We start from the raw sequence: 72,089 nt of genomic DNA, 5'->3' as shown, positions 1-72,089 counted from the left end.
CTAACACAAAAAGTAACGTGAAATTAAAGCATACCAGATAGAATGAGTGTAATGAATGACTTATCAAGGTGGTGGTATGTGTGGACAGATAGAAATATCTAAGAAAATTCAACGGAGCACAATTTTTAATTTAGATAGTGAACAGTGTAAAATGGTCCATGTTCCTCTATTTATACCTAATGTTTGATAATGGGAAAGAGGACAAGTTTGGCCGCACATTTTCATATGCAGTCCACACTCTATCACCTGTGGGCCTCAACTTAGAACTTTATCTGCGGTCCGCACAATTTGAGGTGCGGCCGCAGATTTCACGTGCTGTCACAGATCGACCTCCGCACCGACAAGCTATAACTTCAAAGAGTTGATATTTTTAACATCTCAATTGTGAGGGCCCCAAGATAAATGTGCGGCCGCAATGCAGTTTTGCTATAGCACCAACAAATGTGCGGTCCACATTCGCTAGAACAATTAGCTATATTTTTGTCCACAATTCCTGTAAGTCACACTCACCCCTGTAGCACATGTCAAATCAACTTAGAACAAAACTAACACCTAAATACAAAACAAAAAGGAAAAAAACATGGGTTGCCTCTAAAGAAGCGCCTAATTTAACTTCGCGACATGATGCAGAATACCCTCAAGTGAAATGAATGACCACCACGACGTGGCTATCTCGAACTTTTTCGAAGTAGTGCTTCACCCAGTGACCACTGACTCAGAATACTTCATTGTTTTTGTTCTTCAAGTCTAATGCACCAAAAGGCGTCACACCCACAATTTCAAAGGACCATTCCATTTAGATTTTAGCTTCCTGAGAAACATCCTCAACCTTGAGTTAAACAACAATACCAAATCGCCCACCTTGAACTCTTTGTCCCAAATATATTTGTCATGAACATATTTCATCTTTTCTTTGTACAAGGACGAACTTGCATAAGCATGGTACCGGAACCCGTCCAACTCATTCAAATGTGCAACCCTCAAGTTAACGGCTACATACTAATCAAGATTCAACTTATGTAGAGCCCACATGGCCTTGTGCTCTAGTTCCATCGAAAGATGAGAAGCTTTCCCGAACACCAACTAGTATGGTGACATTCCGATAGGTGTTTTTTAAGCCGTCTGATAAGCCCATAATGCATCATCAAGCTTCTCGGACCAATCCTTTCGATTAACATCTACTATTTCAGATATGATACCCCTTATCTCCTAGTTGGAGACATCCACTTTCCACTAGCTTGTAGGTGATAGGGAGTCGTTACTTTGTGAGTAACACCATACTTGCTAAGTAAAGTGTCGAAAGCCTTGTTGCAACCCCATCGCTTATAATTGCACGTGGAGGACCAAACCTTGCAAAAATATTATTCTTCAAGAAATCCACCACACTACTCGCCTCATTGTTAGGTAAAGCAATGGCCTCAACCCATTTGGACACATAATACACCACGGACAAGAAGTAGGTGTTTCCACAAGAACTCACAAAGGGCCCATGAAGTTAAACCACGATGACCACCATATGGCAAAGAATGGCAAGCCCCAAGAATTTCACTTTTCTCTTCTTTCGGTACACATTTTCTAATCACCCCATCCGTACAAATCCAGAAAATGTATCGTTTATCCCAATAATAATCTTGACAATCCCGTTTGAGCTTCTTCCTTTGGCTTGAAGAGAACTTATCCGAAATGCTTCCACATACAAGAAAATTCGTTAAATCCACGAACTATGGAACCTCTTTTATTAAAGTTGCCAAGAGTTGCTCATCGGGGAAGAAGTCATTAATTTCAAGGCCATCATGCGACCTCCTCTATTCCTCTAAATGAGACAAGTGGTCTGCCACTTGGTTTTCAAAACCTTTCCTTTCTATAAATATCAAATTCTTTCAACAAGAGCACCCATATCATCGACCGAGCTTTGGAGTCCTTTTGGCTCACAAGATAATGAAGCATCGCATGATCAGTGTGGACAATGACTTGCACCCATCAAATATGGGCGGAGCATCATAATTGCAAACACAGTGACAAGGAGCTCTTCCTCCATAACGTTATAGTTGACTTGGACACTATTCATGGTGTTACTAGCATAGCAGACTGGATGAAAAAAAATTTTAATGTGTTGCCCAAAAACATCACCAACCGCACATCACTTGCATCACATATGAGTTCAAACGGGACACTCCAATTTGGAGCAGTGATGATGGGAGTAGTTTTCAACATGAGCTTTAACAATTCAAAAGCTCTCATACAATCATCATTGAAGTTAAACTTAGCATCCTTCTCAAGAAGCTTGCATAACGAGTTCACCACCTTAGAGAAGTCTTTGACGAAGCGTCGGTAAAAACCCGCGTGACATAAGAAACCCCGCACACCCTTCACCGAAGTTGGAGGTGGAAGTTTAGAGATCACCCCAATTTTTGCTTTGTCAACTTCAATTCCATTCTTTCAGATTTTGTGGCCAAGGACAATGCTTTTCTCGACCATGAAATGGCATTTCTCCCAATTAAGCTCCAAATTTGTTTCTTTACTTCTAGCCAACACTTCATCCAAATTTGCAAAATAATCATCTAAAGAGTATCCAACCACTGAGAATTCATCCATGAAAACATCAAGGTAGTCCTCCACTATGTATGTGAAAATAGCCATCATACACCTTTGAAAAGTCACCGGTGCATTACACAAACCAAATGGCATCCGCTGGAAAGAAAAAGTACCACAGGGACATGTAAAGGTTGTTTTCTCTTGATCTTCCAAAGCAATGAGAATTTGGTTGTAGCCCGAGTACCCATCAAGAAATCAATAGAAAGTATGGCCGGCCAATCTATCGAGCATTTGATCTAAGAAAGTAAGTGGAAAGTGATCCTTCCTTGTGATTTTGTCCAGCTTGCGATAGTCCATACACACCTTCCAACTAGTCAATGTTCTTGTAGGAATCAACTCATTCTTTTCATTGGTGACCACCATTACGCCCCCTTTCTTTGGCACTCATTCTTGCTGTTTAGTTGCCGCACAAACTTACACACATGGAATACCACTTTTTCATCACCAACGCGGAAGGTAAGTTCTCCGACTTAAACATCACAAAGAGCCTTCCCGTAGCAAGAAAAGGTCTCCCAAGAATAATCGGCACTTCATAATCAACCTCACAATCTAGAATGACAAAATCCGCTAGAAGAATGAATTTATCTACACGATCCAAAACATCTTCAATTACACCTAGAGGCCTCTTCATGGCACGGTCAGCCATTTGCAATCTCATAGAGGTAGGTCTTTGTTGACCGATTCCCAAAGTCTTGAAAACTGAGTAGGGCATCAAATTGATACTTGGCCCAAGATCACAAAGAGTTTTAGCAAACTCGACACTTCTAATTGTACAAAGAATCGTGAAAGCACCAGGATCCTCCAAATTAGGAGCCATTGGATGCACAATTGCACTCACTTGATGAGTGACTTTTATGGTTTCAAAATTCATTGACTACTTTTTGTCACAAGATCCTTCATACAATTTGCATAATCGGGCATTTGTTCCAAAGCTTCAACTAATGGCACATTGATTGAGAGACTCTTAATTATTTGAATGAAATGCTTGAATTGATTCGCACCATTTTGCTTGGCAAGTCTTTGAGGGTATGGAGGTGGAGGCTTAGCAATGGTGTCTTAGCCTTTTGCACTACCGGCTCTGGTATGTCAAAAATGTGTTCCCTAGACGCGTTCTGCTACTCTTGAGTCTCTTCCACAGTATAATCAATATCAATTCGAACTTCATCATTGGGTTGCACTACATTGTTCAGGAGCTCCTCTTATTGCATCACTTGATCTTCATAAAAAAATTGCCTTTGACATGAGGTGGGTGCATTCCAACCTCTTGTTCATTATAGGAATCATGTTGCTCAAAACTACCATCTTCTTGCACATAGTTCTCCATTCGATTTTGCATTTGTGGATCCTTGGTCCTCCTCTTGTTCACCATCATGTTCATTCCTTCCATGGAATTGACTTGCTTGGGATTTTGAACTTGATTTAGTTGGGCCTTTGCTAGTTGAGTCATGGTGGTTGTCAATCCGACAAATGCTTTCCCATGGTCTTGCAATTCTTTGTGAAGGTGGATCATATTTGGATCACCTTGGGGAACATTGGCCTGGGATTGCCAAGCCGATGACATTTCCGCCATCTCATCCAAAATCTCACATGCCTCTGCATAGGGCGTCATCGTGAAGTTCCCACCAGCAAGTTGATTCACTACACATTGGTTTGTTGTGTTAATCCCACACTAGAAGGTTTGTTGAATCATGTTTTCCATCATATCGTTGTTGAGACATTCCTTAACCATTATTCTATAGCGTTCCCACATCTCGTGTAGTGGTTCATTCAGCTCTTTCTTGAATGCTAAGATCTCCTCTCGAAGTGTGGCCATGTGCCGGGAGATAAGAACTTATAAATAAACTTTTCCGCCAACTTATCCCAAGTGTGAATTGAAGTTCGGCAATCGTTCTAACCAATCTAAAGCTTTCCCCCGTACATTTAAGGGAAAAAGCCTTAGCCTGAATGCATCCCTGGAGACATTTGTTTGCTTGCTCCCCTAACAAGTATCCATAAATCCCTTCAAATGTTTATGCATATTTTGATTTGGAGCACTATCAAAGAAACCCCGTTGCTCAAGAAAATAGAGCATCACATTGGTGATTTTGAAGTTGCCCACCCTAATATGGGGAGAGACTATTGCACTTGCATATCCTTCATTGGGTAATATCCAGTGTGGAGCCACTCATGGTGGATGTAGGGGTGAAATGGGCACATTGTGAGGTTCCCGGTGATGTGACACAAAATTGCGGCACTTTTGATACTAATTACATAGATTTTAGCTCGTCTTTTAAAGCATTTTAAGTTATTTCTTATGTGGTTTTTGTGTTTTGCAACAAACAAGACTTGAAGAACCAAGAACACGAAAAAGATGACAAAAACCCATAGAAGGGCAGAAAAGCGGTAGGTTTGCTACCGCAAAAGTGATATGCGGGCTGCAACCAACCGCAAAGTGAAGCAGATCTTCCCAATTCTGAGAGTGGATTGTACGGTCTATTGTGCAGTCACATAACGCTTATGCAGACCGCATAATTACCACAGAAGTGTAAAAAGAGTTTCTACAAGAATAATTTTGCGGCATCAAATGCGATCATGAAATCATTGTGTGGACCGCATAACAGAAGTGTGATGAATAACTGGGCAATTGAGCACTCAATTATGCGATGGAATTGTAGTTATGCGGGCCACGAAAGTGTTATGCGACCTGTTCTGCGGTCGCAGATGTGATCTGCAGGGGTATTTTTGTCATGACCCAGACATTTAGCCCATTATAAATAGAATAACTAGGGTTTTGTGGGACATCATGTCTGAAAACGAGGATACACTTAGAGCATTGAATAAACCATTGTTTTGGAAGCTTTTGAAGAAAGAATCTTGTCATCTTTATAAGCTTTATGGCTTTATTTATTGCTTTGCTTTTGGATTCTAGTATGAGTGGCTAGTTATAAATACTAAGGTTGTGGACCTTAAATGGGTGTAATGATAATGGGTATTTACCATTGAATATATATATATATATATATATATATATATATATATATATATAATGAATAGTTGGTATTTATTCATTTCTCATGCTTCATTTAATGTTGGTGGTTGTAAACATTAACTAATATAATGCTATGATGGAAAAGTGGGTTAGGGTTTGGTAGAATTGAATAGCAAAAACTCAAGGCTTTAAACCTTGTTTAATATAATCTCCTAGGAATAAGTGGGTTCTATTTGGCATAAATTGGTTCTTCATAATTGTAACTCTTTTATATTTGGGAAAACCATAAAGAGAAAATACTACCTAACTATTGGAAAATATTAGGTAGTCATTTAGAAACCATTTGCATATCAAAGGACTTTCCATTACAAATATATCATATTAACACCGATAGTATTACATTCCATTGATGGGAACACAACCTTGGTTTCCTTAAATAACTTAATTACATTCTCATAACAAAATAGTTTTCTTGATAACTTACAAGTACAACACTCTCTTTTTTTCACGACCCAAACCGATGGGCCGCGACGGGCACCCGGTACCTTACTCAACCGAGTACCAACATATTGTATCTTCTCGTATCATGCCAACATAGGTAAATAAGACGGAAAGGCTGTCGTAGGATAACTAGAATAAAACATATAGTACCAACTTATACATAAGACATACAAGCCTATATGACCAAAATGATAACTCATACACTGAATATAGGTTGACAAGGCCATACAATCTTCTATGTAGTTGAAATATGTCTACAAGCCTCTAAGAGTACAAAAGCATCATAAAGGTAGGGGCAGGATCCGCCATACTAAACAATGCACGTCCAAATCATACTGACCAAATAAACAACTCTAGATTAAATGGAGCGCACCAACATATTCCTCTGAATTGATAGCCTAATTAGAGGATTCTCGACCTGTCTATCGAGACCTGCGGGCATGAAACGTAGCATCCCCAGGAAAAAAGGACGTCAGTACAAATAATGTACCGAGTATGTAAGTAATGATAATCAATAAATAATAGACATGAAAGAAACATGGAGTAAAAGACGCGACATGTAAGTCTGGATAACTCTGCAAATCATGAAATACTTATAGTGTCATGCATATGCATATGAATGTTATGCCGTGCATAGCTACATGTGTTTATAACATCATCAAGCCTCTGAGGGCATCCCATCATATCATCTTAGACACTGTGGGAAAATCATCAACGTATACCAGCTGATCAGGTGGTGGTGCGTATATAACGTCGTAACCTTTTCCCATATACCATATGCATATACATATACATATACATATACATATGCATATATATATATATATATATATATGTGTGTGTGTGTGTGTGTGTGTGTGTATAAGGCCATCTGGTCATGGGTCAATGTACATGTATAAATGAATGCAATGCATGAGAAGTACGTCAATAAAATCTATTGGAATGTCATAAGACCATTATGCTTTTGAGTAATATCATGAAGTAAACGTTTTCAACTTACGTATTTTTCTGAGACCCATGAATATAATATGTAATAATAAGACACGTGAGAATTCAAGAACATGGGCACCTCAAATACCTCAATGAATAGAGTCATTTATGGAAGTTGTGCATTTTCTCGTTTCATTGGTATCGTATGGATCACGCGAAAAGGAAAGAAGGGATAGCCTTAACATACCTGAGACGATTCTCTTGACAATCCATCTAACACACGTTAATTGTGATAACACGTAACTGCGGATCGAAGTATGGGAAAATTCGCATGATATTCTATAAAAAGTTTGCATTGTACTCCCTTAGAATTGCAAAATCTCGTTTCTATTATGCAGTATAACTTCGTATGAAAGTCTTTGAAGCAAATTACGTTGCCTAAGCATTGTAAAGTATTCATTATGAAATTTTGAATTTTATCCATTACTATGTATTCATAATCATCTTAATTATGTAATTTTTTAGAGGCCTTTTGTATAGGTGGGTGTGGCCCCCACACTTTTGATGACTTGGCCACAAAATCCTCAACATGTGCCACCTATCCACTTAGCAAAAGAGTCACATTTAATATTTTTGAGTCACTTTCATTTGCTGCCACGTTTGGGGCACCTTAGGCTTATCCAAGATTATTATTAATTATCCACTAATCTCTTGATTAACTTGTTAATTTTCCATCAACCAATAATTAATTAATTATCCACATAATTAAGAATTATCTCAAATTACTTAATATACTACTTACTTTTAACACACTTTATACACCTTACTATCATGGTCATGTGGTACCTTGTATGGCACTAGTCCATAAATACGGGTATTATAGCTTGGACCGTAGTTTATTACCAGATTGCCAAACTTTGACGGAACTCAATTTCTTCGATTCGCTTACCCTCTCACCTTCGCGAATTAACTTATCACTTGTTTTAAATAGCATAATACTTATAATCCTAAAATAAATCTCATTTTCGAACTTACATCGATTAACTTACAACGAAACTTTAACGTATGAAAATGCGGAATGTAACATCTCTTTTATGAGGCGTACGTTCAGGTACAAAAACATGGGGTGTAACACTTTTTAAGCTAACGGAGTAGGATTATGACTTAAGTCAAGTTTCACACTATTAAAGTTATCTTTTCACACCTATTCCATGTGCGATTCGACCCCAATCTCGTTGGGTTATTATGTTTGACATCGACCGCCTTACACCATTTATTTAGGTATAATTTGAGCGTATCAAATTTTGACGTCGTTGCCGGGAAATACGATTTTGAAATTACTAATTATTGTGCTTTACTTTGTTGGTTCTTCTATTCCATCACACTTTGCTTGCTTTACTTGCTGTCACTAGGTAAACATGGGTGAGCCGGAAGAAGAAAATATTTTTGCGGATATAGATGAGTATATTGAGGATACAAATTCCATTGTCCCTCCAAGAGTTGATGCTCCCACCTTCAAGGTGGAACACAGTCTAATCCTAATGCTCAAGACAGATGGGTTTTTTCGAAATTCCATAGATGATGATCCGACACAACATCTCAGAAATATTTTTGATGTGTGTGCGATGCACAAGCAGAATCACATTTCAGATGATGCTCTAAGGTTGTGGGTGTTCAAGTTCTCTCTAACTGGAGAGGCAAGACAATGGATCCAAAATCTACCGCCTAATTCCGTTCATACTTGGCCCGAACGTGTCTAAGCTTTCCTAGAAAAATTGTTCAAGCAATTTTCTTCTTCAAGCAATTACCGGGAGAGAATCTATATGAGGCATGGGATCTATTCAAGCTATATTTAATGATGTTGTCGAATCCTGATTTTCCGAACAATATCTTGTTGGAGAAGTTTTATATGGGCTTGGATCCAAATATCTTGTTAGAGAAGTTTTATATGGGCTTGGATCCTATAAATCAATCCTTAGCCAAAAATGCAGCTAATGGATCCTTTATGGATAAAACATTTGCAAGGGTCGCACAAATCCTTGACAAGATGGAAGAACATAACCAAGCTTGGCACTCGGAAGATACCATGGGTAAAATTGCAAATGGTACTCCTTCCTTGACCAACATGATTAAGGAGAACCAAGAAAGAGATCAAGTAATTTCCGGGCTTGCCACCAATATCAATGAGTTGATGAATATGTTCAACCCATGTCAAATGAGGATTATGTAGAAGAAAATTATGTCAACAACTGTCAAAGAGGTTATCAAAGACAACTCTACCAAGGTTTAGGACAACAAAACCAATGGAGGTCTAACCCGCAAGAGCAAGGCAATCAACAGTGGCAAAACGACCAAGGTAGTTCAAATCAAGGGAGTTGGTGTAACAACAACAACTTTTCAAATAGGAGTTCAAACCCCTATGTTCCACCAAAGGGGCAATATTTTAACTCTCCGCGTTGAAAGGAAAGTTCTTCAAGTGAGTCCAAGTTAGAAAACATGCTTGAACGGGTATTGCAAAATCAAGAAAGACTTGACACTTCAATGAAGAATATGAGCGAGCTTGTGGGTTCTAACACCGAGCATGTATAGAAATCATAACTCGAAGTGGGAAACTACTTCAAGGAGAGAATGAACAAGTGGTCAAAGTGGAAGATTTTGAAATCGAAGTTGAGGCACATATTGAGGTGCCAATTGTTGTTGAAGCTGAAAGACTCACAAAGGTGGTGAAAATTCAAGAATTTAACCGTGAAGAGGTTAAGGAAAATGTAAAATAGACACCAAAAACTCTAGCACCAATTCCTAGGCCTCCTCCTCCTTTCCCTCAAAGACTTGCTAGGAAGGTTAATGATAACAAACTCGAGAAGTTCTATTACATTCTCAAGCAATTATCGATGAATATTCCATTTGTGGAACCATTTCAAGAGATGCTGGGTTTTGCTAAGTATTTGAAGGAATTTATCACTAAAAAGAAAACCACCAAGAATGAACTGGTAAATGTGACTCACCGGGTTAGTTCCAGCATTGCAACAACCACCGTCCAAAAGAAAGAGGACTCGGGAGACCGGTGGGAATTGTTGATGATGTTTTTGTGAATGCCGGGAATTTCATCCTCCCTGTCGACTTTTTTATCCTCGATTGTGTTGTTGATAAAGAAATCCCTATCATCGTGGGGAGACCATTCCTTGCTACTGGAAGAGCACTCATGGATTCGGAACAAAATGAGATCAAGTTCCGAGTTAATGATGACGAGGTTACCTTTCAAGCGAGTAAGGGTATGACATTGCCACATGCATATGAAAGTATCTCAGTCATCGATATTGTTGATGAGGTAGAGGATGCAGTTGAGGTAAATATGGAAGAAGAATGCCTTGGTGAGGCATTGGTGGCCGTTTATGTTTTGTTAAATGTTGGATAGGTTGAACACTTGTTGAATGCCTTGAGGGAGCATTGACAAGCCATTGGGTGGACAATAGTAGACACCGAAGGATTCCCGTTGGAATTTGTGAGCACAAGATATAATTGGAGCAAGAGAGAAAACCTAGCGTGGAACATCAAAGAAGGTTAAACCCTTCCATGCAGGAGGTGGCCAATAAAGAAATCATAAAATGGTTGGATGTCGGGGTTGTCTACCCCATTTACAATAGTCCTTGGATGAATCCGGTGCAATGTGTGCCAAAGAAAGGAGGCATAACCGTTGTTCAAAATGACAAAAATGTGCTTATCACAACAAGGATGGTGATTAGGTGGAGAGTTTGCATGGACTACCGGAAGCTCAATAGTGCTACTTGCAAAGACCATTTTCCTATGCCTTTTATTGATCAAATGCTTGATCGGCTAGCGTGAAGGTCATTTTATTGCTTCTTGGATGGTTATTCTGGCTACAACCAAATCAATATTGCCTTAGAATATCAAGAGAAGACAACATTCACATACCCGTATGGGACTTTTACTTTTAGTCAGATGCCATTTGGGCTATGAAATGCTCCGACTACCTTTCAACAATGCATGATGTCAATCATCTCGGACATGGATTTTCATGGATCATTTTTCTATAGTTGATGATTTCTTTGAGCATTGCCTTGATAACATTAGTCAAGTGCTCAAAAGATGTGAGGAAACAAACCTTGTGCTAAATTGGAAAAATATCACTTCATGGTGGATGAGGGTATTGTTATGGGCCACAAAATTTCCAAGCAAGGTATAGAGGTTGATCGGGAAAAGATTGAGATCATTTCTAAACTTCCTCCTCCCACTTCAGTAAAAGGCGTTCAGATCTTTTTGGGGCATACCGGTTTTTATAGGCGTCTTATCAAAGACTTCTCAAAAATTGCAAGTCCCATGTGCAAGCTCATTGAAAAATATGCAAAGTTTGATTTCGATGAGAAGTGCCTCAAAGCCTTTGAGGAATTGAAAGTGAGGCTCGCCACAACACCTATTATTGTCACACCTGATTGGTCTCTTCCATTTGAACTCATGTGTGATGCCAGCGATGTAGCTATTGGGCTGGTACTTGGTCAACGAAATAACAAGATTCTTCATCCTGTCTATTATGCAAGCAAGACACTCAATGGTGCACAAATAAATTACACTGTGATGGAGCAAGAACTGCTTGCTATTGTCTCTGCTTTTGAAAAATTCCAGGCCTATTTGTTCGGTTCCAGAGTGATAGTCTACACCGATCATGCTGCTCTCCGCTACCTTATGGCGAAGAAGGATGCTAAACCAAGATTGATGAGGTAGGTTATTTTGATACAAGAGTTTGACTTTGAAGTCAAAGATTAGAAAGGAATAAAGAATCAAGTTGCGGATCACTTATCTAGGCTTGAAGAGGCGGGGAGACCAAAAGAAGATCATGAAATTAATTATGCCTTCCCAGATGAACACATATTGGCATTGTCTAGCACCTTCACTCCTTGGTATGCCGACACCACTAATTTCTTGGTTAGTGACCTTATCCCTGACAGATTGGAAGCTTATCAAAAGAAGAAGTTGTTGCGGGAGTGTCGGCAATACTATTGGGAGGAAACCTTTCTGTTCCGAATTTGCGTCGATAACATCATTCGGCGTTGCATTCCGGAAGATGAGGTAATGTAAATTCTCAAAGCATGTCATGACGCCCCGGTTGGGGGCCATCATGGTGGAAATCGTATTGTGGCAAAAGTGCTTGAATGTGGCTATTACTAGACATCGATCTACGAAGATGCAAACCAAATGGTCATGGCATGTGATCAATGTCAAAGACAAGGGTCAAATTCTAGAAGACATGAGATGCCTATGAACTTTGTGATGGAGGTCGATATCCTTGACGTGTGGGGGATAGATTTTATGGGTCCCTTCATGAGCTCTTACGGCATGACATATATCTTGGTGGCAGTAGGTTATGTCTCCAAATGGGTCGAGAAAATTGCCTTGCCTAACAATGAGGCAAGGAGTGTAACCGCTTTCTTGAAGAAGAACATATTTACGCAGTTCGAAACCCCAAGGGCCATCCTTTGTGATGGTGGTTCTCACTTTTGCATCAAAGGTTTTACAAGGCTGCTCAAAAAATATGGAGTTAAGCAAAAGGTGGCCACCCCTTATCATCCTCAATAGAGTGGTCAGGTTGAAGTTTCCAACAGGGAGATTAAAAATATCCTAGCAAAAATTGTTAATGCAAACAGGACCGGCTGGTCAAAGAAGCTAGAAGATCCATTGTGGGCATATCTAACAACACTCAAAACTCCCATTGGCACCTCACCATACGGGTTGGTTTTTGGTAAGACATGCCACTTGCCAGTGGAGCTTGAACACAAAGCTATGTGGGTATTGAAAAAATTAAATCTTGACTGGGCCGAAACTGCTAATATAAGGATAACAGAACTCAACGAGATGGAAGAATTTCGTTTTCATGCCTATGAGAATGCAGCCATGTATAAGGAAAGAATGAAGTTTATTCATGAGAAGAAGATTTTAAAGCGGGAATCCAAATCTGGTATCTTGGTCTTACACTTCAACTCAATACTGAAATTCTTTCCGGGAAAACTCGAATCCAAATGGTCTGGCTCGTTCAAAGTTGTGAATGTGTCTTCCTATGGTTCCATTGAATTGGAATCCGAGGACGGGACTCGAACATTCAAAGTAAAAGGCCAAAGGTCAAGCATTACCTCGAAACCAGTGGAGAAAGGCACTTGGTGGAATAATACGCACTCAAAGACGGTCCTATACCAACCCCCACCAATGAATAGCCAAAATGGGGCAACATCATCGTGCCTCGACGTTAAATCAAGTGCTTCTTTGGAGGCAACCCATGTGTGGTAACATTTTTAAGTTAGATTTTAATTTCGGTAAGTTTAATTGTAAGTGTTGAGCAGTTTGATGTGTGTGTTGGAATGCAGGTGACCCAAAATACAATGAAACAGGATGCAAGGGTAGAGGGAGATGAAGGAAAGCAAGACATATGTTATGTGGCAACATATGTGGCCACGTAATGGATTTGTGGACCGCATAGTGATCACAGACACAAGCAGAAAAAAATGCAATCTGGTCCTTCAAAATGCAGTGAAAACTTGCTTTCTACGGCCCGTATAACAATTATATGACTACAGAACCGATCACAAAGCTGGTTTGCATTAGTAGGTCACTAACCCATCGCATAATACATATGCGGCTGCATAATGTGTTATGCGATACACTGCCTCACCGCAAAATGCTCAGTTATTAAGCCCTAAGTCCCTAAATCATTTCTATCATTCGTTGGCACTCCCACACACAGAGAAACACAACATAACAATAAAAAGATAAAGAAGACCAAAAACACAACAACACAAAATCAAAAAAGGAATTGCAAAGAAAGAGCTTACCTTGCTAGTGCTTTAGACCGAAATCGTCCATCGTTTGATATCTGGTATGTACACTTCCACCCTTTCTCTTGCTTAATCAAATTGAAGAATGCCATGTTCTCTCATTGCCCTCCTCTTTCTCCCCAATTCCTTGCTATGGGTAATCAATTGTGCGTGATTTTACTAAATATTTGTGTTGGGGACTACTGTGGGTAAATCGATATTTTAGGATTTAAATTAGAGAGTAGGAGTAAAGAAAAGGGGTTGGAAAGTTGTAGCATTTTTCTTAAATTATGTCATAAATTGTGTAGCAATTGGAAAGCTTATGTATTTGGGATTTAGTGTGAAGACCTTCTTGAATGAGAATGATGTTCTTTACGGTCCGTGTAACTGGTTTGCAGTTCGCATAGTCATCACATTTTGCGTCATAGGTAGTTTTCTCAAAATCTCATGTGGGTAGGATTCGCGACCACAGAAACATTTTGTAGACTGAAAAAAGGTCGCAGATAAAGGCAGATAAATGCTATATCTGAAGAACAAAATGCGACTGGTCTGTGCGCATAAGTTGTTCTGCGGCCATTTCTGCGGACCGCATAACTGGTTTTGCTTCTGAGGGATGTATTATGGAAATTTGTTTGCGGCTCGTAGAGTTGTTATTCGATCGAAGAACTAGTCGCAGAAACATCTTCGTTTTCCATTTATTTTCAATATGTTGCCCATAATATATCATGTACTCACTCATTGATTAATTGACTGGAATGGCACCAAAGAAATCCCTAGCATCGGGACAACCTCCCGCTCAAGGAAAGAAATGAGTTGCTGCTCTGAGCCCACAATCATAGCAATCCAAATGCAAACAGCCTGAGGGAGCCTTCCTCCCAGCCTGAAGAGGAGGAGACATAGACTGATCTTGTGCCACCTGTTGACCTCCATGCTGAAGCATTCCGAAAAAGTGGTGAAGATCTCATGTTTGGGGTGTCCGGCTCTTGGACTCTGTACAGAGATGGATTGGCAAAAGGAAAATTCTCGAAGCAAAGCAGCTAGGCTTGAATGGTCTAAAAGAACACTACCCCTATGTACTAGAAAACATCAAAAAGAGGGGTTGTGAATCATTCACTCAGGTTCCTGGTGAATACAACGAAATGCATGTAAGGGAATTCTATGCTATCTATGCTGCATCCAGGAACACAGAACAAAAGAGAAACTGTAGGTTCTTGGGCTCTGTCTTAGTCTGAGTAGTTGAAATACTCTGTGTTGCCGCATCAATCAATGATGTATATTTCGAGGAATGGGAGCCTCGCACAACATAATTTGATGAAAAGATGAAAAACAAGGAATCCGAGCATACTTGGGTAGCCTCTGTCATAGCCAAGGAAACTCCATCCTGGATTTCACTCCGCCAAAAGATTCACAAAAGGGATCTTACCCAAGAAGGTCGGTACTGGCTAAATTTTGTCTGTTCTCAAATAATGCCCTAAAGAAATTAAACCTATAAAAGCATCGAGAAGGAGATCCTCATTGTGTTCATAATGACAGTCATCAAGGTTGATGTGGGAGAGCTTATATTCCGTGAGATTGGGATCTGGGCAAACCAAAAAGAAACTTCGCTACCTTTTCCATGCCTAATACATGCCTTGTGTAAAGCTGTGACAGTTCCTCCTTCCCTAAACATGACCTCATAGAAAAAGCTATTCAGGATATTGACATCACCCTGATTAATGATGTTGCAGATAAAGTGGTCAAAAATCCACCAAAGCCTTCAGTCACTCCTCCTCCAACCTCAGCAGCACCTACTGCCTCATCAGTGCCTGACACTCCTTCTACACCAGCCTCCTCCACATCCACTCCCAGACTGTACCACCGCCTACCTCATTTCTTGCACTCTTAAAGCTTGGTCTACTGGCACTATATGCAAATGCAAAATTAGAAAAATTGATGAAAGAACTTCGATCTTTCATTCGGCAAGCACTGGTCCAATCCAAACCTCAGTAAGTGCTCTTCAAAAATATCATCTATATCATGAGGATCGACTCAAGCACTTTGAAGTGCACCTTCAGAGGGTTGAGCGAGGTGGAGTTGGGGACATGCCTCGACTCAAAAAGGATGTAGCTGAGCTGAAGTCAGAGCTGCATAAGATGCAGAACATAGAGTTTGATTTCACCTCCTTTCTTACGGAGAAAAGAGAGCAGGGCACTAGTACCTCCCATATTCCGAGCCTTGACCTTGATTTCACAAACCTCATGTAAGTTGAGGTGGCCCATGGTACTGAGGTTTCACAAGCTCTAGGCTTCATAGTACACATCGATCATTATTCAAAATAGGAATCCGGAGGGTATGAGAGGGAATCTAATGAGGAGAAAATTGATGAGAAGGGGTTATTTGAGGAGGATGATGATCAACAGGACAATAGAAGTAAAAATATTGCTATCTCTACAGATACACCAGGTGAGGAAGAAGCAGATATGCAGATAGCCATTGCACACTCCCTTGAAGATATTATCGCCAAAGCCACTCCCACGACCACACAACCATCATTGGGCGAAGCTAGCAGCTCCCAGGTCCAAGACCCAGCCTCGCAGCAGGCAAAACTTCCTATTTTGGTCTCAGGCACCACTACATAGTCAAAGGTTCCACCCATTGCCTCCACAGTGTCAGCCTCCAACCCCACTGCCGCCTTGGATGTTCCAGCCCCTCCAATCTCCTAGTGCACCCCAAGAAGCCCATAAACTTTGCTCTTACTTTCTCAATGTATTGGGGACAATGCATGTTATAAACTCTTTAGTTGTGGGGGGGGGAGAAGTCAAATTGTTTTAAACTTGTATATAAACTCTTTATCTTAATATGTAGATTTGTATATAGCAATGAATTTCCCTTGGTTTTTCTTTGACGGGTTCTTTTCCAAGGGTGTAATAGTAGAACCATGGCGGTAGCACAAAACGCTTTGACTTGTTTGGTGTTTTTGTTCTAGCTTTAAGCATGTGATAAGTTTTTGTTAAATAAATTGCACCCTTCAAATTATGTAAATAAACAGTTATTCATTCTTGTGAAATCGAGGCTCGCTCTTTGACTTTGTGCTTACTTAGAATCTCAAATATCATGTGATGAAACTTTGAGTTACCTTGTATTCACTTGAGGGGCTGAAATTATGCCGAGTCAAACAATTCATGCATTGTGAGCGAGTGAGAATTTGTCTAAATAATACATATGCTTAACTTGTAATCTCTAGAACTTACCCGGTTGGTTTGTCAATGAAATTTTAAGGTTGATGATTGGGTGTTGAAATGATCTTAGGCTTACTTTGTGATTTCTAACTAATTCTTGACCAAATTGACCTCCCTGGTGCATCTATTATCCTAGTTACCCCCTGTTGATCCTTCAACTTTTTATTTGACTACTACATTACAAACCTGTATCCCTTTGTAAAATAATTCTCCCTTTTGAACACGTCCTTCCTTGAATAATTAAGAATGAGGCTGAAAGCCTAAGTTGGAAGTGTTAATTGGAAATTGGTAAGGTTGTACATTGTGTATAGAAGAAAATACCTCAAAGTTGTCTATATAAAGATATTTAAGCTCCAAAAAAAACATCTGTATAAAAAACAATTGTGTGGAGTCTTGTGAAAATTGAAGAAATACGTTGAGGTGATTCTATGTCGGTAACTAGAGGGCAATAAGGGCTATGTGGCAAAGAAGCAAAGTATATGTATAGTTTAAGGAGGGTACATCCACTACATTCCCAAATATTCGTCCAACCCATCTCGAAGCCTACACTACAACCCGTGACAAGTCCTTTGTGATCTACAACCATTTATTCCTGAGATAGCAATGAGTTAAAATAAGGGCAAGCATATGGACTGATACTTGTAGCATTTAGCCTTCTTTCTGAGTACAAGAGTGTTTGACTGTATCCCCTGTACATATTTGTTGAGTTGGGGATTTTCTTTGATGTGAGCACGCATGAATTGCAAGATTTAGCAGAAGCTAGGTTGTTAAAGTAGGATACAGGTTCATATGTAGTTGTTGGTAGAACTCTGTCATTGCTCTTGAGGCTCGAAGTTTACAAATTGATTATTTGAATTGCTAAATGATCGTTGTCTTCCATGAAGGGTGAATAAAAGAAGTTACATACTTGTTAGCTAAAAGTCAGCACCATCCATAGTCATTGCTGCTTTGTGACCTGTCGGAAATAGATTAGTATGTGATAGGATGAATATCTTTTAGTTGCTTGAGGACAATCAAGAGTCTAAGTTGGGGGTGTTGATGTACCGTAGAATTGCAGCACTTTTGATACTAATTACATAGACTTTACCTCGTCTTTTAAAGTATTTTTAGTTATTTATTATGTAGTTTTGGTATTTTGAAGCAAACAAAACTTGAAGAACCAAGAACACGAAAAAGATGACAACAACCCATAGAAGGGCAGAAATGCAGTTTGGTTTGCGAATGCAAAAGTGATGTGCGGGCTGCAGACCAACCGTAGAGTGAATCAGATCTTCCTAGTTCTGAGCGTGGATTGTGTGGTCTATTGTGCGGTCGCATAACGCTTATACGAACCCTATAATAACCTCAGAAGTGTAAAAAGAGTTTCTGGGAGAACAATTTTGCGACATCAAATACGATCGCGAAATCATTTTGCGGACCGCATAATAAAAGTGCGATGAATAACTGGGCACTTAATTATGCAATGTAATTGCAGTTATGTGGATCGCAAAATTGTTCTACGACCCGTTCTGTAGTTGCAGATATGATCTGCCAGGGTATTTTCTTCATATTTTGACCCCCAACTTTTATCCCATTATAAATAGAATAACTAAGGTTTTGTGGGACATCTTGTCTGAAAAAGAGGCTACACTTAGAGCATTGAACACACCATTGTTCTGGAAGCTTTTGAAGAGAGAATCTTGTAATTTTGTAAGCTTTATCTCTTTATTTGTTGCTTTGCTCTTGAATTCTAGTATGAGTGGGATAGCTTTAAATACTAAGGTTGTGGACCCTAAATGGGTGTAATGTTAATGAGTGTTTACCATTATATATATATATATATATAATGATTGGTTGGTATTTATTCATTTCTCATGCTTCATTTAATGTTGGTGGTTGCAAACATTGACTAATATAATGCTATTACACTCTATCATTACTTGGAAAAGTGGGTTAGGGTTTGGTAGAATTGAATAGAAAAAACTAAAGGCTTTAAACGTTGTTTAATTGGCATAAATCAGTTGTTCTTAATTGTAACTCTTTTATATCTGGGAAAATCACAAAGAGAAAATACTACCTAACTATTTGGAAATATTAGGTAGTCATTTAGAAACCATTTGCATATCAAATGACCTTCCATTATAAATGTATCATATTAAAACCGAGAGCATTACATTTCATAGATGGGGATACAACATTGGTTTCCTTAATTAAATTAATTACATTCTCATAACAAAATAGTTTTCTTGATAACATACTGTAACGACCCGACCGATCGTTTTGAGATTTTGCACTTTGCTCGCCAGTTCTAAGGTATGACTAGCCTTGTGTAATGTATTATGACTTATGAAAATCGTAGATTTTGGTTTTCAGGGTAATCAGAATGAATTTAGAAGAACAGTTTTCAGTTTGAAGCTTAAAATTTGAAAGGTTTGACCTAGTTTTGACTTGTTAGTATATGATCTTGGATTGGAATTTTTATGATTTGGTTAGATCCGTTAGGTGATTTGGGACTTAGGAGCGTTATCGAAAAGTGGTTTGGAGGTCCGAAGTAGATTTAGGCTTGAATTGGCCAAATTGGAATTTTGGCATTTTCCGGTGGATAGGTGAGATTTTTATATAGGGGTCAGAATGGAATTCCGAAAGTTGGAGTAGGTCTGTTATGTCATTTGTGACGTGTGTGCAAAATTTCAGGTCATTCGGGCGAGGCTTGATACACTTTTTGATCGAAATCAGAATTTCGGAAGTTTTTGGAGTTCTTAGGCTTGAATCTGTTGATGATTTGATGTTTTTTTGAGCATTCTGAAGGTTTGAACAAGTTTAAATGATTTTATGGGATATGTTGGCATGATTGGTTGAGGTCTCGAGGGCCTCGGGTGTGTTTCGGATGATTAACGGACCAATTCTTGGTTTTGAGTGTTAGCAAATTTTTGTTGGTTTTCTGTTGTAGAAGATTTGTTCTTCGCGATCGCGAAGAGGAGTCCGTGATCGCGTAGGTCTGTTGAGGGCAGCTGGAAAATATTTCTATGCTATCGCAAATTTGGGTGTTCGATCGCAAGGGTCTGTGATGTTCGCGTTCGCTAAGAAGGATTTGGAGCGGTCATGAGGTGAAGAAATTTCTCTACGCGATCACGTAGTGAGGATCTCGTTTGCAATGGTTGATGAGTTTGTTGTCCGCTATCGCGTGTGTGTTTACACGATCGTGTAAGGTAAGTTGAGGGGCAGTCCATTTTTGTGCTTCGCGATCACGAGGCAAATTTTGCGATCGCGATGAAGGGTTTAAGTCCAATGTCACAAAAACCATTAGAGAGTTCGGGAGAAGGTGAAATTTGAGGAGATTTTCAGTGGAGCAACTGGGGTAAGTATTCTTCACTCACATTTGGTTTAATTTCATAATTTAGTCTTGATTCTTATCATTTAATTTGAGAAATTAGAGTGGAAATTGGGGAAAAATGGAAGAAAAGATTGAGAATTCTTTTGGGGATTTGGATGGGTATTTGATGTCGGATTTTGATGATTTTGATATGTATAGACTCGTGAGAGGATAAGGATTTTATTGATATGATTTTTATCAGATTCTGGGACATGGGACCGGGGTCGGGTTTTGCCAATTTCGGGAATTTTGATGTAAATTGATTATTTTCGAGTGGTCTTTATTCCCTTAGCGTGTTTTGATGGTATGAATCTATTTTTGGTCATTTGGAGCATCCAGATGCCGAGTCTAGAGGGAAAGGCATCACGGGCTAGAAATTGGACCGGATTGAGGTAAGTAATGATTGTAAATGTTGTCCTAAGGGTATGAAACCCCGAATTTCACATCGTTGTACTACTTTGAGGTGACGTGCGTGCTAGATGACGAGCATGGGGTCTGCACCGTTGGAGATTGTGAATTAGTCCGTCCCGTATGACTGTTAAACAACATATTTAATTGAAAACTGTTTGATATCATTGTGTTTTGGAAAGTATTTCATGTTTTGGACTGAATGTCATATTTGGGCCTAGTGCCAACTATTTTGGACTCTTAGGGAATTTTTACTACTATTCCTCATAGTTTTGACTTCATATTTGTACTCAGTCATGTTGTATTCTACAATTTTTATAACTCATCCATATTTACTTTGTTTTGATATTTTAAATGATATTTTGGGATGAGATCATGTTTTACTATTACCCGAGTGGCATGAGAGATTTCTGACTGAGTGAGACCGATACCTTGTGTTATGAGGATATTATGGGATCGGGTTGCGCTGCAGAAATGTGGTACTGATTTATGACTATGAGGCCGAGGGCCTAATTTGTTACGCCACAAGGTGGCTTGGTATCAGGCCGAGAGCCTATTTGATTATGCCACGAGATGGCTTGTTATTGTGTTTAGGCCGTAAGGGGCCCCTCCCGAAGTTTGTATACTCCCAGTGAGCGCGGGTACCCAGCGTGAGTGATATGATATAGCCCGAGGGGCTGTTGTTGTTCATGTTGTTGCCCTAGGGGCTTTTCTTGATCCATGTTTGCCCGAGGGGCGGTTCTTGATTCATGTTATGCCCGAGGGGCTGATCACGAGTGATTGTGAGGTAGGCCGAGGGGCTGGTTCTGTTCATATTATGCCCGAGGGGAGGTTCATGGTACATGTTTTGCCCGAGGGGCTGTTTACATTTTCTATCATTTATACTCACCGTTTTATCACTCGTTTGAAACCATTGAAAGCTGTTTTAAATTTTTTACTGAAATTGAGATTGATTTACGAAGTAAATGATTTGTGTACTACTTTGGAAATGATCTACATTTGTTGTAGTGTTATGAAGTGGTTTACGTGTTTTCTTACTGCTTAACTTTCATTTACTTTTATTACTTATTGAGTTGGCGTACTCACATTACTCCCTGCACCTTGTGTGCAGATTTAGGCATTTTTGAACCCAATAGCGGATGTTGATTGCTCAGTGGAAGAGTCATCGGAGTTAGCGAGGTAACTGCCCAAAGTTTGCAGCACTGCTTTTCTCCCTCTTGTCTTCCTTAGACTGTATTTAGTACATTTTTAGACTCTTTGTTATATTCAGACCTTACTAGATGCTCGTGACTTGTGACACTCTGATGTCGAGCTTGTGTATTTGTTCTGCACTGTTCATTTAGACTTACATTATGAGGTATCTGATTAATTAAAGGCTTAAAATGATTGTTATTGATTAAATGGCTAATTTGGGAGTTGCGTCGGCTGGCCTAGTTTCACGATAGGCGCCATCACGACCGGGTCGTTTTTTAGGGTCGTTACACTTACAAGTTTAACACTCTTTTTATAAGTTAACGGGGTAGGATTACGACTTAAGTCGAGTTTCACACTATTCAAGTAATCTTTTCACACCTATTCCATGTGGGAGTCAACCCCAACCTCGTTGGGTTATTATATTTGACATCAACCGCTTTACACCATTTATTTAGGTGTAATTTGAGCATATCACCCGACCTTTCCGATTGGCTTGTGGCTCATGAGTTTCCTTATCTACTTGCTCGTCCTCCGTATCCAAATCCCCTAAAGGAAAATTGTCAAGCGCATTGTTTGCCATGGTTGTACCTACGATTTCTCACACAAGTTAGTAACACGGAAGGAAAAAAAGATATTCCAAAAACAAACCCAAATATATAGTTAACACTATTTTAACTCCTCGGCAACAGCGCCAAAAACTGACCCACGTCCAATCCGCACTCAATAGTGAGTGGAAACGGTCGTTGGGAGAATAGTACCCAACAAGAGTCGGGGTCAATTTTAACAGGGAGTTATAAGGAGTATACACTTGAAGAAAGAGAATGGATTAGCTAAATTTGCACTTCCGCAAAAGTATTTGATTTCTACTTCTACTATTACTGTAACAATTGTAAGCTAAACAAAAAGAAAACTAGAAATGAATTGTTGGTTTTACTATTTTTCAGATAATTAAAAGGCCTAGGGATGTGACCATGACCTAGGTGTTTGCCTAATGGGTTAAATACGTTAAAATTTGTTTTGTTGATTAGGGTGTATTATAACTCTCAACTCTACGTTAACCACTCAATACCTCTCGGTCAAAGAGTAATTTTGCCCTATTTGGCTTTCTCAAGTCCAAATGGATATCAAACAAAATAGTTAATATGAGCTCAAGTCAGGTTCTTACTATCTCTAGTTTAAACCCTTTAATCAGGCTAATCAAACTGTCAATTAATCCAATTCCTTGTTAGCCAAGTTATCCTAGACTAGGTCCCTCTTTCTCACGTAGAGATTAAGTCAACAAGGCTTGAATCAATGTTTGCAACCATTAAATCTAAAATTAAAGCATGAACTAGGCTAAATAACCAACACCCAATCATAAACAAGCATTAAATTAAGTACCCATAAGGTTTACACGACCCAACCCTAGAAAAAATCTAGCTACTCATATTAAAAATTGAAGAAAATAAAGAAGAAATGAAAATAAAACTCATAATCAATGGTTAAATTGATGAAATATAATTTTTAAACACTAAAATAATCAAAAACTTCCTAATATGGCAAAATGTAACTGCTACAACAGCTCAAACTACGAAACTTGACCTAAAATGTGAAACTTGTCTAGTTATAGTGGGACAAAATTTGCTGACAAAAATGTCCCTTGTGAGGTTCTGCAGCCGCACAATTTCATGTGCGGTCCGCAAATTTCTTCAGTTGTTAGGAGGTTTGGTTCTGCAGTCGCACATTTCTGGATTGCGGCTGCGAAGTATCTTCTACAGCCACACAATTCATGTGTGGACGCACTTCTTCAAGGCGTCAGGACTTGGTCTTTTGCACACTCTCTGAACTTTGAATCATTTGTCAGTGAAAATCATGTTCTGCAGCCGCACAATTCATGTGCGGTCCTCACATTAGCCATATTTCTGATGGGTGTTATTACTTGCTTTGTGGCCGCAGATGGAACTCCGTGGTCTGCACATTCTTCTATGGCCGCAGAAATCCTTCTACGGGCCGCACTACTTTGTTTATGCGCCATTTATTGCCTTGTGATTCGGAACACTCCTTTTTGAGTTGGATTTCATCATGGGAGGCGAAACTTCCAACATTCCTTCAATTTGCATATTTTCATTAGTTTTGGGAACATAATTCAATACTATCAAACTAAAACAACAACAAAAAGATGCTAAGAAATAGTCAAAATCCCTACTTATCAATGTTCTCTTAATAATTTTGTTTGTAGTTATTTCTGCATTAATGAGGCTTGTAGCAAATGATGGGTCGTGTGGATCAATGACAACTTATCTTTGGGCAAAGGACAAATATACCCCACTTTTAAAACTTAATGACAAGCCATACCCATAAAATACCTAATTACCGTCGGTACCCCCAAAATCTTTTCACCTGAAGCCCGACCTTCCCCAAACACATTATACGTATGATTTTGTGTGTTTTTCTCGCTGCCTATTGATTATATAAATTGTAAACTCAAATAAAACCTAAGAGTTTTCCTACTGTCTGCGTGTTTGTTGGTGAGAAGAGGAAGTTGGGAGGAAAATGGGGAAAACTTTGAAGCTTTGACAAAATTGGGAGAATATTATTGATTCAATGATGAAATATAACAATGCCTAAAATACCTATGTTGATTTCCTACTCTCTGCATGTTTGTTGGTGAGCAGACCAATTTGGGAGAAAAATTTGGGAAAACGTGACGCTATGACAATTTTTGGATTTTTATTCAAAGCTAACAATGGTCAACATACCTATGTTGCTACAACATAGTGAGTATTGTCTGATAATAATTATTTTATAGATTTTGAAGTTGATGAAATGTTAATGAAATCGAATTGGAATTACGATGATTTTCAGTTCGAGATTGCAAAGTGTCTTCATAAAAAGTCTACAACTACAGTTGATATCAAGTATACTATTAAAGATAGTTATCCACCATTAATAGTAAATATTGATATGGCTTTGAAGTTGTATATGAAGTTGAAAGAGACAAATTCAGATGTGACAACTTTTCCCCTATGTCTTACCTTCAAGGAGAGTAATACATATGCGAGCTGCTCGACTCTCTGATCAGTTGCAATGCCAAGGATAACAATACAAAGCATGACCATGGAAGCAGTATCGTACCATGACGATGAAGTTGTTGATAAGTTAACAATAGAGAAATCAGATAGTGATAAGAATACAAAAGTTAATGATATAAATATATTACAAATGCTTTACACAAAAAGGTTGATGGGTCAGTTATTCAAAGATAAGGAGACCATACGTAATGTGATGAAATATCACGCAATCTATAACAATTTCCAATTCAAAGTTCAAAAATCATGTTCGCGAAGGTGTGTATAAAATTAGGATTTGAATGAGTTTACCAACAACTCATTTTGTACCAAAGATTTAGCTAATGATGTAATCTGCATTTCCTGATGTAGTTTTCGTTATCTTAGTATCAAAAAGTTAGGTTTACTATTTATTGTTAACTTTCAAAGTTGTCATAGTATACCATATTTTAATTGGCATATGTTAGAAACTAATATCATACCTATATAAATGACAGGTACTTCATTGATTGTGTATATTAGAATTGTTCTTGGGATTTTATAGCATCAAGGATAACCAAGTCTCATGTTTCCAAAGTTATAACCTTCAACAAACTTCAGACGTGCCGAGTTGTCGAAAAGTTTGATACACATCAGGCTATTTCAACAGTGGCGAACTTGGTAAAACACAAGTATGTAGACCCAAAGTCAATATGCACTGCTGGAGTCATACAACGCGACATGTCGAATGATTATGGCATCACAATGAACTACAAGAAAGCATTAAAAACAAAGGAAAATGCTCTTAAAATGCTAAGAGGAAACCCAATTAGTTCATATGGGAAGTTGCCGAAATAACTTTATATATTGGAGGTAACAAATCCAGAATCTCTTGCAAGCTACATGCCATGACCTAAAATCCACTAGTCATGATGGCACCTAAGCCAGCCCGCTAGATAAGACAACTAATATCTATCTAGATTCAATGATATTTAACAGGACAATTAATCAAAGAAATTATTTAAATTTTATACATTCTCAAGGACTGTTAGTTGTAACGACCCTATCGGTTTTTTCGAGAGTTATAGCCTCATTCCCTCATTTTCTGCTTCTTTTGTGTTCTATAGTTGTATTATGTCTTACCGGGTCAGTTGGTTCTGGTCCTGAGTGGTTTTGGAGTGAATTGAGACACTTAGTCTCTTAGGAGAAAGTTTAAGTTGGAAAAGTTGACCGAATATTGAATTATATGTAAACGACTTCATATTTGAATTTTGATGGTTTCGTTAGCTCTGATAGGTGATTTTGGACTTAGGAGCGCATCCGGAATGTAATTTGGAGGCCCGTGGTAGAATTAGGCTTGAATTGGCGAAAATTGGAATTTTGGCAAGTTTGGCCGGCAGTGGAAATTTTGATATTGGTGTTGGATTGGATTTTTGGAAGTTGAAGTAGGTTCGTGGTGCCATTTCTGACCTGTGTGCAAAATTTGAGGTCATTCGGACGTGATTTGATAGGTTTTGGCATCGTTTGTGGAATTTGGAAGTTTAGAAGTTCTTAGACTTGAATTCGACTAAGTTGGTATGATATTATGGGATGTGTTGGTATGTTTGGTTGAGGTCTCGAGGGCCTCGAGTGAGTTTTGGGTGGTTAACCCATCATTTTTTGCTTTTGGAGGATGGGTGATAGGTGCTGGTATTTTTCTCCTGGTTTTCTTATACGCGATCGCATGAGTATATTCGCGATCACGTTAGCTTATTTGGGATAGAGGTGAGTTTGTTCTATGCGATCACGGAGTTAGGGATGCGATCGTGTATGCTTCACGAATGCCTGGTCACTACCGCGTTCGCGTAGGAGTAATATAGTTGAAGAGGAGCTCAGGTGATTGCTCTACGCGATCGCGTAGGTTTGTGTGGTAGTGGTTCGCGAACGCGTGGTGAATTATGCATTTGCATAGAGTAAAAATGTGGGGCGGCCTGTTTGTGCTTCGCGATCGCGAGGCTGTTTCCGCGTTCGCGATGAAGGATATCTAGGCAGCAATGTTAAATTTCAAAATCAAGGGTTTGAACCCATTTTTTATATTTTGGGCTAGAAACCACGGAATTGGGCGATTTTTGAAGGGTTTTCAGAGAGGTGATGGGGTAAGTGTTTCTCACTTGGTTTTGGTTGAATCCCATGATTCTACCTTTAATTTTGTCATCTAATTTGTGATTTGGGGTAAAAAATTGGGGAAGAAGATGAAGTATTCTTGAGTTATGATTTTGTGGGTTTTGAATGGGATTTTGTTGTCAGATTTGAGTAAATTTTGGTATGTGTAGACTCGTGAGTGAATGGTCTTTCGGGTTTTGGAACTTTTGTCGGATTTGGAGATAAGGGCCCGGGGGCCGGGTTTGAGCCGATTTCGGATTTTGGTTATAATTTGCCATTTTTCTTCCGGAATTGATTCCTTTAGCCTATATCAATCGTATTGTATTGCTTGTGGTTATATTTGGGACATTTGGAGGCCGATTTGAGGGGCAAAGGCATCGCGGAGCAGGATTTTAGCTTGGTTTGAGGTAAGTAACGCTTCCAAACTTGGTTCTGAGGGTTCGAAACCCTGAACTATGTGTTATGTGATTAGTCATGCCAAGTGAAGGGCGTGCTGGTGTGCACTGTGAGAATTGAGGCCTGGGTGATTCCATGGCACCGTTTAGCGACTCTATCATGTATTCTACCCATGTTTTCATCATGTGATGAAGTAGTTGAGCTGTAAATTATGATAGATATCATGTTTAGGCTTCTTGCCGGTATTGTTTGGACCCTTAGCGGTCGTTTCTTGCTGTCATCTCACTAGTTTCATTTAATATTCTATACTCAGTGATGATTATGCATTTATATATCATATCTCAGTCCTAGTTAATCAATGATTCATCATATCATTGTTCCGCGTTGTTTTCATGACATTGTGAGCTCGTGGTGAGACTGGAGAGGTTGATGACTGACTGAAGCTAAGAGCTGCACACCGCAGTAGTTATATTGATTTATGATAGCGTTTGGGATGAAGGAGCCCCTCCGGAGTCTGTAATACACCCCCTGGTGAGCGCGGATGATATTATTGAGGGATGGATTTCCCTGGACATGAATTTGTCCGAAGTACTTGATACCTGGAGATGGATTTCTCCGCAGGGTTGGATTGCCCTTTTATCCTCGGTACTGGGTGACTTACAGTTGGTTTTGTATATGTTCCGGGATGGATTTCCCTGGGCCGAATGGCTATATACAGTACCAAGTGCTTGAATACTGGAGAGAGGAAGTACATGGTGCATACATACAGTTTGTGCATTGGCAAGTAGAGATAGCGAAGCTGTATATTTTACACTATTCAGATCTGTATTTACCTTATTGCTTTGAGCTATCTATTTTACTTCAAAGCATGCCTACGTTTCTGCACATTAATCTATTATATCTATTGAGGTTAGTTCGTCACTACCTTTCAGTCCAAAGTTTGGACTTGTTACTTATTAAGTTGGTGTACTCACGTTACTCCCTACACCTCGTGTGCAGATCCAGGCGACTCTGTTCACAGTGGCAGTTGCTGATCGAGCATTTCCAGAGTTTGGAGACTTTCTAGGTAGTTGCACTGTGTTCGCGGACTTTGACTCTCCTATTTTATCATTTGATGTACTTTAAGTTGGGATTTTTCTTATGTTTCAAACAGTTTTCTTTATGTTAAATGCGCCCGTTATTGTTTTCAAGCTTATTGCTATTGTGTCATATTTTGTTGAATAAGGTTGGCCTAGTTCCACGATAGGCGCCATCACGACAGTTGAGTTTGGGTCATGACAGTAGTACAAATCATGAGCTTCTAAGAATAAAGTTTACAAAGCTGATATGAAGTAAATACATCTTCTATTTTAAAAGTACATAAACAGAGTTTTATAAATCTAAGGCTACCATGAACAAGAGGCAGTTGAGTCTGGATTGCAGGTGCACCTTCAATGCTAGCTCCTGCCATGCACAATAACATCCCATCCGAAATCTACACGTAATGTGAAGGAAGTGTAGTAGAGTACAACCGACCCCATGTACTCAAAAAGTAATCACCCTAACCTTATGTTGAAAGTAGTGATGAGCTAGAACATAGGTCGGGTCCAACACCAATAACTAACAGCAGTTCATAACAATGTAACGCAAGTAAATAAAGAAGTTGCTCAGAGATAACATGCTCAGCCTTTTCATAATTTTTCGAAAAACAGTTCAACTTTTCAAGTATATCAGAGAAAACCCAAATCCTTTACCAAAAACTTTAAAAAAATATGAGATAATTTGAAAACTGTAATTTTTCACAAAAATCCTTTCCACAATAAATAAGACGTTTCATTTCTTCTTTCCAGATAACAAGTGCGAAATACCTCAGTATGCCCACATATCAATATGTGTGAAAAGTCATGAATAACGTGATACCATACAGCATGAAGAAAAATGCATCTATATGCATGTATGTCATGTGTGCATGTCAATGCCATTATCTCAGAGATGAATTATGTACTCACACTCTCAAAGTAGTCAACCTCACTGTCTTGCATTATCTCTTACCGTACTCAATACTCAGCATTGTAAAATAATCGTTGCGGTGTACAACCGGATCCATATACTTATACATAGTCGACTACGCACACTGGGGGTGTGCAGACTCTGGAGGGGCTCCTTCAGCCCAAGCGCTATAATCCACACGGACAACATACATGCCGCGCGGACAACTCACGTGCCATAATATCAATATCAGGATCCGCATGGATAACTTACGTGCTGCACGGACAACTCACATGCCATAGTAACAATATCTCAAATCAGGCCCTCGGCCTCACTCAGTCATCAATCTCTACAGTCTTTCTCTCTCTCGAGCTCACAATATCATGAAATTAGCCCAAAAATGATGATATGAGGTATCGGTAAATACCAACAGAGACTGAGATATCATATGCATATGAATGCGTATGACTGTTTATATAGTCATTTTTCTCTTAAATCGATGATATACTTCTAATAATTAAAATCTTTTTATACATGTAATATTCATCCTCTTGCTTACTCAGTGGTTGATTAAGAAAATGATGCATCTTGGGAATGATTCTTCAGACAATTCAGGTATACATATGGCCTTAGGGATGGTATGTGCAAAGTGTCAAATAGGCATGAGAGTATCGCAAAGGTAGCTTCTACTATCTATCCATAGTTACCCCATTGTTTTTGTACTTTCTACCTCTTGAACAACATTAAGGTGAAGTTCAAGTAGAGTTATAATCAACTAATGGTAGCCTAGGAACTCACATTTTTAATTATATCATGCACTCTAATTACTACACTTTGATTGTATTTGAGAATAATTATTAGTACTTCGTACGTATTATGTGTGTTATGTGGTGTAGGATGTGATTTCGAGTTGAGAAGCAAGTTTAGAACTAAAATGGATGAATTTGAGCTTTGAAATATGAGTAGAAGCCCAAGGAATTATGTCGGGATTGTATTTAGGGTTTTGAGGACAACGTCTCTATGTTAAAAATTGAGGAAAAATAAAACAATACACTACCGCATCGCGGACGTGCCGTGTGGCATGGGTGCTAGTGTAAATTTTTGTAAAGTGGAAAAAATAGGCCTCTAAATTTTTCCACTAATGCGGAACATGGTACGCCGCCTGATGCGTCGAGGTAGTGTATTTCTTTGCCCAACTATTTCACTTCGGCTCAAAGAGGGTAGTTTCATTCGGAATCGTTCCTATATGTATAAATACACAAAAAATATATTTTTGAAGGGACTTTTGACATTTGGAGCTTTTGGAGAGCATTGGAGATTTAAAGACACAAGATTTTATCTTCCTTCTACCAATTCAATACGCTAGTTTGGATTGTAACGTTCGATTAATGCTTTCTTACTCTTTAACTCTATTTACGATGACTTCCTCCATATCTATGAGTAGTTCACCTTAGGGTTTGACATGATTGGTGGATTGATTGTTGTTTATGGATTTGACTGCTGTTTAATTGCTTGAATTTATTAGAGGATCTTTAATATTAGTTGTGATTTTATTCTTTATAGTGTTTAATTAAAAGAGGAATATCTTATTGAATATTATTGCGGTGTATGCCTTAGTTTATTTTGGTGATTCTTTGAAGTAATCGAGAGAGTTTTTTGAGTTACCATTTAAAGTAAGATTAAGAAATATTCGCGAGAAGATTCTCCTAGATCATTCCTACCAATAGATTCTTGCAAGTTTAACCGCACTTCATATTAGTTTATTTGAAAGATTTAGATTAAATCGAGAGAGGAATATGAATCGGAAGTATAAGCTAATTACCTATTGAATTCGTGAGAATCGATAGAATCGTAAGAGTGAAATATAAAAATGTCAAATTCAGGATAGCAGTCTTGCACCTATCATGTCAAAGCCCTTACTCTTCGTCTTGATAATAACCCATTGCTCTACTCTCTATTTCTCTGTGATCAATTGTAAATTGCTTTAATTTTAATAGTTAATTTTAGTTCATAATCATTCCAATCAAAGTGTTAATCATCCTAAATAACGTTAAACCATGAACATTATTTAAATTCAATCCCTGTGGAGATGATAATTAAAATATTCTATCTTTCGCTAGCGAATATCAATTTTGTGTTGTGTTTTGCACTCGTCAAATTTTGGCATAAATTTTGGTGCCGTTGCCGAGGATTGAAAATCAATAATGTTCCAAATATTTTTTGGTGCTAATTCGAGAATTAATTTTTTTTCCTTTTCTTTTTCGTTTTTATTAGTTAACTTGTTTTCAAGATTTTTTTTAGCACCTGACAAGTGCCAGGGAGAAATCTTGAAGAATTATTCCTCATATTGTACTCTAAATGTTGTGAAGATGAACACAACCAGTGTAAGAAAACGGTTGTAGAGTTAGCAGCTGAACATTATCACAAGTCTGTTTTTTGTTTATATTTGAGTGAAAATCATCTATGGGTTCCACTGTCAAGCCGGTAAGTATTCCTCCTATGGTTCATCTTTCAAAAGGTCTCACTCTGTTTCTAGTCTGTACAGATAAGACGTTTCATATAGGCACATTTTTAACTATGGTTGGGATGAATAATCTTATTATAACTGGAATGAAGCAAAGTGAGACAACCACCTCAAGAGGAAAACGTTATTTTAGAAGCATTTATGTATAAGTTCATGAATAGTGTTGAAGAAAAATTTATACAAAATGATGAAGCCATTAAGAACTTAACAACGCAAGCGAGTCAAATTGTAAGTATACTCTCAGAAAGATCTGTAAGGTCCTGACAGTCATTTTGAGAATTAGCATCCCGTTCAGTGGCTTAATGTCTCGAGAAACTTCATATTATGTGTTATGAATTGCGTATGTGGTTGAGTTCGATTTTTGGATGATTCGAGGTCAATTGTGAAGAAGGATTTTTGTGTTAAAAGCTTAAGCGGTAAGAGTTGATCGGAGTTTGACTTTTTGTAGATAACTCTGAAATGGCATTTTGATGATTGCAGTAGCATCGTATGGTTATAGTAGGGGAGTTTTAATCCTAGTACAAGTCTAAATAAGGTAAACAATCTCTTTTTCCCAGTAAAACACGATCTGCAATTGATATCGGGCGTGATCCGCATCGTAATATCCGGTTGATGGAGGATATTTCAGCTCTTCATCCCTCCTCTCTAACCGTCTTCCCTTTAACCTCGAATCTTAGTTTTTCTTGAGCTCGATTCTTTCCCTGTTTTGCCATGCCCAATCGTAGATGTGTCATTGGGCCCCCCCAGGCTCTGATCTGTGGGCGCCCTCGTCTCTAACCTAACTAGCGTCGAACCATGTTGTCTCTCATTTCTTCATCAAAAAATCGAGGGTAACTTTATTCCCGATTTTACTCGTACACAAATAGTCCCCTCACTTCTCGGAGAGTAGATTTATAGGATCGACGAGAAGTGAATGATTGACCCTGGTTCCTTTCTTCGTATGCCACAAGGAAGTTAACGAGATGAAATGTCTCATCAATCGTGTCGCTGTCTTCGGACACGTGTCAGCCGATTGACCACCCTCGGTAGTTACTGAAAGCAAAACGCCATGCATTCATTATTTCTTCCCTATAAAAGCTCCGTTCTCCTTTTTCACTTTTTTACTTTCTGATTTTGAACTTTCTTGAGATACCCTCGAATTTTCTATCTGCTCATTAGTCCTTCAAATCATCATAAGTTGTTCTTCTCATCTTCATATCTTCATCACTTGTCTTCAAACCTTCAAACATTACCTTCAAACTTTGATACCAAATCTTTAAACCTTCATACCAACCTTTAAGCCTTCATATTTTCATATTAAGATGGATAAGACTTCAAAGTCGGTTCCCCAAAATACTGCACCGTCGACTTCTATCTCGGCCGTAGGCACCGAGGTAACCCTTCCGGTAGTTGCCCCAGAACCTCCTCTCACAAAATTTATCCCCGGAGGCTGTTCCACAGACAATAACTTCAAGGTCAAAACAATCTCTAAACAAGGACACCGAGGTGAGGAAGCGTGGAGGTATGTCTGCTCTATCACCGAGGATATGCTCCAAGTGGTCCGAGAGGACTCCAAATGGGAAGGAAAAAACAAAGTCGTTCACAGTCATGATGAGGATATCATGACACACGTGGAAGGGTATTTAAGCGTTTACACATATCCCTTCACGTTCGGTTCGATGAACACGGTGGTCCTTGATTTTTATAAGACGTATGAAATCTGCCTAGGGCAGATCCGTCCATCTTCTTGGAGGATCGTGACCCTTCTCTGTTACTTTTCTAACAACACAGAGGAGCCCCGGTTCACGGTTGACCATCTGCTCCATGTTTACAGCACCAAATCTTCCGAGGGAGGCTAATCAAGCTCGACCGACAGGCAAAGAAGGTTCTCTTCTCTTGCATAGATGAGGATAGTGAACAATGTTGGCAGGGGAGGTTTGTTCGGACAAAGACCAAAAATCTCATTCCTTCCGAGTTCCTACTATTCCCCGAGAAGTGGAACTCAAAACGTAAGTTCACTTCCTCTCAAGTTATCAAAGTACTCCTTTGAATTTACTCCTATTTCTCATTACTCATTTTTTCTGATATGCAACTGTGACCCGAGTCCCAAATGCGGTCCCTCCTTTTAGGGAGTGGGTCGAGGGTATGTGCGAACAACTCATCTACCCTGAGCATGAGCGGCGTAAGCTTTCCAAAGGCAAGTGGGAGGCTCGTTCTCATGGTGAGTGTCCCTATTCTTCTAGTTAATTTCCCTTTGGGTTATGTTCATATTATCATTATTTTGACTAAGTCTTTTCCGCCCATATATTTTCCCAAGACCATCAAACTTTGGGCAATTACCGAGGTCGTGGCCTCGTCCCTGTTTGAGAAACCCTCCGCTTCACTGCAGCCTGTTCATACCTAATTTTGCCCTCATGTTTATAAAGTATTCCACATACTTTCAAAATATCACTCTGCACTGTTACCCAATTTACAGGGGTTATAAGTACTTTTTAATTTTTTTTAAAGGTTTAAAATTGATTTTTTCTTGCATTTAAATTATTCAAATATTTATTAATTATCCCTTCAAATTATTTTAGGATGATTTAATCATTCAAATTTATTATTTGCACTCACATTCATGTTTTATAATATTTTACATTATTTTATATAATTACATTTGTATTTTTGTGCTATTTACAAATTTTTGCATTAACAACCTATACTTTATAATTAATTACAATTATTATTTTATTCGGGGTTAAAATAACTTTTTATATGTTTTCAACCTTAAGTCATTATTTTAAAATACTTATCGTCTTAAATAATATTTTATTTTATTAATTTATTTTCTTTATTTTAAAATCTTGCCCACAATAAGGACAAAATCCGGACCAAAGTTGGCCCAAAACATAGGATGAACCAGCTCAACTAGGATGAACTCTCACTTTTTCATGTTGATATGCAGTCCATATACTGCTTCAAAACAATCAAGACTTTGAGGAGGAAGTGAAACTGTCTGGAATATAGTACAAGAAAATGAGCATACATTTGCAACTAATGAATACACTATCGATGCATGGTTTGCAAACCTACAAAAGGTTTCCCAACCTGTTAGCCAACCTTAATACACTTATGCAACTACTCTTTTCTTTTCACTAATTTACTGAAAGACTTCCATGATGAAATGAGACAGTAACATGGAGAGATGATCCTACTCCCCTCCCCAAAAAGGCAGCTTGAGTTCCATTAATCATGAAAACAGAAAATAAACCTAAGTGAAGAATTTTACTATATAATTATAACTCTTGTGTATACTGAAGTGTTTTGGCCTTAATGTATTAGGTTTCCACCTAATCATTCCAAGTTATGAATCATTTGATTTGAATGGAGAGGCTGCCACCTCATGCTCCTTTACTATCCAATATGTCCCCAATTAATTAAGTAATATCCCGTTACCCGATAATTAACCAATTACGCGTATAATTAATAATTGTCTCAAATTACTTAAAATACTACTCACTTTTAATACACTTTATACACCTTACTATAATATACTTTACTATCATGGTCATGTGGTACCGTATAAAATCAAACATACACTATTATTTCATTAAAACATCCATGTAAAAATACATATATTTTCACAACTTCTAATTTTTCTAATCTCAAATAATGAGTATAACTTTTCGTACGCTAAATTCTTAAAATGGAATATAGATAACCTTCTTTCCTTGTGAGAAAATAATTTCTATCTTTACAATAAAGAAAATCTCATAAACTTTCTCATATTATGTGTATAATTTAAAACATATTCGAAAGTGGTAATATTAATAACTATATAAATTCATATTTTTCAAATCATTTTTTTTAAAATATTCCACTCAAAATACCATATCAAATATACACACACAGACACACACATTATATATATATATATATATAACGATATCAAGGTTGTTAAACTTACGGGGTGTAACAAGCTAAGTCCAGGCAAAAGAGTTATGACGATCGTAAGGTTCGTGATTTGGCATTCATGGTCGGTGAGCGGGTGTTGCTTCGGGTGTCGTCTATAAAGGGTGTGATGAGATTTGGGAAGAGGGCAATCTTAGCCCTAGGTTCATTGGCCCGTTTGAGATTCTTGATCGAGTGAGAGAGGTGGCTAATAGACTTGCGTTGCCACCAAGCTTATCAGCCATGCATCCAGTGTTTTATGTGTCCATACTTCGGAAGTATCACGACGATCCATCCCACGTGTTAGATTTCAGCACTGTCCAGTTGGACAAGGACTTGTCCTATGAAGAGGAGCCTGTAGCTATTCTAGACCGGCATGTTCGTCAGTTGAGATCGAAAAGTTTCCCTTCTGTTCGTGTTCAGTGGAGAGGTCAGCCTGCTGAGGCATCAACCTGGGAGTCCGAGTCCAATATGCGTAGCCATTATCTCCATCTTTTCTCTGACTCAGGTACTTCCTTATTATGTTCTCTCGCAGACGAATTGTTGTTTTAAAGGTGGAGAATGTGATGACCCTTGTTTAAAAAATGAATTCCATGTTCCAAGGCCTTAAAACTTCTGTCTGTCTCACCTCAATTTGCATGCGCAGTCGAGGCGCGTATCCGTAAAGCAATTATGTGAAAATCTGTGAAAAATGATAAATTTTGCTTTTAAAATGAATTTAGGCTGACTTCGGTCAACATTTTGGGTAAACGAACACGGACTTGGGCATATGCCCGAAATCGAATTCCGAGGTCCCAAGCCCGAGAAATGAATTTTTAAAGAAAATTATTTTCTTGAATATATAGGAGTTTTTGGAAATGAAATATGTTTGGAATTTGATGGTATCGGGCCCGTATTTTGGTTCCGGAGCCCCGTACAGGTCTTATATGTGATATAAGTCGAGCCTGTAAAATTGGGTAAGAAACGGAGGTCATATGACGTGATTCGGAGCCTTAGTTGTAAAATTTAAAACTTTGAAAGTTCTTGAGATTTTCGTTGATTTTGATGCTAAGTTCATAGTTGTTGGTGATATTTTGGTGATTTGATTGCACAAGCAAGTCCGTATGATATTTTTAGGCTAGTGTGTATGTTTGGTTTGGAGCCCCGAGGGCTCGGATAAGTTTTGGATAGGCCACGGAGTGGAATTAAACATAGGAAGTAGCAGGTTTTCAACGGGTATGTTGCAGGCTTGCATGCGAAGCCTGGCTCGCAATTGCAAGCCCGCAAATGCGAACATTTATCGCAAATGTGAAGAAGACCTGGGCTGCCTTGGTCGCTAATGCGACCTGTTCATCTTAAATACGAAATGTCCATTGCAAATGCGAAGAGGACTGGAATCCTCAGGGTTCAGAAATGCGAGTTTAACAGGTTCTGAAGGGTTCGCAACTGCGAACCCTGGTCGCAATTGCGACATCTGCGACCTGCAAATTCATGACTTTGCCGAAAATCTTTCATTTTTCAAACCCTTTCAAAACATAAACTCTCATGGACGATTTTTTAAAGAAAGGTTCTTCACTAAATCGATCGTAAGTTAGTTCTAACTCGTTTTCTTCAATCTCTAACATCTTTTCCCAAGATTTCAACTCAAAATCAAGGGTTTTCATCGGGAAAATTGGGTGTTTTGGGTAGAACCTAGGTTTTTCAAATTTTGGGGATTTGGACCTCAATTAGAGGTCTGATTTAAAAACAAATTATATATTTGTGTTCGTGGGGGAATGGGTAATCGGGTTTTGGTTCGAACCTCGGGTTTTGACCATGTGGGCCCGATGGCAATTTTTGACTTTTTGGGAAAATTTTAGAAAACCAATTTTCATACATTGGAATTGATTCATTTAGCATTTATTGATATAGTTAAGTAACTTGTGGCTGGATACCAGTGAATTGGTGGTGGAATGAAGAGATAAAGCGATAGCTGATACTTGAATTGTGTTCGTGGCATCGAGGTAAGTGTTTGGTCTAACCTTAGCTTGAGGGATTAGGAGTCATGTCTTATTTGCTATGTGTTAATTGTTGAGTACGACGTATAGGCATGGTGACGAGTATCTATACGTTGGCGTCAAGCATGCCCATGAGTTTTATACCATGATTAATATGACTCTGTTTTGTATTGTTCATGCCTTATGTGATGATTTCTATTGTTGAACAAGGCTTGTGAAAGTAATATTGGTAATTAAACATTGAAGAGCGTTGGCTCAAGTTGTAAGTTGATTTGTGGATGTATTATTGGCAATTGAACATTTTAAGGCATTGTCTCAAATTGTGAATTAAGTTGTGAAGTAAACGTGAAAAGAGAAGAGGATCAGGATATTATCTCCCTTGCCGGGATATTGTTGTTTTTAAGGTTATCTCCCTTGCCAGGATGTTATTGCTTTTGATATTGTTTCCCTTGCCGGGATATGATTGTTGTACTATTGTTCCCTAGCCGAGATTTTATTGTGAGTATATTGATTCCCTTGCCCTTATTGTTTTGTGATTGTTGTTTGGGTAAGGAAGAGTGTTAAAGCACGAAGGTTGATGCCGTGCATGATATTTGTAAGAGAGTGTTAATGCACAATGGGTGATGCCATGCCGCACGATGTACCATTCCTTGCCTTTATATGAGTGATAATGCATGAAGGATCATTCTATGCCATGATTATTGAGATAAAAGTACGAAGGGTGATGTCATGCTGATTATATTGATTCTTATGGTGAGGACGAGAGTAAAAGAACGAAGGGTGATGTCGTGCATTTGTCTTGATTTTCCTGATTCTTGCTGATAATTGAGTTATGGTGTTCTTTACGTTTATTTACTGATTCTCTGTCGTTGCTTGATGTTATTGTGATGTTATTGATTCCCTTGCCCAAATTGCTTTGTGATTGTTGCTTAGGTGAGGAAGAGTGTAAAGCACTAAGGGTGATGCCGTGTATTGTTTTGGTGAGAGAGTGTTAAAGCACGAAGGGTGATGTCATGCCTATTATATTGATTCTTATGGTGAGGACGAAAGTAAAAGCATGAAGGGTGATGATATGCACTTGTCTTGATTTTCCTGATTCTTGCTGATAATTGAGTTATGGTGTTCTTTACTTTTATTTACTGATTCTCTGTCGTTGCTTGATGTTATTGTGATGTTATTGATTCCCTTGCCCAAATTGCTTTGTGATTGTTGCTTGGGTGAGGAAGAGTGTAAAGCACGAAAGGTGATGCCGTGCACTTGTCTTTGATTTTCCTGATTTTTATTGATGACTGAGTTATGGTTTCTCTACATTTAACTATTGGTTTTCTGTTGATACTTATTGTACCCCACAGCATGATTCCCCCTTCCTTTCTTCAATTGAACTTTGAAGATACTTATATTTATCTGTTGTTTTTCTGCTATTATTTGATGTCCTCGCAGCATGTTTCCCCCATTCCATCCTTAACTGTACATTCCTGCTTTTATTTTCCACTTTATATGATTTAACTACACAGGTTTATTTTGTATTCTGGTCCTAGCCTCGTCACTACTTTGCCGAGGTTAGGCTACGCACTTACCAACACATGGGGTCGGTTGTAATGATACTACACTCTACACTGTGTGCAGATCCCGGTACTGTAGCTTACGGGCTTTAGATTTGGTTGGCTGCCTTCAGTCCATTCGGAGATCCGAGGTAATCTTGCAGGCGTCCGCAGGCCTTGGCGTCTCCTTCTATCCTTTCATTCTGTTTCTTTTATGTATTTCAGAGACAGTGTTCTAATAAATCTTTTAGACCTTGTTTGTAGAACTCTTAGATAGTATGTGAATTTGTGACACAAGTCTTGGTTAGCGTATGTATGGATTGGTAATCTTTATTAAAATATTACATATCAGTCTTCCGCTTATTAAATTCCACTGATTATATAATGTTGGTTCTTAATTGTTAAAGGATTAAAATTAGGAAAAAGGTAAATAATTCAAACGGTTGGCTTGCCTAGCTTTTACTAGTAGGCGCCATCACGACTCCCGAGGGTGGGAAATCCGGGTCATGACATATGTTCATTTAACCATACAAATCAGAAGGGATTCATTCTAGCTTATCACTAGCTTTATTTCCTTTTGAAGGGAAACAACTTTTAGTCAAATTTCCTTCCAAACAGGATCTACAAGTTGATAGTGCCTCTACTTTGAATGAACTTTAAGGTCCATCCTTGACCAACTTGAAATCCTATCCAGATTAATATTACTTAGACAAAAGTGCACAGATAAGTTTTACTCAATTTTGAAGAACATATTCTCTTATGAGGTAGATTAATATTGTTCTTTTCTGGAGAGACATTAATATACAATAACAAGGTCATGCATTCATGTACCACAAGAGATAAAATGTTTATCAAGCTCAATAACTCAAGAGTTAATCGAAAAATAAAATAAATATCCATCTCTTATTTTGCCCAGAAACCGGAATTAAATTCCTTCTAACAAAAAGTACATATATTGCATCCTTTAAATTAATATCTTATAACTAAAAGAAAATTTTAATAAGTAATACGACAAATTGCATAACGTCATTGTGGAGTTGAGATAAAAATATTTAATAGATCAAAATAAGTCAAAACACTGAATAGTAAAATTCAGACTGCATTCAATATTTATATACATACATGCATCTCGAATAATAAATTTCGATGGAAAAAAATCATTCATGCAAAGTATATTATATAGTGCAAGAATTATACAATCCAAAAATAAATAGAACCAACTCAGATGGAGAGTATTCTATTTATTTTCAGTCAATTGTATATAACTTTTTAATACAAAAAATTTAAACACACTACACATATATGTCATGCATCTTGAATAGCAATTTTGATGGGAAAAGAACTACTCATGCCACATACATATGTAATGCCAGATTATTCACTCCAATAATTAAAACAGACCCAACTCAGATGGAGACTATACTGTTAATTTAAGTCAAGTGAACACCATAATTAATAGCTCTAGTTCCATTGATCCAACATGTATACTCAGATGTAGAGTAAGTACACGATATCAATTACTCGTATTTCAGCTAGTGATCTTACAATAAATTTATCCGATATGGAGGAAGACCTAAAGTCGATGCGTAAATTTATTACTCACTTGAAATTAATAGTGGAAGACCGTAGAAATATATTTCTATCACCACTTACTCATGATTTTATTTTAGTTACAAAATTGATTCAACCTTTTGAACTCAGATAGAGAGTTAATACAGATTATCAATAACTAGTAGCTATATCCAGTGAATTCATAATAAATTTATCAGATATGGAGGAAGACCTAATGTCAACGCGTAAACTGGGTTTTCATGGGGGAAATTGGGTGTTTTGGGTAGAACTTAGGTTTTTCAAACTTTGGGGATTTGGACCTCGATTTGAGGCACGATTTCAAAACAAATTATATATTTGGGTTCGTGGTGAATGGATAATCGGGTTTTGGTTCGAACCTCGGGTTTTGACCATGTAGGCTTGGCGTTGATTTTTGACTTTTTGGGGAAATCATTGGAAAATTTATTTTCATGCATTGATTCATTTAGAATTTATTGATATATTTAAGTAACTTGTGGCTAGATACGAGCGAATTGGTGGTGGAATCAAGAGGTAAAGCGGTAGTTGAGGCTTGAATTGTATTCGTGGCATCGAGGTAAGAGTTTGGTCTAAACTTAGCTTGAGGGATTAGGAGTTGTGTCCTATTTGCTATGTGTTAGTTGTTGAGTACAACATATAGGAATGGTGACGAGTATCTATACGTTGGTGTCAAGCATGCCCGTGAGTCTTATACTATGATTATTGTGACTCTGTTTGTATTGTTCATGCTTTATGTGATGTTTTTGATTGTTGAGAAAGACTTGTGGAAGTAATATTGGTATTTGAACATTGAAGAGCGTTGGCTCAAGCTGTAAAATGATTTGTGGAAGTATAATTGGCAATTGAACATTTTAGAGCATTGACTCAAGTTGTGAATTGAGTGGTGAAGTAAACGTGAAAAGAGAAGAGGATTATGATATTATCTCCCTTCCCAGGATGTTGCTATTTTTAATGTTATCTCCCTTGCCAGGATGCTATTGCTTTTGATATTGTTTCCCTTGCCGGGATATGATTGTTGTACTATTGTTCCCTAGCCGGAATTTTATTGTGATTATATTGATTCCTTTGCCCTTATTTATTTTTGATTGTTGTTTGGGTAAGGAAGAGTGTTAAAGTACGAAGGGTGATGTTGTGCATGATATTTGTGAGAAAGTGTTAATGCACGAAGGGTGCAGCCTTCAGTCCATTCGGAGATCCTGAGGTAGTCATGCAGGTGTCCGCAGGCCTTGGCGTCTCCTTCTATCCTTTTATTCTGTTTCTTTTATGTATTTTAGAGATAGTGTTGTAATAAATCTTTTGGACCTTGTTTGTAAAACTCTTAGATAGTCTGTGAAATTGTGACACAAGTCTTGGGGAGCGTATGTATGGATTGGTACTGGCATCTTTATTAAAATATTACATATCAGTCTTCCACTTATTAAATTCCGCTGATTATATAATGTTGGTTCTTAATTGTTAAAGGATTAAAATTGAGAAAAAGGTAAATAATTCAAACGGTTGGCTTGCCTATCTTTCACTAGTAGGCGCCATCATGACTCCTGAGGGTGGAAAATACGGGTCGTGACAAGTTGGTATCAGAGCTCTAGGTTACATAGGTCTCACAATTCATGCACAAACTTAGTAGTCTGAGGGATCGGTACAGAGACGTCTGTATTTATCCCCCAGAGGCTATAGAGTTAGGAAAGACTTCACACCTCTTCCTTCTTGTCGTGCAATTTGATTTCTCAATGCTAGTTTAACTTCTATTCATGTTCCTTCATGAATGGCAAGGTCACATACCACTTCTTCAGCCAAGCAGCAGCACAGACCGGTGATGGAGCGGCTATGTCTGCCGATGCCTTGTGTAGATTGGATAGGTTTACCAAGCTCTTCAATACCACTTTCAGCAGTGCATCTTCTGAGGACCCCAAGATTATTTAGACAGTTGTCATGAGGTTTTTAGGAACATGGAGATAGTGGAGACCAATGGGGTTGACTTTTCTACTTTTTGCTTATCTGGATCCGCCAAGACTTGGTGGAGGGATTATTGTTTACCTATACAAGTTGGGTCACCCGCTTTGACTTGGGATCAGTTTTCTCAGCAATTTTTAGACAAGTTTCTTCCTATCACTCAGAGAGAGAACTATCAGAGGCAGTTGGAGCATCTCCATTAGGGTTCTATGATTGTTACTTAGTATGAGACCAGGTTTATTGATTTGGCCTGTCATGCTCTTCTTATACTTCCCACAAAGAGAGAGAGAGAGAGTGGGGAGGTTTATTGAGGGACTCGTTTAACCCGCTCAGCCAGTCAGAGGTGGAGGTGGAGGTATTAGAGGTGGAGGTAGAGGTATTAGAGGTGGAGGCCATCCAGCAGCAGGTCGTCCCAAAGATGTAGTTCAGAGTGGTAGGGCCCGGCCCCGATGTTATGCTCTTCCAGCCAGGCTTGAGGCTGAGGCTTCCAATGCAGTTATCATAGGTACTATTCAGGTTTGTAGTAGAGATGTTTCGGTTCTATTTGATCTAGGGTCTGCATACTCCTATGTGTCATCGTATTTTGCACCATATCTGGTCATGCCTAGTGATTCTTTGAGTGCTCCTGTATATGTGTCTACACCGGTGGGTGATTCTATTGTGGTAGATCGTGTCCATCGTTCATTATATAGTTGTGATTGGGGGTCTTAAGACTCGTGTAGATTTGTTACTTTCAGATATAATTGATTTTGATGTCATATTAGGGATGGACTGGTTATCACCTTATCATGCTATCTTGGACTTTCATGCCAAGACTATGACCTTAGCCTTGCCGGACTTGCCTCGTTTAGAGTGGAGAGGGACTCCTAGTAATTTACCCGTAGTGTTATCTCATATATGAAGGCTTGGTGTATGGTCGAGAAGGGGTGTTTGGCTTATTTGACATATGTTCGTGATTTTAGTGTCGAGGTTCCTTCTATTGATTCTATGTCTATTGTTCGTGAGTTTCCTGAGGTATTTCCTTCATACCTACCAGGTATGGCACCCGATATGGATATTGACTTCTTCATTGATTTGGCTTCGGGCACTCAGCCCATTTCTATCCCGCCGTATCGTATCGCCTCGCCTGAGTGGAAGGAGTTGAAGGAGTAGTTGCAAGACTTTCTTGAAAAAGGCTTCAGTAAACCTAGTGTCTCACCTTGGGGTGCGCCGGTGTTGTTTGTTAAGAAGAAGGACGGATCGATGAGGATGTGTATAGATTACTGGTAGTTGAACAAGGTTACAATCAAGAATAAGTATCCATTGCCGAGGATTGATGATTTTTTGATTATCTTCAGGGTCTCAAGGTACTCTCGAAGATTGACTTGAGATCTTGCTACGATTAGTTGAGGATTAGGGCATCCGATGTCCCTAAGATAGAATTTTTCACTCGGTACGGGCATTATGAGTTATTGGCGATGTCATTTTGGTTGACAAATGCCCCAGTAGCTTTTATGGATTTGATGAACTGAGTGTTCAGGCCTTACTTGGACTCATTCGTGATAGTCTTCATTGATGATAGTTTGATCTATTCCCGTAGCCGGGAGGAGCATGAGCAGCATCTGAGAGTGGTCCTCCAGACTTTTAGAGATACAGTTATATGCTAAGTTTTCGAAGTGTGAGTTCTAGTCGAGTACAGTTGCTTTCTTGGGTCATTTTGTTTCAGCAGAGGGTATTCAGGTAGATCCGAAGAAGATAGAGGCAGTCAAGAACTGGCCTAGACCCGCATCAGCTACAGAGATCCAGAGTTTCTTGGGTTTAGCAGGCTATTATCGTCAGTTTGTGGAGGGGTTTTCATCTATTGCGACCATGTTGACTTAGAAGGGTGCCCAGTTCAGGTGGTCGGACGAGTGTGAGGCGAGCTTTCAGATGCTCAAGACAGCTTTGACTACGGTGCTGGTGTTGGTCTTGCCCACAGGTTTAGGGAAATATACAGTTTATCATGACGCATCTCGTATTGGACTTGGTGAGGTGTTGATGTAGGATGGAAGGTCATTGCTTATGCTTCATTGTAGTTGAAGATTCATAAGGAGAATTATCCAGTTCATGATTTGGAGTTAGCAACCATTGTTCACACGTTGAAGATTTGGATGCATTATCTGTTTGGCATGGCATATAAGGTGTTCACGGATCATAAGAGTGCAATACTTGTTCAAGCAAAAGGAGCTAAATTTGAGGTAGAGAAGGTGATTGGAGCTATTGAAAGAGTTTGATATCACCATCTTATACCATCCGGGAAAGGCCAATGTGGTGGCCGGTGCTTTGAGTAGGAAGTCAGCCAGTATGGGCAGTCTTGCGTATATTTCGGTTGGTGAGAGACCACTTGCTTTGGATGTTCAGGCTTTGGCCAATCAGTTCGTGACGTTGGATATATTTTAGCCCAATCGAGTGTTAGCTTGCACGGTCGCTCATTCTTCTTTATTGGAGCATAACCGAGATCGGTAGTATGATGACCCTCATTTGTGTGTCCTTAGAGATATAGTGTAACGTGATGGTGCCAAGCAGGTTATATTAGAAGATGATGGAGTTTTGAGGCTGCAGGTTCGAGTTTGTGTACTTAATGTTGATGGGCTCCAGGAGTTGATTTTGGAGGAGGCCCATAGTTCCCGGTACTCTATTCATCCCGGCGTTGCTAAGATGTATCAAGATTTGCGGCAGCATTATTGGTGGAGGAGAATGAAAAAGGACATTGTCGCATATATGGCTCGGTGTTTGAATTGTCAGTAGGTTAAGTATGAGAATCAAAGACCTGGTGGTTTGTTCTAGAAGATTGAGATTCCTGAGTGGAAGTGGGAGCGTATAACTATGGACTTCGTTGTTGGACTCCCACGGACTTAGAGGAAGTTCGATGCAGTGTGGGTTATTGTTGATAGGCTGACCAAGTCAGCACACTTCATTCCTGTGGTAGTCTCCTATTCTTCCGAGAGGTTAGCTGAGATCTATATCCGAGAGATTGTTCGTCTTCATGGTATGCCCGTGTCTATCATTTTTGACTGAGGTACGCAGTTTACCTCACATTTCTAGAGAGCAGTTTAGCGGGAATTGGGCACATGGGTTGAGTTGAGCACAATATTTCATCCTTAGACAGACGGGCAGTCTGAGCGCACTATTTAGATTTTGAAGGATATGCTCCGAGCTTGTGTCATTGACTTTAGACGCTCATGGGATCAATTTTTGCCTTTAGCAGAGTTTGGCTACAACAACAGCTACCAGTCGAGCATCCAGATGGCTCCTTGTAAGGCTTTATATGGTAGGCAGTGTCGATCGCCGGTTGGATGGTTTGAGCTATGAGAGGCTCAGTTGTGGGTACGGATCTAGTACATGATACCTTGGACAAGATCAGGATCATTCAGGATAGGCTTCGTACATCTCAGTCCAGGCAAAAGAGTTATGCCGACAGCAAGGTTCGTGATTAGGCATTCATGGTCGGTGAGTGGGTGTTGCTTCGGGTGTCATCTATGAAGGGCATGATGAGATTTGGGAAGAGGGGAAAGCTTAGCGCTAGGTTCATTGGCCCTTTTGAGATTCTTGATCGAGTGGGAGAGGTGGCTTACAGACCTGCATTGCCACCGAACTTATCAGTCGTGCAACTAGTATTTCATGTGTCCATGCTTCGGAAGTATCACAGTGATCCATCCCACGTGTTATATTTCAGCACTGTCCAGTTGGACAAGGACTTGTCCTATGAGGAGGAGCCGGTAGCTATTCTAGATCGGCATGTTCGTCAATTGAGATCGAAGAGTTTCCCTTCTGTTTGGGTTCAATGGAGAGGTCAGCCTCTGAGGCATCGATCTGGGAGTCCGAGTCTGATATGCGGAGCCGTTATCCCCATCTTTTCTCCGACTTAGGTACTTCCTTCTTATGTCCGTTCGAGGACGAACGATTATTTCAGAGGTGGAGAATATGATAACCCAAAAGGTCATCACTTGTTTTAAAAATGAATTCCGTGTTCTGAGGCCTTAAAACCTCTTTCTGTCTCCTCGATTTGCATGCGCAGTAGGGGCGAGTATTCGGAAAGCCATTATGGAAAAATATGTGAAAAAGGATAAATTTTGCTTTTAAAATGAATTTAGGTTGAGTTAGGTCAACATTTTGGGTAAATGAACCCACACCCATGATTTGACAGTCCCGGAGGGTCCGTAGGAAAATATGGAACTTGGGCGTGTATGCCCGGAATCGGATTCCGAGGTCCCAAATCCAAGAAATGAATTTTTAAAGAAAATTATTTTCTGGAATATATAGGAGTTTTTGGAAATGAAATATGTTTGGAATTTGATATATCGGGCCCGTATTTTAGTTCCGAAGCCCAGTATAGGTCTTATATATGATTTAAGTCGAGCCTGTAAAATTTGGTAAGAAACGGAGGTCATATGACGTGATTCGGAGCCTTAGTTGTAAAATTTGAAACATTGAATGTTCTTGAGATTTTCTTTGATTTTGATGCTAAATTCATAGTTGTTGGTGTTATTTTGGTGATTTGATTGCACGAGCAAGTCCGTATGATATTTTTAGGTTAGTGTGCATGTTTGGTTTGGAGCCCCGAGGGCTCGGATGAGTTTTGGATAGCCCACGGAGTGGAATTGAACTTAGGAAGTAGTAGGTTTTCAGCGGGTATATTGCAGGTCTGCAGGCTTCTCAAATGTGAAGCATGGCTCGCAATTGCGAGCCCGCAAATGCAAACATTTATCGCAAATGCGAAGAACACTTGGGTTGCCTTGGTCGCAAATGCGACCTGTTCATTGCAAATGCGAAATGTCCATCGCAAATGCGAAGAGGACTCGAATCCTCAGGGTTTGCAAATGCGAACCCCTGTTCGCAAATGCGAGGTTAGCAGGTTCTGAAGGGTTCGCAATTGTGAACCCTGGTCGCAATTGCGACATCTGCGACTTGCAAATTCATGACTTAGCCAAAAATCTTTCATTTTTCTAACCCTTTCAAAACATAAACTCTCTTGGGCGATTTTCCAAAGAAACGTTCTTCTCCAAATCGATCGTAAGTCAGTTCTAACTCGTTTTCTTCAATCTCTAACTACTTTTAACAAGATTTCAACTCAAAATCAAGGGTTTTCATAGAGAAAATTAGGTGTTTTGGGTAGAACCTAGGTTTATCAAATTTTGAGGATTTGGACCTCGATTAGAGGTCCGATTTCAAAACAAATTATATAATTGGGTTCGTGGGGGAATGGGTAATTTGGTTTTGGTTCAAACCTCTGGTTTTGACCCTGTGGGCCCTGGGGCGATTTTTGACTTTTCTGGAAAAACTTTAGAAAACCTATTTTCATGTATTGGAATTGATTCATTTAGCATTTATTGACATAGTTAAGTAACTTGTGGCTAGATACGAGCGAATTGGTGGTGGAATCAAGAGGTAAAGCGATAGCCGAGACTTAAATTGTGTTTGTGGTGTCGAGGTAAGTGTTTGCTCTAACCTTAACTTGAGGGATTAGGAGTCGTGTCTTATTTGCTATTTGTTAATTGTTGAGTATGACGTATAGGCATGGTGACGAGTATCTATACGTTGGTGTCAAGCATGCCCATGAGTCTTATACCATGATTAATATGACTCCGTTTTGTATTGTTCAAGACTTATGTGATAATTTCTATTGTTGAACCAGGCTTGTGAAAGTAATATTGGTAATTCAACATTAAAGAGCGTTGACTTAAGTTGTAAGTTGATTTGTGGATGTATTATTGGCAATTGAACATTTTAGAGCATTGGCTCAAGTTGTGAATTGAGTTGTGAAGTAAACGTGAAAAGAGAAGTGGATCATGATATTATCTCCCTTGCCGGGATGTTGTTGTTTTTAATGTTATCTCCCTTGCCGGGATGTTATTACTTTTGATATTGTTTCCCTTGCTGGGTTATGATTGTTGTACTATTGTTCCCTAGTCGGGATTTTATTGTGATTATATTGATTCCCTTGCCCTTATTGTTTTGTGATTGTTGTTTGGGTAAGGAAGAGTGTTAAAGCACGAAGGTTGATGTCGTGCATGATATTTGTGAGAGAGTGTTAATGCACAAAGGGTGATGTCGTGCCGCATGATGTACCATTCCGTTCCTTTATATGAGTGATAATGCACAAAGGATCATTCCATGCCATGATTATGTGAGGTAAAAGCACGAAGGGTGATGTCGTGCCTATTATATTGATTTTATGGTGAGGACGAAAGTAAAAGCACGAATGGTGATGCCGTGCACTTGTCTTGATTTTCCTGAATCTTGCTGATAATTGAGTTATGGTGTTCTTTACGTTTATTTACTGATTCTCTGTCGTTGCTTGATGTTATTGTGATGTTATTGATTCCCTTGCCCAAATTGCTTTGTGATTGTTGCTTGGGTGAGGAAGAGTGTAAAGCACGAAGGGTGATGCCGTGTATTATTTTGGTGAAAGAGTGTTAAAGCACGAAGGGTGATGTTGTGCATATTATTGTGGGAGAATGTTAAAGCACGAAGGGTGATGTCGTGCACTTGTCTTTAATTTTCTTGATTTTTATAGATGACTGAGTTATGGTTTCTCTACATTTAACTGTTGGTTATCTGTTGATACTTGTTGTACCTCGCAGCATGATTCCCTCTTCCTTTCTTCAATTGAACTTTGAAGATCCTTATATTTATCTGTTGTTTTTCTGCTATTATTCGATGTCCTCGCAACATGTTTTCCCCTTCCATCCTTAACTGTACATTCCTAGTTTTATTTTCGCTGTATATGATTTAAAAACACAGGTTTATTTGGTAGTCTGGTCCTAGCCTCGTCACTACTTCGCCGAGGTTAGGCTACACACTTACCAGCACATGGGGTCGGTTGTAATGATACTACACTTTGCACTGTGTGCAGATCCCGGTACTGGAGCTTACGGGCCTTATCTTTGGGTGTGTGCCTTCAGTCCATTTGGAGATCTGAGGTAGTCCTGCAGGCGTCCGCAGGCCTTGGCGTCTCCTTCTATCCTTTCATTCTCCTTCTATCCTTTCATTGGGTAGCGTATGTATGGATTGGTACTGGCATATTTATTAAAATATTACATATCAGTCTCCCGCTTATTAAATTTCGCTGATTATATAATGTTGGTTCTTAATTGTTAAAGGATTAAAATTTAGAAAAGGTAAATAATTCAAATGGTTGGCTTGCCTAGGTTTCACTAATAGGCGCCATCACAACTCCCGATGGTGGGAAATCTGGGTCGTGACATATGTTCATTTAACCATACAAATCAGAAGGGATTCATTCTAGCTTATCACTAGCTTTATTTCTTTTTGAAGGGAAACAACCTTTAGTAGAATTTCCTTCCAAACAGGATCTACAAGTTGATAGTGCCTCTACTTTCAATGAACCTTAAGGTCCATCCTAGACAAACTTGAAATACTATCCAGATTAATATGACTTAGACAAAAGTGCACATATAAGTTTTACTCAATTTTGAAGAACATATTCTCTTATGAAGTAGACTAATATTGTTCTTTTCAGGAGAGACATTAATATACAATAACAAGGTCATGCATTCATGTACCACAAGAGATAAAATGTTTATCAAGCTCAATAACTCAAGAGTTATTCGAAAAATAAAACAAATATCCATCTCTTATTTTGCCTAGAAACCGGAATTCAATTCCTTCTAACAAAAAGTACATATATTGCATCCTTTAAATTAATAACTTATCACTAAAAGAAAATTTTAGTGAGTAATACGGCAAATTGCATAACGTCATTGTGGAGTTGAAATAAAAAAATATTAAATAGATCATAATAAGGCAAAACACTGAATAGTAAAATTCAGACTGCATTCGATATTTATATATATACATGCATCTCGACTAATAAATTTCGATGGGAAAAGAATCATTCATGTAAAGTATATTTTATAGTGCAAGAATTATACAATTCAAAAATAAATAGAACCAACCCAGATGAAGAGTATACTATTTTTTTCAGTCAATTGTATATGAGTTTTTAATACGAAAATTTTAAACACACAACACATATATGTCATGCATCTTGAATAGCAATTTCGATGGGAAAAGAACTACTCGTGCAACATACATATGTAATGCCAGATTATTCACTCCAATAATTAAAACAAACCCAACTCAGATGGAGAGTATACTATTAATTTAAGTCAAGTGAACACCATAATTAATAGCTCTAGTTCCATTGATCCAACATGTATACTCAGATGGATAAGTACACGATATCATGTACTAGTATTTCACCTAGTGAACTTACAATAAATTTATCCGATATGGAGGAAGACCTAAAGTCAATGCGTAAATTTATTACTCACTTGAAATTAATAGTGGAATACCATAGAAATATATTTCTATCACCACTTACTCACGATTGTATTTTAGTTACAAAATTGATCAACCCTTTGAACGCAGATAGAGAGTTAATACAAATTATCAATAACTAGTAACTATATCCAGTGAGTTTATAATAAATTTATCAGATATGGAGGAAGACCTAATGTCAACGCGTAAATTTATTATTTCACTATAAATAAAAAATTGGAGACCATAGGAGTCAATTCCTATCACCATTTTATCACAACCACGAACTTTTCTCTGACGATTAAGTTTCAATATTAAAACAAATGCTCAATACCCTATTTAAATTGTGATGACCCTGTTTTAGAAGTAAATTCTGTGATCCGAGGGCTTAAAAACCTCTTTTTGCCTCTCTTCTATTTGCATGCGTAGTCCGGGCGCGTATCCGGAAAGCAATTATGTGAAAATCTGTGAAAAATGATAAATTTTGCTTTTAAAATAAATTTAAGTTGACTTCGGTGAACATTTTAGGTAAACGGACTCGGACCCGTGATTTGATTATCCCGGAGGATCCGTAGGAAAATATGGGACTTGGGCGTATGCCCGGAATTGAATTCCGAGGTCCCAAGCCCGAAAAATAAATTTTTTAAGAAAATTATTTAAATGAAATTATAAGAGTTTTCAGCAATTTAAATAAGTTTGAGTTTGATGGTATCGGGCCCGTATTTTGGTTTCGAAGCTTGGTACAGGTCTTATATGGTATTTAAGTCGAGCCTGTAAAATTTGGTATGAAACGGAATTGATATGACGTGAATCGGACCATCGGTTGTTAAAATTAGAACTTAAGAGTTCATGAAATTTTTCTTTGATTTTGATGCTAAATTCATAGTTATTGCTGTTATTTTGATGTTTTGATCATACAAGAAAGTCCGTATGATGTTTTTGGACTTGCGTGCATGTTTGGTTTGGAGCCCCGAGGGCTCAGGTGAGTTTTGGAAAGGCCACGGAATGTTTTGAACTTAGGTAAAACTGCTGGTATATTGCGATCTGCAGGCTTCGCAATTGCGAGCTCGCATTTGCGAAAAACCCCTCGCATTTGCGAAGACTGGCTGGATAGGGAACCTTCGCATTTGCGAAACTTATGTCGCAAATGCGACCTTGACAGGCACCGCAATTGAGAACACTGCTCACATTTGCGAAGAAAGCAGACATGGGCCATCCTTCGCAATTGCGGCCAAAGCTTCGCAATTTTTCAAACTTTCTCAAAACCTAAACACATTTGGACGATTTTTCAAAGACAACTACTCTTCCAAATCGATTGTAAGTCATTTCTAACTCATTATCATTAATCTTTAATATCTTTTCACATGATTTCAACTCAAAATCAAGGGTTTTCATGGGGGAAATTGGGTGTTTTGGGTAGAACTTAGGTTTTTCAAACTTTGGGGATTTGGACCTCGATTTGAGGTCCGATTTCAAAATAAATTATCTATTTGGGTTCGTGGGTGAATGGGATTGGGTTTTGGTTCGAACCTCGGGTTTTGATCATATGGGCTTGTGGTCGATTTTTCACTTTTTGGGGAAATCATTGGAAAACTTATTTTCATGCATTATAATTGATTCATTTAGTATTTATTGATATAGTTAAGTAACTTGTGGCTAGATACGAGCGAATTGGTGGTGGAATCAAGAGGTAAAGCGGTAGTTGAGGCTTGAATTGTGTTCGTGGCATCGAGGTAAGTGTTTGGTCTAACCTTAGCTTGAGGGGTTAGGAGTTGTGTCCTATTTGCTATGTGTTAGTTGTTGAGTACGAAGTATAGGCATGGTGACGAGTATCTATACGTTGGTGTCAAGCATGCCCGTGAGTCTTATACTATGATTAATGTGACTCCGTTTGTATTGTTCATGCTTTATGTGATGATTTTGATTGTTGAGCAAGGCTTGTGGAAGTAATTTTGGTATTTCAACATTGAAGAGTGTTGTCTCAAGCTGTAAAATTATTTGTGGAAGTATAATTGACAATTGAACATTATAGAGCATTGGCTCAAATTGTGAATTGAGTTGTGAAGTAAATGTGAAAAAGAAAATAAGGACTATGATATTGTCTCCCATGTCGGGATGTTGTTGTTTTAAGGTTATCTCCCTTGCCGGGATGTTACTATTTTGATATTGTTTTCCCTTGACGAGATATGATTGTTGTAATATTGTTCCCTTGCCGACATTTTATTGTGATTTTATTGATTGCCTTGCCCTTATTTCTTTGTGATTGTTGTTTGGGTAAGGAAGAGTGTTAAAGCATGAAGAGTGATGTCGTGCATGATTTTTGTGAGAGATTGTTAAAGCACGAAGGGTGATGCCGTGTATAATATTTGTGAGAGAGTGTTAATGCACGTAGGGTGATGTCGTGCCACACGATGTACAATTTCGTGCCTTTATATGAGTGATAATACATGAATGATCATTCCGTGCCATAATTATGTGAGGTAAAAGCACAAAGGGTGATGCCGTGCCGAATTTATTGATTTTATGGTGAGAACGAGAGTAAAAGCACGAAGGGTGATGCCGTGCACTTGTCTTTGATTTTCCTGACTTCTATTGATAATTGAGTTATGATGTTCTTTACATTTAACTGTTGGTTTCTGTTGCTACTTATTATTCCCCGCAGCATGATCCCCCTTCCTATTTTGAATAGTAAATTTTTGCTTTCATTTTATGCTGTATATGATTTGACTGCACAGGTTTATTTGGTAGTCTGGTCCTAGCCTCGTCATTACTTCACTGAGGTTAGGCTAGGCACTTACTAGCACATGGTGTTGGTTGTGCTGATACTACACTCTGCACTGTGTGCAGATCCTAATTCTACAGTTTTTGGACCGTAGTGAGGGTGCTGTCTTCAGTCCATTCAGGCGACCTGAGGTAGTCCTGTAGGTGTCCGCAGGCCCTGGCGTTTCTTTCTATCTTTCCATACTGTTTCTTCTATGTATTTCAGAAACAGCTTGTAGTTATCTTTCGACCCCTTATTTGTAGTAGTCCTAGACAGTCTGTGATATTTTTGTCACACCTCCTTTTTCCTACCCCCGGAAGGGTTATAAGGGAGTTTTTTCCAACTTAAAGTGACAATCGAAACAGGATTATTTTTTTAAGTTCAGAGTCGCCACTTGGGATAATTTATGGTGTCCCAAGTCACCGATTTCAAATTCTGAATCGAGAAAAGATAGAATCTGTTTTATAGTCTACGAACACAAAAATCCGGATAAGGAATTCTGTTAACCCGGGAGAAGGTGTTAGGCATTCCCGAGTTTCGTGGTTCCATCACGGTCGCTCAACTGTTATTATTGGATTATTATCTAATTTTAACACATATTTTAGCCTATGGTAGATTTTAATTTATTAACCGCTTTTAATCATTTTTAAAAAGATTCAACACTATTTAAAACGCGCCTTGGACTATGCCACATGAAATGCACCCGCGGTCCACGACACGTCTTATCTAACGTTGTTGAGATTCGGATTTGGGTCACATGAAATGCACACCCGAGTTTAAGGAAGTTAAATTAAAATTATGCACCTAAAGCAACTACGCACTTTCAAGTTTGCGAGGGTCATGGAAAGTTCGCTAATGGCACACCTCAATTTCTAAAGAGTCAAAGTTAGTTACCCGAGGGCCATGGGTTTTGAGATTTTATTTGGCATGGCACACCTCAATTCCAATTTTAAAGGATTTGTTAATCTAATCTTTGGAGCCATAGGTGATCTAAAAATGGCACACCCCAATCCACTTAATTAGCCTACAGGTTACATTTATTTGTGAAATAATTGGAAGGTCAGTAATGAAATATAAACGCAAATGTGTAAGCAATCAGCTGATTTAGCTCACTCTTAAGCTTCAACAAGTTATACAGAGTGGCAAGCTAGGCCTAGTTCGAATCCATAAATGATTTAAGCACTGCGTGCTTTTAAATGGCTTAAGGATCCAACCCAATTATGCCAATAAACTGCAGCATATAAGGCCCGATGGTGGCAGCACTGGTGGGGAAATCTAGGCTCAAGAATAAGCCCAGAGGTAGGAAACATTCAATAGAGCCCATACCAAATCTGATTCATCTAACACCTTTGAACAAAATCATAGGTTTCAAATTATCTCTAAAGAAACAAGATGCGAAAGAGTCGAAATTGTATCTGAAAATTTTTAAACCTGAAATCAAGCCCAAAAAACCACTTGAAAGCCTTTATGAATTGAAATTACTTGGACACAAGTAAAGCAGAGCTGAATGTCCAAAACCGTTACAACTAAGCTACTATACAGACCATGAGAAAACAGACAAACATAACAACAAGCTAATTGAAAAGGGAAACAGAGCTTAAACTAGATGTACTAAAAGAAACAAAATGAATGAACTATTCTGATGAGTATCCAACCATACCATAGGCATCATTTTTCAGAAAAATCCCACATAACTCATATAGCAAACTAAAAAACTCATATTCCTCTACGTATGCATATTATCCTAAACATGAACAACTTATAAACCAGATACATGTGAACAACAAACCAACATAAGGTGTTCTTCCTGCAAATACCTCCAACTCGACCAACTAACAAACTCCAAATCCAACATTAAGATGAAATGTAATATGGAAGATATAAATGAACACAATAAACCATAGATTCATTAAATTAATAGAGAAATTCCTAAAAAACATAGCTAACATTCAATAAGAGGAAGCTAATATTCATTTCGAAATCTCCAATCAATTACAAAGCTCCACACTTGCATCTCACATATTCAGGGAGTCCAAGAAGTACCTGGGTGCAGAAATCAGAGCAAGAAAATATGAGGAAATCAGTAGCAATAGAATAGTGCCAATCAGCAACTCAACAACAGCAAACTCAACTTCCTTGAACCATTTGCGAACCTAGATCAACTAAAGAGGTCTTTGACGTATTAAAATGACTCTAATAGTGTACCCAAAATGTAATTCCAAGCAGTTTTTCACCCAGCCTAACACAGAGAATTCTTTAGTTTTTTTAGAGTGTCAGAGTGTGTTCTGAATGAGGGAAGGGTCTTATTTATACAACAGAAATCTGTTGTGTGCCCTCCAAGGCAAGGTAATGGGATTTCCCCAAAATACCCTCACAGGGCATCTTTTTAAAAATGATTTTTGTATAGTTGTCCCTTTCTTTCAGATATTTTTATTTTTCAACCTGTTTTCCTTAACAATTCTGGGTAGTTGTCCATTTAGGAAGCTTCCCAATCAGTTATTAAAGATTCCCTGGGTTAAACAATCCACATATTACCCCTAAAGTTCCTAATTATTCAATTAAACCCCTGAATGTTATGCTATCCCCTAAATCAAGACTAACACATTTAGGCACAGAACACATCGACATTCAACAGTCATTACGCATTTCTAAAAACTAACCAAAACAAAGTAATTCAGCTAACAAAATTACTTACATATAAGATCAAACAATTTTCAGAAATTAATCTAAACTAAACATGCCAATTGAATAGGGAAACAAATATGAAAAGCAAGATTAATCAAAGACTAATTAGAAGGCACAAAGTCCAAATTCAGAAAGATTTTTTTATCAATGGACTCTGAACTACCCTAAAAATCAGAATTAAGACCCTTATAATTTCAGAAAAAGAAAACAATAAGAAGAAGTACCCGCTGAACACCAAAACATCTGGACTTCAAAATGGCATTTGGTCCAGTCAGAGGCGGAATCTGGTGAGCCAAATGAGCTTTGGCGAGTAATGAGAATTGTCACACGAGCACTGGCCAGAATTTCTTCACAAAACCAATGGTATACGTAGCAATTTTCATCGCACACCGAAGAGAAAAAAAGGAGAACAACGTTCGAACGGGTTCTAGCCAGTCAATGGGACTTTGAACATGCTCAAATGGCTGTGAGGTGAAGTAAAAATGCCCACAATTGTGGTATTCAGTGAATGAGCTCGTTTGGTGTAAGTTTTGACCTCAAAAGGGCTAAAAGAAACAAAAGAAATATGTAAAAGAGATGAGCTAGGTTATGGCAATTTTAGATTTGAGATTCGATGGCCTTGGTGGGGATTTTGAGGAAACTAATTGGAGATTAATGATGGGAAAAGGCTGGGGATTATAGGGTGGAGATTTGGAACAATTTGGATGTGAGCCGCTGGTGGAGATGGTGGGGCATTCTAGGGTGGCGCTAGGGTTTTCCATCTCTGAATATGAGAGAAAGGAGATGAGGCAGACGGAATTGGGGGGGGAGGGGGGTAGGGTTCGTTGAGACACTAATATACCTAGGGGTCCTTAGTTCCGGTCCATTGGATCGGTGTGACCCAACGGTTGAGATGGTAGGGAGCAGAGCAGCGTCGTTTGGTCATAGTGGGGGGGGGGGTGTGGACCGGGTACTGCTGGACTGGGCAGGTCAAGGAGAGGAGACATGTTGGGCTTACTTGAATTTTTGGCCCAAATCCCCAATTCTGATTCCCTCTCTTTTTTTACTTCAATTTCCTAATTTCTCTTTTTTTTTTCTTTTAAAATTGATTAACAAAACAAAATAGCTCTTAACTTAAAATAATTTACCAATTTAAACTAACTATTTACAAAAAATAAATAACTCCTAAATTAAAGAATTATAAAATTTAAAATTAAAAGGTTAAAATGCAAAGTGAGACATTTTTGTGATTTTTCCATTTTTATAAGACAACTAAATTTCTAATTAACCTAAAAATGTAAGATTAAATCCTAAATGCAAAATGCAATGTATTTTTGTATTTTCATGAATAAAAAAATTAAACATGCACAGACAATGCAAACAATTAACAAAAATGCTACAAAAATCCACGAAATTGTAAATAATGGGAAAAATTTATTTTTCTTGATTTTATGGGAGTAATTCACATAGAGAAAAAATCACGTGCTCACAGCTGCCCTTCTTTGCTCGGAAACACGAAGAGTTTTCGTGCAAAGATAACGTGAGCGGATACGAGCGAATTTTGCCTGTTTGGATACTCTGTGGGAAGCATTTTTTGAAAGATTTGACCACACCCTGCTTCCGAGGTTGCTTACATATCCTTGGCTATAAAGGAATCAGGTCAGTGTAGTTCGGGAAGTTTTGGTAGCTGGGACTACCAGGAAGCTGTGATTTCATTGTTGCTGCTGCTGCTACTGCTTACTGACTCCTTATTACACCAAGACAAAATAACAGAAGCTAGACTAAACCATGATCTATGAATTACAAGAATCCTATCTATATCTTCAAACTTGATCTTGCAGTTCTTATTGCTCTGTTGAATCGTACTCTCCAGGAAAAATTCATTTGTTGCTGACTTGAATTGTAATCTGAGATGCTTTTCCCTTTTCTCCAGGTGGGCACCTGATTGCTGAACTTGAACCGTCTTCCTTAGAACATTGTTGCTTTCCCTTTGTTCTTCTAGGTGGGTACCTGATTACCATCACTGGAACTTCTTCCCTTCGTTATTCAGGCGGGCTTCTGATTACCAACACTTGAATTTCTTCCCTTCATTCTTCAGGCGGGCTCCTGATTACCAACACTTAAACTGCTTCCCTTCGTTCTTCAAGCGGGCTCCTGATTACCAACACTTAAACTGTTTCCCTTCATTCTTCAGGTGAGCTCTTGATTACCAACACTTAAACTGCTTCCCTTCGTTCTTTAGGTGGGCTCCTGATTACCAACACTTGAACTGCTTCCCTTTGTTCTTCAGATGGGCTCCTAATTACCAACACTTGAACTGCTTCTCCCTTGCTCTCCAAGTGGGTGCCTTATTTCAACAAAATAGATAAAACAAAGAGAATTTTCTGCCCCAGTTTGGTAGTTGGGCGCGTCTGTGAGTGTTAATCGTATCATGTTACCAAATATCTCTAAGAATTTGAAAGCTAAATCCCATTATCCAGGAGGGTCCTGAGAACTCCTAGTTAAATAACAGTTTTAAAGCTAAGTTATATTTCCTAAAGGTATGACTTCTGCTAAGTCTTGTTATTAAAGAAAGTTTTAAAACTACATCCCATTATCCAGGAAGGTCCTGAAAGTTAAGAACAATTTTCATCTTAAGCGTGACAACTTTAAGACTAAATTATATTTCCCTACGACAAAAACTAACACTAAATCCTGTTAACCAATGAAGGTCTTAAATCTAAGTCTCATTATTCAGGAGGGTCCTGAAAATTTTGAATTGAATCCTATCTTAAGAATGAAAACTTCAAAGCCAACTTATATTTCTTTAGGGTAAGATTTACGCTAGATCTTGTTACTCATGAATGTTTTGAATTTTAAACTAGGTCTCATTATCCATGAGGGTCCTGAGAACTTACAAACCTGTCTGGTACTTGCTTTCCTTACAGAAGGTTTCTCCGAAACACACGAATTTTCCTGCCCCTTTTTTAAATCAAAGCAAAATCTTGTTAGTTTAAAATGTGGTGGTTAGTTTGTGGCATTCTTGCTGAAGGTGGCACTTTCTTTTGTCGTGTAATGCTTTGACTAGCTGCCTTGAACTGGCCAAATTTTGACTTTCTGACTGATCCTCAACCGCAGGACCCTGGATGACCCGAGTGCTCTATACCCAAACCGTTGCTTTACATTTATGACCCCTCTATCTGAACCTCTGCATCTCCCACGAAATTACTAAATCATTCCACCGATGGAACTTTTCCTGATACTTTATGTCCAACTTTACATCATACTATCTCTGACATGCTTTGGCCGCACTGTGCTTTGTGCAATTTTTGAAGCTGGTAGTGAGCTTTGAAATCCTTTCTTATTTTCTTAACCAAGACTGACATTGGAAACATCTTAGCAATAAACCCAACAGAAATGAAATGTAATGACTTTGAGAGTCAGGAATAAGGAAGAAAAATCCGAAACTGAAATACTATTTGAAGGGGAAAGGGAAAAGAGACTTATCTGAGCGGAGCAGCTATTACCAATGATCATGACATGCATTTCGGATTAACCAGCCCAGTCTATCCAACCAATCAACTTTTAGTTGTCATACTTTATGCCCCGAGATCTTCAAAACCCAATTTCCTCAACAAATCAAGACCCTATTCGGCCTGCGGTGCCTTGAAAGGTTTTCACCAACAAGCGCCTCTCATTTGTTTATCTCTCAACTCACTGTCGCCTTACGGTGCTCGTGAGGGTTTTCACCATTAAGACTCTCTCATTTTAATTTCTCTCATCTTTCGTCGCCTTACGATGTCCCCAAGGGTTTTCACCAATAAGACTCTCTCATTTTTCATTTTTTCTGCTTAGACCGGAGTGTTGCCCCTGATATGAATCACCTCTACCTGCTCGACTTGGCATCTCTCGAAGACTGGTCAGAAAGTCTTTCTTTGGATCGTAATGTGGGCTTTCGGATAGGGTTAAAAAGAAAGGATATCAAAAGGCTCAAAACAATTCAAATGGGTTCAAAATTACAACTTTTGGAATTAGATTTCTTACAACAACTACAACTTCTGCCCCAGTTTCTTTGCTTGGGGACTTTTGAATTTTATTTTGATTGGACCGAACCGTGAGACTGCCTACGTATCCTTAAAAGGAATCAGGTCGAACGTAGTTCATGTCATAGAAATTACTCTGTTGTTGTGATTTTCTCTTTTCTTTTCTTTTTTCTTCTCTTTTTCCTTTGTGCTATTTTTTTCTTTTTCTTTTATTTTCTTTTTCTCTTTTTCGTTCCTTCCTTTCTATTTTCTTTCTTTTCCTTTACTTATCTATGCGCTTGCGTTTCTGAATTTTGCTACAAGATTCCAAAAGTGGGGTATGAAAGAAAATAAATAAATAAGGCTCAAAGGGGTAACATAGGATAAAGTGTTTAGATAGCAGAACAAAATATCTTCGTCATTCCAATCTTCAAAATGTGCCAAGTACAAACGAACATAATTTAAACCAAAGAAATCATACATAATATCTTTTGACGGCATCAGAATTGATGGCCATGTATACACATTTTCCTTCTATATTTGTTAAATACAATGCACCATTGGACAACACTCTTGTTACAATGAACGACCCCTGCCAATTTGGGGCGAACTTGCCTTTTTCTTCAGGCTGATGTGGAATAATACGTTTCAATACTTGCTGACCCACTTCAAATTTTCAGGGACGCACCTTCTTGTTATATGCTCTTGACATTCTTTTTTGATACAATTGGCCATGACACACTGCTGCCAACCTCTTCTCATCAATCAAACTCAATTTCTCCAGACGGGTTTTGACCTACTCATTATCATCAATCTCGGCTTCAGCAACAATCCGAAGGGATGGAATTTCAACTTCTGCGAGTATTACTGCTTTAGTGTCATATACCAACAAATAAGGAGTTGCGCCTACTGAAGTGCGAATAGTAGTGTGATAACCCAACAACGCAAAGGGCAACTTTTTGTGCCATTGCCTGGAACCTTCCACCATTTCCGAAGTCTCTTCTTTATGTTCTTGTTGGCTGCCTCGACTGCTCCATTCGCCTTGGGAGGGTATGGGGTGTAATTGTGATGCATAATCTTAAACTGTTGACATACCTCTTTCATCAAATGACTATTGATATTAGCACCATTATTTGTGATGATCACCTTTGGGATATTTGAGTGAACAAAATCGACCACTGCTTTCTTGGTCACAGACTTGAAAGTTTTAGCTTCAACCCACTTGGTGAAATAATCAATGACTACCAGAATGAACTTGTGCCCATTGGATGTTGATGGCTCAATTGGTCCGATGAGATCCATACCCCAAGCAACAAAGGGCCATGGTGCGGACGTTGTGTGTAATTAAGATGGCGGAGAATGAATCAAATCTCCGTGTACTTGGCATTGATGAAATTTGCGCACAAAACTGATACAATCTCGCTCCATGGTGAGCCAATAATAACCTGGTTGGAGAATTTTCTTTGCCAGAACATACCCACTCATATGCGGCCCGCAAACCCCCGAATGTACTTCGGTCATGATAGTTGATGCTTGTCTAGCATTTATGCATCTTAACAAACCATGATCTGGAGTCCTTTTGTACAAAACTCCTCCACTAAGGAAAAACCCACTTGCTAAACATCGAATTGTTCTCTTTTGATCCCCCGTGGCTTGTACCGGATACACCCCCATTTTGATGTACTCCCTGATGTAGTGGCACCACGGCTCACCATCAAGTTCTTCTTCCACCATGTTACAGTAAGCATGCTGATCGCGGACCTGAATATGTAGAGGGTCAACATAAGCTTTGTCCGGATGGTGCAACATTGATGCCAAGGTAGCTAAAGCATCGGAAACCTCATTATCGATCCTTGGAATATGCCTGAACCCTACTAATCAAAACCATTGACAAAGATCATGCAAACATTGTCGGTACTGTATGAGCTTTAAATCCCGTATTTCCCATTCTCCTTTAATCTGGTGCACCAAAAGGTCCCAGTCTCCCAAGACCAACACTTCCTGAACACCCATGTCTACAGCTAACCTTAAACCCAAAATGCATGCCTCGTACTCAGCCATGTTGTTGGTACAGTAGAAACAAAGCTGAGCCGTAATAGGGTAGTGATGCCTTGTTTCAGAAATAAGTACAACTCCTATCCCAACGCCTTTCATATTAGCTGATCCATCAAAGAAAAGTTTCCAACCTGGCTTTTCAACCTATTCCAACTTGTCAATGTGCATCACCTCTTCGTCAGGGAAGTATGTCTTCAAAGGTTCATATTTTTCATCCACCAGGTTCTCGGCCAAATGGTCGGCCAATGCTTGGGCTTTCATTGCAGTCCGAGTCACATAGACGATGTCAAATTCTTTGAGCAAAATCTGCCACTTTGCGAGTCTCTTTGTGGGCATAGGCTTCTGAAAGATATACTTTAACGGATCCATGCGATAAATGAGGTAAGTAGTGTAGGATGATAAATAATGCTTCAACTTCTGTGCTACCCAAGTTAGGGCGCAACATGTTCTTTCAAGGTGAGTGTACTTAACCTCACAAGATGTGAACTTCTTGCTGAGATAATAGATGGCTTGCTCCTTCCTGCCGGTGATGTCATGCTGACCCAATACATAACTAAATGAATTGTCCAAGACCGTCAAATATAGAATCAAAGGTCTCCCCGATTCTTGTGGGACCAACACAGGTAGGTTTGACAAGTACCCCTTTATCTTATCAAATGCTTATTGACACTCATATGTCCACTTGACCGCAGCATCCTTCTAAAATAGCTTGAAGATAGGCTCACAAGTTGTCGTGAGATGAGCAATAAACCCGCTAATGAAGTTCAGCCTCCCTAACAGACTCATCAGCTCAGTCTTGTTCCTTGGAGGTGGCAATTCTTGGATAGACTTGATCTTTGACGGGTCTAATTCAATACCTCGATGACTGACTATGAATCCCAGCAGTTTTCCAAATGGAACACCAAATGCGTACTTGGCGAGGTTAAGCTTAAGATTGTACCTGCGAAGCGTCTGGAAAAATTTCCTCCAATCTCTGACATGGTCAGACTGCTTCCTGGACTTTATGATCACATCATATACGTAGACCTCGATCTCCTTGTGTATTATGTCGTGGAATATGGTCGTCATTGCCATCATGTAAGTTGCCCTAGCATTTTTCAAACCAAAAGGCATGACCCGGTAGCAATATATCCCCCATGGCGTGATGAATGCCATCTTTTCCGCATCTTCCTCATCTATTAAGATCTGATGATAGCCCACATAGCAATCCACAAAATACCCAATCTCATGATTGGCACAATTATCAATCAAAATGTGGATATTTGGTAGTGGGAAGTTATCCTTTGGACTCGCCTTGTTGAGATCACAGTAATCAACACATACTCTGGTCTTACCATCCTTCTTTGGCACAGGCACAACATTGGCTAACCAAGTGGGATACCGCGTTACTCGAATAACCTTTGCATCAAACTGCTTTGTGACCTCTTCTTTAATCTTCACACTCATGTCGGTTTTGAACTTTCTCAATTTCTGCTTAACGGGAGGAAATGTCGGGTCAGTGGGCAATTTGTGAACCATCAGGTCAGTGCTTAGACCCGGCATGTCGTCATATGACCATGCAAAAATATCTTTATATTCAAACAGTGCTTTAATTATCTCTTCCCTGATTTACAGTTCAAGATGGACGCTTATCTTAGTTTCTCTGACATTATCTGGATCCCCTAAATTGATTGCTTCCGTATCATTCAGGTTAGGCTTGGGTTTTTCCTCGAAATGACTTAGTTCTTTACTAATCTCTTTAAAGGCCTCATTCCCATCATATTCTGATTCAACATCACACTCTATTTCTTGAATTATTATTTCAGAATTAGATTGACTTTTAATAATGGGCCGAAGATTCCTCATGCATGTCATGTCATTGAAACCAGCATAAAAAGAACTGTACAAGGAAGAAAGAAAACAAAAATAAAACTATCAGGAATGATGAAAAGGGAAATTGCATTTCATTGAAATTAAAAGATAACAGGGTTTATACATCCAAACGGACGGAACATAGAATCTAAATTACGACCCTGGAATAATCCAGATAAACTGAAAGAAAATAAAAGAAAACTACCAAAACTCCTTCCGGGTAGGGAAAGGAGTAGCCTTCCAATTGTTAAGCTTTGCATTCGGCCCGACAAACTGCACATCTGCTTTGCTAGAACCTTCTCCAACTTCCACCATGTTCACATCGTCGAACAACCTCTGGAACCTTTCAATTAACTCTTCATCAATGTCAACCACAGAATTTGAAACTATTGTCACTAGGCATTTCCTAGCACCGGGCTTGACAAACGACCTGGAGAGACACGGGATAGGCTTTGGAAGTGCCCATGCCCTCTGTTTAAACTTTCTGACCCTTTGCACATCTGCGGCTGTGGGTTTGAATCCCAGACCAAACGTACCCAATTCTTAGGGAGGGACACTGGTTGTATCATACCCTGCAGAGATGCGCCCAGACCCTTACCAGGTACAAAGCTATTTTTCAACATTTCGAAGGCCACCATGACTGATGCGGCGGTCACCTTTGGAGTTGGAACACATTTCCATTCTGAAATTTTCTCGACCGACACTGTTTCAAAAACCTGATAGACCCAAGGCCCTTTGTCATCTTCAATCTCAATGAATGGGACAATGGAATCACTATGAGCACACAAATTATCCTCGCCATGCACGACGATCTCCTGTCTATCCCATTCGAACTTGACCATTTGGTGCAGAGTGGACGGGACTGCTTTGGCGGCATGAATCCAAGGTCGACCTAATAGCAAATTGTAGGAGACGGCTACGTCCAGCACCTGGAACTCCATTGTGAATTCTACCAGTCCGATTGTCAACTCAAGCACTATATCACCAACTGAATCTTTCCCCCCACCGTCAAATCCCCGAACACAGATGTTGTTCTTGTGAATCTCTCATCATCCACTTTCAATTTGTTCAGAGTAAAGAGAGGGCAAATGTTTGCACTGGAACCATTGTCCACCAACACCCTGGTATCCACAAAATCTTCACATTTTACCGTAAGGTAGAGAGCTCTGTTGTGCTCAGTACCTTCCACAGGCAACTCATCATCAGAGAAGGTGACCCTGTTCACCTCAAATATTTTGTTGGCGATCTTTTCCAGATGGTTTACTGAAATCTTGTCGAGAACATGAGCCTCATTCAGAATTTTCATCAAGGCCCGACGATGCTCATCTGAGTGGATTAACAATGACAATAGTGAAATCTGAGCAGGCGTCTTTTTCAACTGCTCCACGATGGAATAATATTGTACCTTCATTTTTCTTAGAAACACCTCCACCTCTTCTTCAATCACTGCTTTCTTCACTAAAACTGGGTTATCTTTGGATGTTTTAGCTTTCCTTAACTCTTCCGGAGCAAAGCATCTCCCCGAATGAGTTAATCCATAGGCCTCATTGACTTATTATTTCACTTCCTTTCCTTTGTAGGTCACTATCACGCGTTCATAGTTCCACGGGATAGCCTTGTTGTTGACTATCGACAACTGGGTTACAGGCTTGATGATGACGGGATTCGTACAGGCACCCTCTACAATTATGATAGGCTTGTTTGCCACTCCTGGCACAACCACTTTTGACTTTTCTTGTTTTGCTACAACGTCACTTGGGATCCTTTCTTGACTACCGGAGATGGCTCACTGTTTGCCCCACTCGACTTGTTCATTGATTCTTCAATCGTGGGTTTTTTGACTAGCTTGACCTCACTGGACCAAATCATCATGATGGTCTGCGAAGGTTCTTGGGCTCCCCTCCCTTATGTACTATTTCGATCATGTTCGTTTCCTGATGGGTTGGTAACGGGTTCTGGTTGATGTTGGGTGCCTTTAGAGTTTGGACTTCAATTTGGTTTGTGTTAATAAGCTCCTGTATGACATTTTTTAAGTGCTAGCTCTTCTCTGTATCATGCCCCGAAGTACAAGAATAATATTCACATCTTATAGAGTAATCAAGATTTTTTGGATGAGGGTTTGGCAATTTCGATTCAATTGGCCTCAGCATATCCAATTGCCTCAGTTTGTGGAACAAACTAGTGTAGGACTCTCCCAACGGGGTGAAGGTTTTCTTCTGCTGCAACCTTTTGTTCTTAAATGCTTGATTGGGCCGGAAACCTAGGCCAGGAGGGTTTCGGTAGGCTCATGGGGGTGGGTAAGCATTTTGTGGAGCTGGGTAGGAGTTTTGTGGGCCTGGAGCACGCCATTGTGCGTGGGCAGGAGGTTGAATGTATGTTTGGGCTTGGTGAATAGAAAAATGAGTGTCTGGTGATGGGAAGTAATACTGGGTTGGATTATACGGGGTTTGAGAGTAGGTTTGGTGGTGGGGTCGAGGCTGAGTATAAAGGTGTGACGGGCCCCTAGGTCCAAACCATGATACTGAATCAATTGTTGCTACATCTTCTCTTTTCTTCTTTCCGATTAGTCCCCCAGCACCATTCTGAATAGCTTGGGTAGTTGCCATAATAACCGAGTAACTCATGATTTTATTTGATTTAAGCCCTTCTTCCACTATGCCACCCATCTTCGCTACCTCGTTGAAGGACTTGCCTATAGCCGATACCAGATAGTCGTAGTAAGTGGGCTCTAGGGCCTGTAGAAAATAATCCACCATTTCGCTCTCTTTCATTGGAGGGTCAACCCTTGCCACTTGTTCTCTCCAACGAAAACTGTACTCCCTAAAACTTTCACTAGGCTTCTTCTCGATCTAAGTCAGAGACAAACGATCTGGAACAATCTTGAGGTTGTATTGGAAATTACAAGCGAATGCTTGGGCCAAATCATCCCATGTATACCACCTGTTGTGATCTTGATGAGTGTACCACTCCAACACCGTGCCGCTCAGACTCAGACTAAAGTATGCCATCAACAGCTCTTCTTTCCCACCGGCTCCTCTTATTTTACTGCAGAATCCTCTCAAGTGGGCCACCCGGTCTCCTTGCCCGTTATACAGATCAAATTTGGGCATCTTGAATCCCACTGGCAGTTGAACATCGGGAAATAGACACAGATCCTTGTAAGCCATGCTCACCTAGCCTCCTAATCCCTGCATGTTTCTAAATGAATGTTCCAAGATTTTAACCTTTTTGAACATCTCCTCATGTTCTAGATTTTTAGGTGGTTTCTCATTCTTGACAGGGAGGTCGAAACGAGGAGTGTAGGAGTTAGGTTTTGGGGCCTTGAAAGTAGGCTTCGGTGGATAGTATTGGTTATCTTGGGCCTAGAATAAAGGCTCACGAGAGGATCAGTGAAGTGTAGCAGGTGAGGGTGCCACGAAAACAGGGGTGGCTGGTGGGGGAGGGTATGGAATTGGTTTGGGTGATGGAGCTTGTGGTATTTGGGAAGTGGTGCTTTGGTAGTGGTGGTAAATGGGAAAGCTTGGAGATGAATAAACAGTGGGAGGTTCCTGGGATTCAGCAAACGATGGGACGAAAGAAGGGTTGGCGGGGTAGGATGATGGTGGATGCCCTTTCACCCATGCCTGGTACATCTCTGCCATTTGTTGTTTTAGCTTATACACTTCCTCTTTCAGATTAACATTAGACTTTTCCCCCTCTCTCGACGAATCAATAACACTTGCATCCAGTTCTTGGTTAGCCATGATCAACTTATTTTTTGACTTGGTGTTATACGGATGAGTTGCCAGAATGCCAAACAAACTAACCACCTGCCTGTACTGATTTTCAACAACAAACTTGTTAGCGATTAGAGCTTAACAGATAGGAAACTGCACATTAGGGATGCAATGCACCTAAACAGTTAGCCATTTCTATTATGCATTTGATCGGTTGCTTGCGTCATCCCAGCTTTCCTTAATTTCCATTTTGCAACTTCTCTCTTTTTCACTGCTACTTTTCTTTGCTTGATTTCTTGTTGTCCTTCATTCTCTCATTTTCTCTCATTGTTTTTCCATCGTTCCCTTCCCACAGTTTTCTCTCTCTCTTTTTCTTTCTTTTTTTCTCTTTTTTCCTTTTTGGTTATGATCGAATCCTATGGGGATTGCCTATGTATCATGACGCCGCATGAATCAGACCAGGCGTAGTTTTAGGGGATAAGTATAAAAATAAATAACAAAAACATTTTGGGGATTTTCAAATTTTCATAAAATAAAAACGTTTTGATCACAACGACTCATCCTACCGAATTTAATCATAAAAACTAATAGACTCGAAAAAGGGGAACTAACAGACTTCAACAAAAAAACGAAAATATAGACTCGAAAACAGACTAACAAACTCCAACATAAAGACGAAAATACAGAATCGAATAAAAATCATGAATACATCAATGCCTCAACTGCTCCGGAGGCCCCGCGGGACATCTGTCAGTCTCGCCACGGGCCTACGCGTCAGATCCCCTTGGAGGTGATAGAGATCCTTCATTATCTGGCGGACAAAGGTCATTACAGTGGCGAAGAACATGGATCTGGTCATGTCCTCACACTCACTGCATTTCATTGTGATGTAGTCGGCAATCCTTCTGACCCTTTGCCTTATGATGCCCTTTTCTTGCAACAAACGCCCAATCTGCTGGGTCCTAGCTTACAAAGTTTGTCCAGCTGTATGATTTTGTTCTTGAAGTTGTTGCAAATCTCTTTCTAACTATGCCATCGCTACATAACAGTGTTCTCTTTCTGCTTTAAAGTCTTTTGCCTACTTGATCATTTTGTTCTCAAGGACGGTGATCTTTTTCTTCAACCCCACAACCTCATTGTCATATTTCTCTTTTAACTGTTTAACCAAGCGCGCTCGTTCCTCTGCATTCTTAGCCAATTTTGTCCGAGCCCTTGCTAGTTCACCCTCTGTTTTGTTAAGATCAAAACCATACTCACTCACCTTCGCCTAACGTTGTCTATAAGCTTTCCATCCATTGCACTTCTGGCGGGGCTTTCGACTGCTATTTTCATTTCCCGAATTTGTGCTCAAAGGGCATCATTTTCTTTGGCTAGATTTTTCTTCTCGCCCTCATCCGCGGCGACTTGCAAACCATTCTCAAATTAAAGATCCTTGACTTGCTTTTCCAACTTGCTTATGGTAGCTCTATACTCATTTTCTTTGGCCAACCAATCCCATTGCGCTTGCGCTCCATCGGTGAATTGTTGGACATGCGGCCTTTTTGCGGGACGTTCGGGCTCTAGATGGGTTTGGGACCTTTTACCGTACCAAGCTTTGTAACTAGGATCCAACTCGCCTCTGGATAGATCTCGTACCTGGGTCTTTGGCTATAAGAACCTACATTGATGCCAAATCCGACACACCCTTTCTTCTGGAAAAATGGCTCTTGGTTCCAACTCAATGACCTGCCGACTCAAGTCCTCATCATGTGGGATGGTCTGGTATTTGCCTAACTGACGTAGAAATCTGTGCGGGGCATAAGGCTGGATGCTCCGGAGGCCCATCAATAGAAGGAAACACACCTCGGCCGACATATAAATGACCTCACTGACCGAGAGCCAACCGAATGTCCATTCTATCTTGTTTGTAGTTAGGCAGCTCAAGTGTGCATACCATGCTTCCGTACCATCCGGGAACTCATAACCCTCCACCCGTTTTTCATGGTTTTCAATGCACTCAAGACATGTCATGCCACTCAAGCATATTGCATCCTTCAAAAAACTTTCCCCCTTCTCGGCAAACGGTTAGGGCTCGGTAAATTTCCACCAAGATTATCGGTACAATGGTGCCATTTACCTTTATAGTCATGAAGTCAGCTATCCCCACAAGCCCCAACTCTATGTTCCCATCTTTTCTGGGACAAATCAAAACACCCAGGAACGCCACTATAAAATCTAATCCTCATCGAGCTTCCCACTTATCTTTGTTTCCCGAGTGAATAAGACCGATATCTAGCATCTCAAAACCGTGAGGATTCCCGTAATGTCGGTACAAGAAATAGAATGTGCAGAACCCCTGAGCCAAATTCCTATCTTGAACTTCCCGGCTGATGCTTAGTAGGTCCAAAAACATATGAGGAGTCACTGTCCTAGGTGCCACCGGGTATTGATTTCTTAGATTCCCACTGAAACAAGCGTAACCCGCTATCTCCTCAAGCGTAGGAGTTAGCTCAAAATCAGCAAAGTGAAACACATTATGTGCTGGATCCTAGAAGGGTATCAAGGCCTCAATTATATCCTTCCTCGGCTTAATCTTCAGAAGCCCAACCAGACCACCCAAAGCTTTTATCACAATTTTTCTGCTGACCTCTCCCAAATCATGCCACCACATATGTGGCTCTAACGGGATTTCCTCGCAGACTGCGAAAGGTTCATTTTCAGTTGTGCTTATCCTGCACATTTATTTAAGGTGATTGATTAAAAGACTGTGATTTGCTTTGACTCAAAAGAAAAATACCTATTTTCGTAAAATTTTAAAAACAAACATTCTTGCAAATACAGCCCTTCAGCGCCTCAAGATAAAAAAACAATTTTAGGGTTGTTTTTGTTAATCAACCAAAATTTGAAAAAGGACCCTAGATGGCTATTCTTGCAAAAACAGCCTTTCGGTGCCCTTTTGGGGCATATTTGGCTACTTTGGACAAGAATGACGCCACCTAATTTATTTATGTCAAAACAGCAACACTTCATATTCTTTGGGTTATTTTTGCAAAAGTAGTTGGACACGATGAGGGTTGCCTACATATCTCACACTCGCTGAGAATCAAACTTGCATAGTTCGGCTGATTTTGATGCAACGAATATAACAACTTTTTTTTAAAAAAAATAGTTTTTTTCTATTTTTTTGAAAATTTTGGCAGAGTTTCGTGGTATTTTTGACACCAGGTTTTCCACAAGCGGGTAATTTCCTCTCTCTCACCTCAATTTGGTTTTTCTCAATTTTTCCCTTATTCTAGAAGCCGGTCAACATGCAGTCCGAATCAAATAAATGCGCAAGTAGCAAGAAAAATGCATCAGGATGGTCTATTGATTTCAGGTGCACCTGTCCTAGACGGACCCAACCCCTGTGTTGAGTCCCCAAAGTCAAAATGCACATGATGCAGACAAGTATTCCTACTAGGGATCCGGCATGAGGCTATGTTATACTAGGTTTGAAAACCTGGGTTTGTTGTTCTAGACCTGGCTTACCCGAGCGGAGAGCTCGAGCCAAGGGGGGGCAGCGTACCGGGAATATAAAAGCTTCACCGGCTTTGCAACTTGTCCGAACCTCGTTCTTAATTTGGGATATGACTCTAATAGAAGAGAAGCTACTCGTAGTGCACCCTTCTCAAATGATTTAGAAGACTCAGAGAGAGGAGGAATTCGCAACAATTTATATATAGTTCACCAATATCAAAGCGGTAAAAAGT

The 72,089-nt window shown here is 39.2% G+C and overlaps 1 protein-coding gene across 1 annotated transcript; it reads right to left on the bottom strand.

Annotated features, from left to right (window-relative positions):
• Positions 1–34,945: 34,945 nt before the first annotated feature.
• Positions 34,946–67,311, bottom strand: LOC138877720 (uncharacterized). Its single transcript, XM_070157349.1, has 8 exons — positions 67,168–67,311; positions 65,828–66,023; positions 65,244–65,594; positions 64,851–65,151; positions 64,193–64,397; positions 63,520–63,745; positions 62,252–62,610; positions 34,946–35,020 (listed from the first exon to the last, which is right to left on the bottom strand). The coding sequence occupies exons 1-8, from the start codon at positions 67,309–67,311 to the stop codon at positions 34,946–34,948; spliced, it is 1,857 nt and encodes a 618-aa protein (XP_070013450.1).
• Between the last annotated feature and the right edge of the window lie 4,778 nt (positions 67,312–72,089).

The sequence above is a fragment of the Nicotiana sylvestris genome, chromosome 9, assembly GCF_000393655.2.
Source record: "Nicotiana sylvestris chromosome 9, ASM39365v2, whole genome shotgun sequence".
NCBI classification, from domain to species: domain Eukaryota; kingdom Viridiplantae; phylum Streptophyta; class Magnoliopsida; order Solanales; family Solanaceae; genus Nicotiana; species Nicotiana sylvestris.
This window is presented reverse-complemented; position numbering and strand designations above follow the sequence as displayed.

Bases quoted from the DNA above. Each gene is read 5' to 3' on its own strand.
- LOC138877720 (XM_070157349.1), bottom strand. From the start codon at position 67,311: ATGGGTGGCATAGTGGAAGAAGGGCTTAAATCAAATAAAATCATGAGT. The intron at 64,398-64,850 runs GTAGTTTTCTTT...ACTGTAAATCAG, and splicing joins CCTACCCGGAAGGAGTTTTG to GGAAGAGATAATTAAAGCAC. The intron at 62,611-63,519 runs GTGAGCCTATCT...TTTGATTAGTAG, and splicing joins TGCTCATCTCACGACAACTT to GGTTCAGGCATATTCCAAGG.